Here is a 72,089-nt window from a genome sequence, read left to right on the forward strand (position 1 = left end):
TTGAGGTTCAACTTTGTTCAGTGGAGGAGAAAAGCAAGGAGTGTCAGACACCGTTAGTAGGCCCAACCAAACAGGCCAAATGCAGTTTAATATCTGAAACAGGATGAAAATTGAGGCTCAGCTTTGTACAGTGGAGGAGAATAGCAAGCAGATGCAGACACCGTTAGTAGGCCCAACCAAGCAAGTAGGCCAAATGCAGTTTAATATCCGAAACAGGATGAAAATTGAGGCTCAGCTTTGTTCAGTGGAGGAGAAAAGCAAGGAGCGGCAGACACCGTTAGTAGGCCCAACCAAACAAGCAGGCCAAATGCAGTTTAATATCTGAAACAGGATGAAAATTGAAGCTCAACTTTGTTCAGTGGAGGAGAAAAGCAAGGAGAGGCAGACACCGTTAGTAGGCCCAACCAAACAAGAGGGCTAAATGCAGTTTAATATCTGAAAGAGGATGAAAATTGAGGCTCAGCTTTGTTCAGTGGAGGAGAAAAGCAAGGAGCGGCAGACACCGTTAGTAGGCCCATCCAAACAAGTAGGCCAAATGCAGTTTAATATCTGAAACAGGATGAAAATTGAGGCTAAGCTTTGTTCAGTGGAGGAGAACAACAAGCAGCGGCAGACACCGTTAGTAGGCCCAACCAAACAAGAGGGCCAAATGCAGTTTAATATCCGAAACATTATGAAAATTGAGGCTCAGCTTTGTTCAGTGGAGGAGAAAAGCAAGGAGCGGCAGACACCGTTAGTAGACCCAAACAAACAAGTAGGCCCAATGCAGTATAATATCCGAAACAGGATGAAAATTGAGGCTCAGCTTTGTACAGTGGAGGAGAATAGCAAGTAGCTGCAGACACCGTTAGTAGGCCCAACCAAACAAGCAAGCCAAATGCAGTTTAATATCTGAAACAGGATGAAAATTGAGGCTCAGCTTTGTCCAGTGGAGGAGAAAAGCAAGGAGCGGCAGACACCGTTAGTAGACCCAAACAAACAAGTAGGCCAAATGCAGTTTAATATCCGAAACAGGATGAAAATTGAGGCTCAGCTTTGTACAGTGGAGGAGAACAACAAGCAGCGGCAGACACCGTTAGTAGGCCCAGCCAAACAAGTAGGCCAAATGCAGTTTAATATCTGAAACAGATTGAAAATTGAGGCTCAGCTTTGTTCAGTGGAGGAGAAAAGCAAGAAGCGGCAGACACCGTTAGTAGGCCCAACCAAACAAGTAGGCCCAATGCAGTATAATATCCGAAACAGGATGAAAATTGAGGCTCAGCTTTGTTCAGTAGAGGAGAAAGCAGGCACCGTTAGTAGGCCTAACAAAGCAAGTAGGCCAAATGCAGTTTAATATTTGAAACAGGTGTGAACTGGCGGCTCAGCTTTGTTCAGTGGAGGACAACTGTAATGGGAGGCAGACACAGTTAGTAGGCCTAAATAAGTAATTAGGCTAAATGCAGTTCAAAATTGGTAACTGGAATACACAAGCGGCATAGCTTTGTTCAGTGGAGGACAGCTGTAATGAGTGGCGCAGACAGACTTAGTAGGCCTAAAATAAAAAAGTAGGCTAAAAGCAGTTCAAAATTGGTAACAGGAGTAAACGGGCGGCTTAGCTTTGTTCAATGGAGGACAGCTGTAATGAGTGGCGCAGACAGACTAAGTAGGCCTAAAATAAAAAAGTAGGCTCAAAGCAGTTCAAAATTGGTCACAGGAGAAAATAGGCGGCTTAGCTTTGTTCAATGGAGGACAGCTGTAATGAGTGGCGCAGACAGACTTAGTAGGCCTAAAATAAAAAAGTAGGCTAAAATCAGTTCAAAATTGGTAACAGGAGTAAACAGGCGGCTTAGCTTTGTTCAATGGAGGACAGCTGTAATGAGTGGCGTAGACAGACTTAGTAGGCCTAAACTAAAAAAGTAGGATAAAAGCAGTTCAAAATTGGTAACAGGACTAAACAGGCGGCATAGCTTTGTTCAGTGGAGGACAACTGTAATGAGTGGCGCAGACAGACTTAGTAGGCCTAAAATAAAAAAGTAGGCTAAAAGCAGTTCAAAATTGGTAACAGAACTAAACAGGCGGCATAGCTTTGTTCAGTGGAGGACAATTATAATGAGTGGCGCAGACAGACTTAGTAGGCCTAAAATAAAAAAGTAGGCTCAAAGCAGTTCAAAATTGGTAACAGGAGTAAACAGGCGGCTTAGGTTGGTTCAATGGAGGACATCTGTAAAGAGTGGCGCAGACAGACATAGTAGGCCTAACATAAAAAAGTAGGCTAAAAGCAGTTCAAAATTGGTAGCAGGACTAACCAGGCGGCAAAGCTAGGTACTGGGGTGTGCTCCTCTGCTGAGTAGCAGACAGTGGCAGTAGGCGCAAAGTGTTAACTGGTCTAAATTGAGGTCAGGGCCCCTGTATATTTTAACTATCATCTATCATTTCAACAAATTTGTATTGGCAGTGCCATTGAAGAATTTAACAGCACAGACTACACAGTGGTGGAGTAGGGAGAGGTAAGTATTGCAAGTGGTAGAGCACTGTTCGAGCTGGGGGGAACACTCTCTCGTGGGCGGCGGTACTGGCACAGGGCCCCTCATATTACGACGGTGTGTCTGACATTGGGTGTGCACCACCACCGTCAGAGACACTTCATTGTACTATGAGGGACCCTGTGCCAGTGCCGTCGCCCAAAAGTGGGCACACCCACCTGTCCAGGCAAATGGCACTCGCACGGGTGCTTGCGCCAAGTGGTGACCACGACCCTGTGGGGGGAGTCAGCCCATTTAGGAAGGTATAAAAATGGCCAATGGTGGACATTCAGCAGCTGCAAATGGAGGAATTGGAGCAGTCGGTAAGAGGAGGCCAAAAGCAAGACATTTTTCAGGCAAGCTACGTGTCAGCAGGGGAAGGTGGGGCAAAATAATTTGAAATCCATAATTGGTTCATTTTAATGAAGGTTAGATCATCAACATTTCGGGTAGCCAGACAAGTCCTTTTTTTCGGTCAGTATGGAACCAGCAACACTGAAGAATCTTTCTAATAGCACACTAGCAGCTGGGCAAGCGAGCTCCTGAAATGCATATTCTGCCAATTCAGGCCAGGTATCTATTTTAGATGCCCTGTAATCAAAGGGGAATGACCTGTGAGGGAGAACATCGATAAGGGAGGAAAAATAGTTGGTAACCATACTGGATAAATGCTATCTCCTGTCACATTGAATTGGTGCAGCAGTACCTGTCGTGTCTGCGGTCATTGCGAAATCACTCCACAACCTGGTCATAAAACCCCTCTGTCCAACGCCACTTCGGATTTGTGCACCTCTAACACCTCTGACATTTTGCCCCCTACAGCTCGTGTGAGAACCATCACCGCATCTGTGTGCTGGGAATGCCTGAACCAAACAGTCTACAAGAGTTGCTTGCTTGGTAGCCAATATTTGCTCCAGGTTCTCATGTGGCATGATATTTTGTAATTTTCCTTTGTATCCGTGGATCCAGGAGGCAGGCCAACCAGTAATCGTCATCGGTCAACATTTTGATAATGCGGGGGTCCCTTTTTAGGATACGCAAGGCATACTCTGCCATGTAGGCCAATGTTCTAAGTGTCAATTCACTGCTTGTGCTGGGTTGAGGAGCACTTTGTTGCAAAGCAACATCACTTGCGGCCCGCAAAAACCCTGTACCTGACCTTGCAACGCCACCAGTTTCTATTGCCTAAATCATAGAAAAAACCCCAAGAAACTTTATTAAGTATATAGGTATTAAAAAGGCCACCAACCTGTGGCTACACCAAAACAAACAAACAAACACACACCGTGAAAAAACTAGTGTATGGGGAAAGGAAATCCCTATAACGTATCTACTCTGATAACTGCCTAGCAGCGGGGGTTGGTGCCCTAGGGGGAACGTTATGGCGCCCCCGCTCAACGACGGCTTACCCTAGAATCCCTGGATAGCCCTAATAGTACCAATGGGTCCCTCTACCCGCACAATGATAATATACTAAAGGTACCCCTAATAGGCTAGACAGATGACACACCTATCCATAGGGAAACCTACACCCCAACACCGTGAATATAAAAACAATAATGAGCACATGCAGTGGGCAAATGACGAGCATGTAAAGCACAAAATACTAAGTTGATTCAGCTCGGATAGACGGCTACTTAGTACTAATTGCTACAGTTAGCCTGATTTTGTAGCCATTTGGCTTAGGTACATCGATGATGTGTTTGTTATTTGGACGGGGACTGTGGAACAGTTTGATACCTTTATTATGGAACTGAACATTAACGATATGGGTCTTAGATTCACCTCAGAGGTCCAGAATGAAGAATTGGCTTTTTTGGATGTAATGATAAGGAGGACACCCAATGGGGGCCTTACGACCAGTATTTATCGTAAACCAACAAGTACTAATAGCCTTCTGAATTGGCATAGTCACCATCCCATCCCCCTTAAAAAGGGGATCCCAAAGGGCCAATTCCTAAGACTCAGGCGAAACTGTTCGAACATTAAGATGTTCCACAGCCAGGCAGGTGACATGTTTACTAGATTCAGAGAGAAAAACTATCCTCCTCATATCCTCACTGCGGCTTACAATGTGGCGGCAAACGCAGATAGACAACAGCTATTACAGAAGAATGAGCAAAAGTTGGAGGACGAGAAAATAAGGATCATCGGTACTTTTGACTCTCAGCATCAAAAGGTCAGGGGAATACTTAATAAGCACTGGGACATCCTAAGAATGGACCCAGACCTTAGAGATCTGCTGGGGGCACGCCCAGACATCACCTTCAGAAAAGGAAGATCTCTGAAGGATTCTTTAGTACACAGTCACTACCTGAAACCAACAGGTGGTGATACGTGGCTGGGCCGAAAACCATGTGGTTTTTTGCGGTGTGGCGGTTGCCAGTTCTGTAGATGGATGAAACCTAACAAATCTTTCACAAGCTCTTCTACTGGGAAGGTCTTTTTTCAGCGAGACTTCTCTAACTGTAAATCAACAGGTGTTGTCTACATGGCCTCTTGTCCCTGTCCCAAAGACTACATCGGGAAAACAATAAGAGAGTTTCGCAGGAGAGTGGGTGAACATCTAGGGGATATCAGACATAATAGAGATACTGCCTTGGCGAGACACATGAGATCACAACACCCCGATAAGCCAACTGACGTAACCTTCACTGTGATTGAAGTGGTAAAACCTAACCCCAGGGGGGGTAATTTTGACAGAATGGTCCTCCAAAGGGAATGTGAGTGGACCTTTAGGTTGGACTCAATGACCCCAAAGGGTCTAAACGAGTTACAGTCGTTCACTTGCTTCCTCTAATGTTGGCACATACTTAAAGACTCTGTCTATGTGAATTATCCCTCTCTTTTTTGAAATATATAGAATTGACTGAATTTTATTGATTTTGATTATATCTTGGACCATTGGACAAGAAGCTTAGCTGCATGTTCCGTCACATGTTATCTCCTCCTGTTAGTAGGAATGTACGCAGACCAGTGTGTATTTTTATCTTTGAATATAAAAATCTTCGATTTGTAAAAGCCGTCTTTAGGGGTGCCTGGTATAATAGCTTTTGGTACATAGTATAGCGTGCTTTGACCTATAGGCTCCATATGGAGCAAAGGTACGGAGTGGCTTATTCCTTATTGAAATGTATATATACAAAGGAAGCTAATCAATATAGGGGAATGAAGCATATGTCTAATTTTGACAGGTCTAATGTACTTTTTGGACCTAGACGCTTTATTGAAATTCTGTGTATCCCATCAGAGCTTTCAGCAGAAAGGCGATATGCGCATAAGCTGTGGCGCATTTTTTTGTACTTGGTGGCTTATCATCTATCACTATGTTTGCTTCAGGTACAGAAAAGGTGATCGACACCGGTGCCTATAGCTGTCATGCTACACAGACGCAGTCAGGCATCGGCGAGTAAAGATGTTATCTTAAGTCTATGTAGACACTGTGCACTGGCGCCGTAGCACGTACTGCGACTAAGGTTACCTGGGTGTTGTTTGTAACACATTGGCAGACAGTGAAACCTGGCTGTGCTGCGTGCTGCGCAACTTTTACGTAATGGATACGCTACCGTAGTAAACATGGGTGACACGCAGGGGTTCCCTATGCGTCCCATCTGGCGCAGACGCAGTGGAGTCTCTATCTAGCCGGCGATGATTTTAACCACTTCCGGTTGGCTAACAGGAAGAAGCCGCACGTCGTGCGAGGTTCCCTATGCGTTCCATCTAGCGCAGGCGCAGTAGAGCCCTCACCTAACCGGCCATGAGTATGATCACTTCCGGTCGGATACAGGAAGGAGTCGCACACATGGTTTCTCCCGGTGGCTTTATATAAATGGAGGTAAATAGCATCATAACTCACCTCTATCCTTCATCATCGAGACACATGACTGACGTATTGGGCCTCCTGATGAGCCCGAGAGGCGAAACGCGTTGAGGCGGTGTATGACAGTGGGCTGACGGCATGACATTGAAGGATGAGTACTAATTATGCAGTTTCATCTATGATTAAGTGATGTGGAAAGGGGTCTTTCGGTTGTATATGTGGCACTGTTGATATTTACAGGGATCTCCCTGTGCTGCATCCATTATCGGCATGTGTCTTTGCATGATAGGTCACTTTACATCGGGCAGGGGGCCCATTCATGTGACCGATTAACGAATCTGAAAGACTTGTTACTGATTGACCCACCACTCAGGCTAACTGTAGCAATTAGTACTAAGTAGCCGTCTATCCGAGCTGAATCAACTTAGTACTTTGTGCTTTACATGTTCGTCATTTGCCCACTGCATGTGCTCATTATTGTTTTTATATTCACGATGTTGGGGTGTAGGTTTCCCTATGGATAGGTGTGTCATCTGTCTAGCCTATTAGGGGTACCTTTAGTATATTATCATTGTGCGGGTAGAGCGACCCATTGGTACTATTAGGGCTATCCAGGGATTCTAGGGTAAGCCGTCGTTGAGCGGGGGCGCCATAACGTTCCCCCTAGGGCGCCAACCCCCGCTGCTAGGCAGTTATCAGAGTAGATATGTTATAGGGATTTCCTTTCCCCATACACTAGTTTTTTCACGGTGTGTGTTTGTTTGTTTGTTTTGGTGTAGCCACAGGTTGGTGGCCTTTTTAATACCTATATACTTAATAAAGTTTCTTGGGGTTTTTTCTATGATTTAGTCTTCAGCATCCCCTACAAAAGTGATATAGCATTGTAATTTTGCAGATTTGGACAGAGCATGGCTAGTTTTTTGTCAGGTCCAGTTATTCAGGATTTCTGGTTGGAGGACGCGATCCAAGCCTTCAACATCGATGGTTCACAGGATAGGGGTACAGGTGCTCTAACACTCAAAAATACATTTAATGAAGTGTATATAGGTTACAAAACTTTCTTAAAATCCTGGTGGGAAATTCGAACGTTGGAAAATTACATTAAAAATAGAATTATCCCCCGTGGCCTTAGGATTAACATTGTACCGTCCCCACGCACGTCATCCCCGGAACTCTTGGATCTGTGGCTAAAAGAATCAATCGATTCATCGGTACGCTTTATGCAATTGTTACTATCTGAGGAGAAAAAATTGCTTGAAAAATCCACTAATAATTTGAATAGCCTGATAGAGAAAGTGTTAAAATTTAAGTCTGATCCAGATTTCAACAGGAGGGAGGGTTTGTTACAAACCTCTGTCGAAAAGTATCAGGCTTTATTGAAAGAAAGAAAGCAGATACAATTCCAGAAGGATCTTAGGAATTTTGCAGATAATCAAGCTTTCAGCTTTCAAACAGGTAGACCGGGTGAAATTTCTTCCTCAGATATTGACACTTCTGATACTGAAAGAACAGAGACTACCGTAAGAGGAGGCTACAATAATAGGGCACAGCCTTTCAGACAGCCAAGATGGCAACATCCAAGGGCCAGATGTGGAAAAAAGGGGAGAGGGGGGACACAGGAATGGAGAGGGGACACAACATACTGCCCCGGGTACACTAAGGGACACCCCAGCTTCAGCATCCTCATCTGCATCGTCATCCTCTTTTTTAGAACAGGGCATGAAAATGGGATATTTTCTCAGGACAAAACCCAACTAGGTAGAGGACAGATCATAAATTTATCCACTCATGTTCTTTCTGGGGATGAATATCGTGTGCTACAGAGGGGTCTCAATTTTGTACCGACTGGTGGTTTTAATTGTTTTGGATGGGTTAAGGATTTGCACCTCTTCTGTCGAAAATTGAAATGGAAGAAATTCTTTGTACACCACAACAGGGAGGAATGTATCCAGCAAGGCCTAGGGGAGGAAGATCTTGAGAGTTACGAAGCCCTAGTTGGACTTCTGGGGGAAAATGAGCAAAGATTAGATCCAGGTCAGGGCCCGTTTACGAGTCTCAAAAATAAGAGCCTAAGAACGCCACCACAGGGGGACACTCAAAATATCGACATTTTTCTCCAACTGGTAGAAAGAGATCTCAGAAAGATTAAATATATGGATACCAACACTGATTTCAACCTCAGTGCTAAAGAAAGGGCAGCATTAGAATCACTGAAGAGTAATGACCAATTGATCATCAAGGCATCCGATAAGGGTGGTAATTTGGTCATTATGGATCACAAGATTTATTGTGACATGTGCATGAATATTCTACAGGATGAGAACACATACAAAATTCTCAGCTCTGACCCCCTGGAGGCCTACAAAATTGAGCTTAAAGCCATTCTAGACGAGGCTATCTCTGGAGGATTAGTGTCTAGATCTGAATATGATTTTTTGCTCCCTAAGTTTCCCCTGCAGGCTACTTTTTACACATTACCCAAAATACATAAGGGTCTAAGCCCGCTTAAGGGACGACCAATTGTATCTGGAGTTGATTTCCTCACACAAAACTGCGGCTTGTATATCGAGAAAATTCTTCGGCCATTCGTGGTCTCAATCCCCTCATATCTAAGGGATACCACGGATCTGCTGCAGAAATTAGAGGGGCTACAATTGGATAGTGGGTCAGTGTTGGCATCTATTGACGTAGAGGCCCTCTACAGTAGTATACCGCATGTGGATGGTCTGAGGGGATTGCATCACTATCTTCAACAAAGATCGGTAGCCTGCAGGGATCATAATTCTTTTGTACTGTCTCTTATGGAGTTTATCCTGACCCATAATTCATTTAAATTCAATGGCAGGTACTACCACCAGCTCAGGGGCACTGCGATGGGGTGTCCCTGTGCCCCATCGTACGCAAATTTGCTCCTGGGCTGGTGGGAGGAGACAGTAGTGTTCGGGGATGATGCCAACTGGTGGAATGATTTTGTAGCCATTTGGCTTAGGTACATCGATGATGTGTTTGTTATTTGGACGGGGACTGTGGAACAGTTTGATACCTTTATTATGGAACTGAACATTAACGATATGGGTCTTAGATTCACCTCAGAGGTCCAGAATGAAGAATTGGCTTTTTTGGATGTAATGATAAGGAGGACACCCAATGGGGGCCTTACGACCAGTATTTATCGTAAACCAACAAGTACTAATAGCCTTCTGAATTGGCATAGTCACCATCCCATCCCCCTTAAAAAGGGGATCCCAAAGGGCCAATTCCTAAGACTCAGGCGAAACTGTTCGAACATTAAGATGTTCCACAGCCAGGCAGGTGACATGTTTACTAGATTCAGAGAGAAAAACTATCCTCCTCATATCCTCACCACGGCTTACAATGTGGCGGCAAACGCAGATAGACAACAGCTATTACAGAAGAATGAGCAAAAGTTGGAGGACGAGAAAATAAGGATCATCGGTACTTTTGACTCTCAGCATCAAAAGGTCAGGGGAATACTTAATAAGCACTGGGACATCCTAAGAATGGACCCAGACCTTAGAGATCTGCTGGGGGCACGCCCAGACATCACCTTCAGAAAAGGAAGATCTCTGAAGGATTCTTTAGTACACAGTCACTACCTGAAACCAACAGGTGGTGATACGTGGCTGGGCCGAAAACCATGTGGTTTTTTCCGGTGTGGCGGTTGCCAGTTCTGTAGATGGATGAAACCTAACAAATCTTTCACAAGCTCTTCTACTGGGAAGGTCTTTTTTCAGCGAGACTTCTCTAACTGTAAATCAACAGGTGTTGTCTACATGGCCTCTTGTCCCTGTCCCAAAGACTATATCGGGAAAACAATAAGAGAGTTTCGCAGGAGAGTGGGTGAACATCTAGGGGATATCAGACATAATAGAGATACTGCCTTGGCGAGACACATGAGATCACAACACCCCGATAAGCCAACTGACGTAACCTTCACTGTGATTGAAGTGGTAAAACCTAACCCCAAGGGGGGTAATTTTGACAGAATGGTCCTCCAAAGGGAATGTGAGTGGACCTTTAGGTTGGACTCAATGACCCCAAAGGGTCTAAACGAGTTACAGTCGTTCACTTGCTTCCTCTAATGTTGGCACATACTTAAAGACTCTGTCTATGTGAATTATCCCTCTCTTTTTTGAAATATATAGAATTGACTGAATTTTATTGATTTTGATTATATCTTGGACCATTGGACAAGAAGCTTAGCTGCATGTTCTGTCACATGTTATCTCCTCCTGTTAGTAGGAATGTACGCAGACCAGTGTGCATTTTTATCTTTGAATATAAAAATCTTCGATTTGTAAAAGCCGTCTTTAGGGGTGCCTGGTATAATAGCTTTTGGTACATAGTATAGCGTGCTTTGACCTATAGGCTCCATATGGAGCAAAGGTACGGAGTGGCTTATTCCTTATTGAAATGTATATATACAAAGGAAGCTAATCAATATAGGGGAATGAAGCATATGTCTAATTTTGACAGGTCTAATGTACTTTTTGGACCTAGACGCTTTATTGAAATTCTGTGTATCCCATCAGAGCTTTCAGCAGAAAGGCGATATGCGCATAAGCTGTGGCGCATTTTTTTGTACTTGGTGGCTTATCATCTATCACTATGTTTGCTTCAGGTACAGAAAAGGTGATCGACACCGGTGCCTATAGCTGTCATGCTACGCAGACGCAGTCAGGCATCGGCGAGTAAAGATGTTATCTTAAGTCTATGTAGACACTGTGCACTGGCGCCGTAGCACGTACTGCGACTAAGGTTACCTGGGTGTTGTTTGTAACACATTGGCAAACAGTGAAACCTGGCTGTGCTGCGTGCTGCGCAACTTTTACGTAATGGATACGCTACCGTAGTAAACATGGGTGACACGCAGGGGTTCCCTATGCTTCCCATCTGGCGCAGACACAGTGGAGTCTCTATCTAGCCGGCGATGACTTTGACCACTTCCGGTTGGCTAACAGGAAGAAGCCGCACGTCGTGCGAGGTTCCCTATGCGTTCCATCTAGCGCAGGCGCAGTAGAGCCCTCACCTAACCGGCCATGAGTATGATCACTTCCGGTCGGATACAGGAAGGAGTCGCACACATGGTTTCTCCCGGCGGCTTTATATAAATGGAGGTAAATAGCATCATAACTCACCTCTATCCTTCATCATCGAGACACATGACTGACGTATCGGGCCTCCTGATGAGCCCGAGAGGCGAAACGCGTTGAGGCGGTGTATGACAGTGGGCTGACGGCATGACATTGAAGGATGAGTACTAATTATGCAGTTTCATCTATGATTAAGCGATGTGGAAAGGGGTCTTTCGGTTGTATATGTGGCACTGTTGACTTTTACAGGGATCTCCCTGTGCTGCATCCATTATCGGCATGTGTCTTTGCATGATGGGTCACTTTACATCGGGCAGGGGGCCCATTCATGTGACCCATTAACGAATCTGAAAGACTTGTTACTGATTGACCCACCACTCAGGCTAACTGTAGCAATTAGTACTAAGTAGCCGTCTATCCGAGCTGAATCAACTTAGTACTTTGTGCTTTACATGCTCGTCATTTGTCCACTGCATGTGCTCATTATTGTTTTTATATTCACAGTGTTGGGGTGTAGGTTTCCCTATGGATAGGTGTGTCATCTGTCTAGCCTATTAGGGGTACCTTTAGTATATTATCATTGTGCGGGTAGAGGGACCCATTGGTACTATTAGGGCTATCCAGGGATTCTAGGGTAAGCCGTCGTTGAGCGGGGGCGCCATAACGTTCCCCCTAGGGCGCCAACCCCCGCTGCTAGGCAGTTATCAGAGTAGATACGTTATAGGGATTTCCTTTCCCCATACACTAGTTTTTTCACGGTGTGTGTTTGTTTGTTTGTTTTGGTGTAGCCACAGGTTGGTGGCCTTTTTAATACCTATATACTTAATGAAGTTTCTTGGGGTTTTTTCTATGATTTAGTCTTCAGCATCCCCTACAAAAGTGATATAGCATTGTAATTTTGCAGTTTCTATTGCCCCCTGAGAAGCATCCTCCTCCCATAAATATTCATCCCCATCATCCTCCTCCTCCTCCTCTTTGTCTGCCACCTCGTCCAGGAGAGTTCCCTGACCAGACATTGGCTGACTGTCATCAAGGCTTCCCTCCTCCTCGGCTGCAGACGCCTGCTCCTTGATGTGCGTCAAACTTTGCATCAGCAGACGCATTAGTGGGATGCTCATGCTTATGATGGCGTCGTCTGCACTAACCAGCCGTGTGCATTCCTCAAAACACTGAAGGTCTTGACAGAGGTCTTAGAGCTTCGATCACTGCACACCAGACAACTCCATGTCTGCCATCCAACTGCCTGTCCGTGTTTGTGTATCCTCCCACAACTACATGACAGCACGCCTCTGTTTGCACAGCCTCTGAAGCATGTGCAGTGTCGAGTTCCACCTTGTTGCCACGTCGATTATTAGGTGCTGATGGTTCTGCATACGGCTGGAGTGTACGGGCGACCGGCGGATGTGCGAGCAAAGTCTTCGCACCTTCAGGAGGAGGGCTGGTAACTCCGGATAATTTTTCAGTAAGTACTGCACCACCAAGTTCAAGGTGTGAGCCAGGCAAGGAATGTGTTTCAGTTCTGAAAGGGCTATGGCAGCCATAAAATTCCTTCCGTTATCACTGACTACCTTGCCTGGCTAAAGATGGACACTGCCCAGCCATGACTGAGTTTCTTGCTGCAAGTACTCGGCCAGTACTTACGCGGTGTGTCTTTTGTCGCCCAAATACTTCATTTGTAGCACAGCCTGCTGACGCTTACCACTAGCTGTTCCATAATGGGACACCTCGTGTGTAACACTGGCAGCTGCGGATGGAGTGGTCGTGTGACTGCGCTCTGTGGATGAGCTTTCACTTCTGGAGGAGGAGGAGGGGTGGCGAACGCCTACAGCCAACTGTTTCCTAGACCGTGGGCAAGGCAGAACTGTCCCACTATGGTTGTCCCCTGTGGACCCTGGATCCACCACATTAGCCAAGTGCGCCGTGATGGACACGTAACGTCCCTGGCCATGCCTACTGGTCCATGCATCTGTTGTGAGGTGCACCTTTCTACTGACTGATTGCCTCAGTGCATGGACAATGCGGTCTTTGGCATGCTGGTGGAGGGCTGGGATGGCTTTTCTCGCAAAGAAGTGTTGACTGGGTAGGTCATAGCGTGGTACTGCGTAGGCCATCAGGGCTTTGAAAGCTTTGCTTTCAACCAACCGGTAGGGCATCATCACTAACGAGATTAGTCTAGCAATGTGGGCGTTCAAACCCTGTGTATGCAGATGACAGGATGAGTACTTTCTTTTCCTAATGAGAGTCTCTTGTAGGGTGAGCTGGACCGGAGAGCTGCATATGGTGGAACTAGCGGGGGTGGTGGAGGACATGGCAGATTGAGAGAGGGTTGGTGATGGTATTCTTGATGTTGGCCTACCTACAGTGTTTCCTACCAAGAACCTTGTGATTCCCTGACTGCTTTGGCCTTTCGACGATACCTCCACATTTGCTGCTGGTGGTGTCCTAACTGGTGGGCTTACTGTGAGGGAAGCAATGTAGCGTTGCTGACTACCTTCATTCTGAGCAGGTGCACCAACGGTACTGGACGTTTGGTAGTTAGTCCAGGCTTGCAAGTGCATGCTGGTTAAATGTCTACAAATGCACGTTGTATTTAAACTTTGGAGATTCTTCCTTCTGCTAAAGGTCTTTGAGGTTGACCTTGCAGCCCTACGGCTGCAAGCCTCTAATTTTGCAGCCCTACAGCTGCAAGGCCAATAATTTTTGCGTTTATTTGTGAAAAAAAATTAAATTTGGCTAAAATTTTGAAAATTTTGCAATTTTCAAATTTTGAATTTTTATTCTGTTAAACGAGAGAGTTATGCGACACAATATAGTTAATAAATAACATTGCCCACGTGTATACTTTTCATCAGCACAATTTTGGAAACAATTTTTTTTTGCTAGGAAGTTATAAGGGATAAAATTTGACCAGCGATTTCTAATTTTTACAACGAAATTTACAAAACAATTTTTTTAGGGACCACCTCACATTTGAAGTCAGTTTGAGGGGTCTATATGGCTGAAAATACCCAGAAGTGACACCATTCTAAAAACTACACCCCTCAAGGTACTCAAATCCACATTCAAGAAGTTTATTAACCCTTCAGGTGCTTCAAAGCAGCAGAAGTAACTGTGAAGGAAAAAATTAACATTTAACTTTTTAGTCACAATTTTTTTATTTTCCCATGGGTAAAAAGGGAAACTGGACCCCAAAAGGTATTTTATTTTTCCTGAGTACATGGATACCCCATATGTGGGGGGAACCACTGTTTGGGCGCACGACAGGGCTCGGAAAGGAAGGAGCGCCATTTGACTTTTTCAGTGAAAAATTGGCTTCAATCTTTAGCAGACTCCATGTCGCGTTTGGAGGGCCCCTGTGTGCCTAAAACTTGGAGTTTCCCCACAAGTTACCCCATTTTGGAAACTAGACCCCCCAAGGAGCTTATCTAGATGCATAGTGAGCATTTTGAACCCCCAGGTGCTTCACAAATTGATCCATAAAAATGAAAAAGTACTTTTTTTCACACAAAAAATATTTCAGCCTCAATTTTTTCATTTTCACATGGGCAACAGGATAAAATGGATCCTAAAATGTGTTGGGCAATTTCTTATGAGTACACTGATACCTCATATGTGGTCTGGTCACAAACCACTGTTTGTGCACACGGCAAGGCTCAGAAGGGAAGGAGCGCCATTTGACTTTTGAATGAAAAATTAGCTCCAATCGTTAGCGAACACCATGTCGCGTTTGGAGAGCTACTGTGTGCCTATATATTGGAGCTCCCCCACATGTGACCCCATTTTGGAAAAGAGGCCCCCAAGGAACCTATATAGATGCATAGTGAGCACTTTGAGCCCCCAGGTGCTTCACAAATTGATCTGTAAAAATGAAAAAGTACTTTTTTTTCACAAACAATTTCTTTAGCCTCAATTTGTTTATTTCCACATAAGTAACAGTATAAAATGGATCCTAACATTTATTGGGCAATTTCTCCTGAGTACACTGATACCTCATATGTAGGGGTAAACCACTGTTTGGGCACATGGCAGGGCTCAGAAGGGAAGGAGCGCCATTTGACTTTTTGAATGAAAAATTAGCTCCAATCGTTAGCGAACACCATGTCGCTTTTGGAGAGCTACTGTGTGCCTATACATTGGAGCTCCCCCACATGTGACCCCATTTTGGAAAAGAGGCCCCCAAGGAACTTATATAGATGCATAGTGAGCACTTTCAGCCCCCAGGTGTTAGGTCTCGAGTTCCCGCTTCTGCACAGGGGGAATCTCGAGCCATCTCCGCTGCGGTCTCCCATTCTTATCCAGCCGCAGTGGAGTCTGCTCAGCAGAGACGTCGGTCCCAGCGTCTTGCTCAGTCTCACTCTGTACAGAGAGTTACTGCTGCTTCTTCAGCTTCTGCCATTAAAGCCAGTGCTGGTCAGCAGCGAGCGGACTTCTCTGGGACTAAGTCCTTGTCTGCACACACTGAGCATGCCCAGGGCAAGATCTCCCGTTGGAGATGGAGGTTCATGTGCTCAGGCTCTGCAGCACATTCCATTGGTCCTCTTGGCAGGTCTTGGAAGGGCAAAGTTTCTGTGGCCACTTCCTGTGCTGCAACTATATAAACTGCGCATGACCGCACGGCCATGCGCTAGTGTACAATTGTTAATGTGTGTATGTTGTGAGTGCAAGTCGTCCTTGGATACCCCTACCCTATTGAATGTCTGTTCGCGGAAGGTGTATGGTTGCTATCTAGCGCCCGACTTATCCTACAGCACGAATCACACATTACAGCGTCCAGTTGCTGTGACCGCCAGTACGGCGCCGTACACTTCCTCTGTGCTTTCCTTACCCAAGCCTGGGTGGTTAGTGGCGTTTGTCAGTGCGGCACCGCATGCACTCTTGTGCTTTAATATTGTTAAATAGTTTCCTTACACACCCAGTTGCGGTGTTGTGCCAGCAAGGGTCTAATCGGACTTCAATCCTAGTTGGGGTTGAGTTCGCTGACTACTTGCTTGCACTCTATGTGCGGTACCGCGGTCCTGTGACGCAACAGGATCGCTTCCTTCACGCTGGGTGAAGTTTAACCCACGTGTGTATACTTATGGTTGATGGGGTTTTCCAAGCCAGACAAAAATTTCAGAAGGGACTTTATTATATAGAATGCTAACAGAATGGAGTAGTGAGCAAAGAATAAAGAGGTCTGCATGTGATATCAAGCAGGCAAATTGCATAAGAGTGATCATGTGACAGCCACCCGAACTAGAGCAAAATCCTAAGTGTGTATAGCACACACTGTTCGATTGTGAGATAATACAGTAAGATAATGTGCCTGATAAAAGAAAAAAATTGTACACCTGGCCACTCAAAACCTATCTAAGGTCTGCTGCAGAGTTGATGACACATACATGTGGGGTCTAGGGAGTGTCATGTGGATACATGAATGTTTGTTTGCTCATTGTACTCTATGTCTGTATGTATGTATTGCATGTGATGTATGAATGTATTGTATGTAGTATGTATATAGCATGTATGTAGTATGTATGTAGTATGTATGTAGTATGTTGTATGTATGTATGTAGCATGTATGCAATATGTATTTAGTATGTATGTAGTATGTATGGAATATGTTGTATGTTGTATGTATGTAGTATGTATGTAGTATGTATGTATGTAGTATATTGTATGTATGTATGTATGTAGTATGTATGTAGTATGTATGCAGTATGTTGTATGTAGCATGTATGTAGTATGTATGTTTTTTTTTTCATTCAACACATTAGCCAGATGATGGGACTACTACTGTCAATCACTGTCACTGTAGTAGGCATCGTCTGATGTAGTCCCATCGGACGATGCCTGCACACACGCACAGAGCCTGCATGCCACACAGAGCCCTGGCAGGCCGGCACAGGGCCCCCGCACGCCGCACAGAGCCCTGGCACGCCGCACAGAGCCCCGCACACTGCACAGAGCCCCGCACGCCGCAGAGAGCCCCGGCACACATGCACAGAGCCCCGGCACACGCGAACAGAGCCCCGGCACGCTGCACAGAGCCCCGACACGCCGTACAGAGCCCCGCACGCCGCACAGAGTCCCGACACACCACACAGAGCCCTGACACACACACAAAGCCCCGGCAGGCCCGCACAGAGTCCCGCACGCTGTACAGAGCCCTGGCACACACGCACAGAGCCCTGGCACACACACACAAACCCCCGTTACGCCACACAGACTCCCAGCAGGCACGCACAGACCTCCCCACAGTCACGCACAGTCCCCGCACACAAACACACACACACCCAGTCTCTGCCCACACACCTCCCACACTCCATTATAGTGCATCATTGCACTATAGGAACTTCTGATTCCGGTATCCGATATCTCAAAAATACCGGAACTCAGTATCGGAATTCCGAGACAGCGAATATCGGCCGATACCCGATATTTGCAGTATCGGAATGCTCAACACTAGACATAAACCTTCCAGAAAGTTCAACTTTTATATTGCCAGTCCACAGAGTATTCTCTCAAAAGCCTTGGGGATAATCAAGATGTATTCTAACAAAACTGATATGAACCATTATGTTCTTATTGCTCAGCAGTGTTTTTTTTCTTTGGACTCTGCCATGCAGGCCATTTTAGACCAGTTTCCTTCTTATGGTGGAATCATAAACACTGGAAAGTGAGGCCTGCAGTTCTTTTGATGTTGTCGTGGGGTCTTTTCTGACCTCTTGCATGAGTCAGCATTGATCTCTTGGGGTAATTTTGGTCAACCGGCCACGCCTGTGAAGGTTTATCACTGTTCTATGTTTTCGTTATTTGTGGATAATAGCTCTCACTGTGGTTCGCTGGAGTTCCAAAACTTGAGAAATGGGTTTATAACCTTTTCCAGAGTGATAGATCTCAGTTTGTCTCTCATTTTTTCCAGAATTTCTTAGGATCACGGCATTATGTCTAGCTTTTGAGGATCTTTTGGTTTACTTTACTTCAGGCAGATCATATTTAAGTGATTTATTTATTGAGAACAGGTGTGGTAGTAATCAGGCCTGTGTGAGGCTAAGGAAATTGAACTCAGCTTTTCAAAGATGTGATAAACCAGAGTTACTTTATGTGTTATGGTGGGTGGCAATCACTTTTTCACACAGGGCCCCGTAGGTTTCTTTTTCCCTAAGTAATAAAGACCCTCACCTGCTAGCTTCATCTAGGCTGGTTGTCAAGAATAGAGGGGTTTCCACAATGTTTTTTTTACATATTTAAATAAATCATTTAAGAAAACGGTGTGAGTTCCTCCCCATTTTTGACAACCAGCCAACCTAAAGCAGACAGATGGTATTCTCAGGGTGGTAATTGTCCATGGATATTGCCCCCAGCCTAAAATAAGCATCCCGCAGCCACCCCAGAAAAGGTGCATCTATTATTTGCTCCAATTCTGGCCTTCCCTCTTTCTCTGTGGTGGTGGCAAGTGGGGTTCATATTTGTGGGGTTGATGTCACCTTTATATTGTCCAGTGATATCAAGCCCAGGACTCAATTATGGAGAGGCGTCTATAAGACACCTATACATTACTAATTCTATAGTTATATTGTAAATAAACACACACCCAGGATAAAGTCTATTAATTGAAAAAATGACACACACTCCTTTGATTAATCTAAATTAAAACATACTCATGTCATCGCACAGTCCACACAAGCAAATATCTCCTGTAACAGAATTAAAATAATAAACCAAAATAATCCTCACCTATCTGCCAAAAAGATAATCCATTTATGGATCTAGCTTTGCTACATCGAGATGGCAGGCTGCTTTGTTGCGTGATGCAAGCATACAGCCTACCATACAGACAATACAAATGTGACATCAACCCCACAAATGCACACATGATCAAAATTGTTGATACCCCTCGTTTAATGACAGAAAAACCAACGATGGTCACAGAAATAACTTGAATCTGACAAAATTAATAATAAATATAATATCTACTGTATGAAAATGAACAAATGAAAGTCAGACATTGCTTTTCAACCATGCTTCCACAGAATAAAAAAAAAAGACAACTCATGAAATAGGCCTGGACAGAAATGATGGTACCCTTAACTTAATATTTTGTGGCAAAACTTTTTGAGGCACTGCAATCAAACGATCTATGTAACTGTCAATGAGACTTCTGCAACTCTCGACAGGTATTTTGGCCCACTCCTCAAAAGCAAACTGCTCCAGTTGTCTCGTGTTTGAAGTTTGCCTTTTCCAGATGGCATGTTTCAGCTCTTTCCAAACATGCTCAATAGGATTTAGGTCAGGGCTCATAGAAGGCCGAATATTCCAATGTTTTCCTCTTAGCCATTCTTGTTTTTTTTTTAGCTGTGTGTTTTGGGTCATTATCCTGTTGTAAGACCCCTAACCTGCAACTGGGACCAAGCTTTCTGACACTCTTTAGAATCCCTTGAAAGTCTTGATATTTCATCGTACTTTGCAGAGATTCTAGACTACCTGTGCCAGAAGCAACCCCAGAGCATAACAGAACCTCCTCCATTTTTCATAGTAGGGACAGTGTTCTTTTCTTGATATGCTTCACTTTTCCATCTGTGAATATAGAGCTGATGTGCCTTGCCAACAAGTTAAACTTTTGTCTCATCTGTCCATAGCACATTCTCACAGAAGCTTGGTGGATTGTCAACATGTAGTTTGGCAAATTCAAATTTGGCTTTTTTATGATTTTTTTCAAGAGTGGTGTCCTCCTTGGTCATCTCCCATGAGTCCACTTTGGCTCATACAACGACGGATGGTGCGATCTGACACCGATGTTCCTTGAGCTTGAAGTTCACCTTTAATCTGTTTAGAAGTTTTTCTGGGCTCTTTTGTTGCCATTCGTGTTATCCATCTCTTTCATTTGTCATCAATTTTCCTCCGACAGCCACATCCAGGGAGGTTGGCTACAGTCCCATGGATCTTAAATTTCTGAATAATACAGCTCTGGCAAAAATTAAGAGACCATCACATCAAAAACCTCTCATGGGCAGCCCTTTCTCCAGACGTCAACCCCATTGAAAACCTCTGGAATGTAATCAAGAGGATGATGAATAGTCACAAGCCACCAAACAAAGAAGATCTGCTTAAGTATTTGGTTACTTAAAAACATGCAAGAGTTCTGGCTCTCGCAGACCTGTAAGTTCTTCTTTAAGAGGTTCCTCTGTACTCCGCTCATTATCTGAAGTAATGGCACCTGTTTGAACTTGTTATCAGTATAATCAGTATAAAAGACACTTGTCCACAACCTCAAATGGTCACACTTCAACCTCAACTATGGTGAAAACCAAAGAGTTGTTGAAGGACACCAGAAACAAAATTGTAGCCTTGCATCAGGCTGGGAAGACTGAATCTGCAATAGGCAAGCAGCTTGGAGTGATTAAATCAACTGTGGGAGCAATAATAGGAAAAAGGAAGACATACAAGACCACTGATAATCTCCCTTGATCTGGGGCTCCACGCAAGATCTCACCCGTGGGGTCAAAATGATCACAAGAATGGTGAGCAAAATCACAGAACCACATGGGGGGACCTAGTGAATGTCCTGCAGACCATGGGACCATGGTAAAAAAGTCTACCATCAGTAACACACTACGCCACCAGGGACTCAGATCCTGCAGTGCCCGACATGTCCCTCTGCTTAAGCCAGTACATGTCTGGGCCCATCTGAAGTTTGCTAGAGAGCATTTGAATTATACAGAAGAGTATTGGGATAATGTCATGTGGTCTGATGAAACAAAAGTAGAATTTTTTGGTAGAAACAAAACTCGTGTTTGGTGGAGACAAAATACTGAGTTGCATCCAAAGAACACCATACCTACTGTGAAGCATGGGGGTTGCAATATCATGCTTCAAGGCTGTTTCTCTGCAATGGGACCAGGACGACTGATCCATGAATAGGAAAGAATGAATTGGGCCATGTATCATGAGATTTGGAGTGCAAACCTCCTTCCATCAGCAAGGGCATTGAAGATGAAATGTGGATGAGTCTTTCAACATGAAAATGAACCCAAGCACACCGCCAGGGCAAAGAAGAACTGGCTTCGTAAGAATCATATGAAGGTCCTGGAGTGGCCAAGCCAGTCTCCAGGTTTCAACCCCATAGAAAATCTTTGGAGGGAGTTGAAAGTCTGTGTTGCCCAGCAACAGGCCCAAAACATCACTGCTCTAGACGAGATCTGCATGGAGGAATGGACCAACATACCACCAACAGTGTGTGCAAACCTTGTGAAGACTTACAGAAAACGTTTTGCCTCTGTCATTACCAACAAAGGATATATAAGAAAATATTGAGATGAACTTTTGTTAATGACCAAATACTTATTTTCCACCACAATTTGAAAAATAAATCTTGACAAATCAGACAAGGTGATTTTCTCAATTTTGACTCTCACAGTTGTGGTCTACCTATGATGTCAATTACAGGCCTCTCTCATCTTTTTTAGTGGGAGAACTTGCACATAGGGTTGAGCGACCTTTACTTTTATGGGATCGGGTCGGGTTTCACGAAACCCGACTTTTGAAAAAGTCGGGTCGAGTGAAATCGGCCGATCCTATAAAAAAGTCGGGGTCGGGCGAAACTCGAAACCCAATGCAGTGCATTGGGTTTCCATGGTTCCCAGGGTCTGAAGGAGCGGAAACTCTCCTTCAGGCCCTGCGATCCATATTTTAGTGTAAAATAAAGAATTAAAATAAAAAATATCGCAATACTTACCCTCTGACGCGCCCTAGTACTAACCGGGAACCTTCCTTCCTTAGAATCAGCCTTCCAGGACCTTGCGGTGACGTCGCGGTGACGTCGCGGCTTGTGATTGGCCGCGCAGCCGCCCATGTGACCGCTCGCGCGGCCAATCACAAGCCGCGACGTCACCCGCGACGTCACCGCAGGGACCTGGAAGGCTGATTCTAAGGAAGGAAGGTTCCCGGTTAGTACCAGGGCGCGTCAGAGGGTAAGTATTGCGATATTTTTTATTTTAATTCTTTATTTTACACTTAAATCTGAATTCCGATACCAATTCCCGATATCTTAAACATATCGGGAATCGGGATCAAAATTCCGATTCTAGATTCAAAAGATCGTCGACTTCATGGCCGACCCAACACTGGGGTCGGGTCGGGTTTCATGAAACCCGACCTTGCCAAAAGTCGGCGACTTTTGAAAAATTTCGACCCGTTTCGCTCAACCCTACTTGCACATTTGGTGGCTGACTAAATACTTTTCTTCCCCACAATAACGAAAAAAAAAATTATAAAAAAATATATCTTCCCGTTATCATATGTTCACACGTAGCATTTTGGCTTATTTTGTTCTTTTAGATTTGTGAGGGCCCTCACTTCTACATTTGAGAGGTCCATCCCTCATTCATAATTCTTAGCTTTATAGTGGAATACATATACCCCAGTTAAAATGTGTCCATTTGTATTTGGGTATTGCCCGCCACCGCCATGTCATTATGCGGCCCTCGCTTTAGATTTTTAGAGTGCCAGTAGATGCTGTGAAGTTTTGTGAGCTAAACAGTTCATTTTTGCCACTGGATCCCAATGGAGCCACTGTCATAGTGGGTGAAGTCACTGTAAGGTTAATTTAAGACAGGGGTTGGGGGAGCAGTATGATCAATGTCAATAAATTGGATTCAAACACTATCCCGTCCGAGGTCAGAAAGGGGTTAATATAGTGCATGCAAGCGAGGGCCTGTATTGTTGTTAGTCTATCAGGCCTGGAACTCATGTTAGAAACATGTACAAGTCTTATTTTACTTTGATGCAGCCTCCTCAAGGGAAAAAGACAGAGTGCCATTGACCGCACTTCTTCTGGAAACTACCTTACCAGACAGAATGTCTTATTTGCATGGTTTTGAGCAGCAAAAAGTAATTACAGGATATGTAATAGTGAATGACAAAGTCTGTGGAGTGTATTACTCAGGTGACAGGCAGTGCTACAGAGTTCAGGTAAAGGCCTTGGCATGGCAATGACCATGTTCCAAAATGTGTAAGGCTGTGGCCTGAATAGGTGTGTGGAGTGTACTGACCAATACCCCACCACAATTTTTTTTTACCAAAAAGTAGAAAGTAGGGACAGTTTAATAGACACGAGGCTCATTTAGGAGTCTGGAAAAGCCAGGAATGGTCTTTGTCCTGCACCTGACAGTGTAAAGTGCTGACTAGGGTTGAGCGACTTTTAGTTTTTTAGGGTCGAGTCGGGTTTCGCGAAACCCGACTATCTCAAAAGTCGAGTCGAGTGAAATCGGCCGATTATCGCGAAAAGTCGGGGATCGATCGAAACACGAAACCCAATGCAACTCAATGGGGGAGCATAGTCGGCAGTGAGTGAAGGCCAGGAAAACACCTACAGTGCCCATTTTAATGGCAAAAACATCCATTCTTGTTACTGAAGCTTGTCAATCTTAATTTACCTTATAATAATAGTAAAGCATTGGAAATTGGGGGTCATTTGGCTAAAGTTGTGGGGGGTAGGGCTGGTTCAAGTATTTAGTGGGCCCAGGAAATCTGGACCATATCATGGCAGTGGAGCAGGGAGAGGTAAGTATTTAAACTTTGCAAGTGCTGTGATCCTGAGCAAGCAGGGGGGCCCACTAGTTGGCATTGGCACTGGCACAGGGACCCTCAAAGTACGGCGGTGTGTTTGCATGGCGGGGGCGCCTCCCACTGGCAGCGACACTTTTGCGTACTATGAGGAGCCCTGTGCCAGTGACGTCGCCAACGAGTATTCCCCCCCCACCTGATGAAGGAACCTGCACTTTCATCTGCACCTTCCTCTTTGTCCCCGTGTAAGGTGGTATGGTATGCGGGAAGGGGAACCTGACTTTCAGCAGGGTCACATTCTGGCTGTGTAGCGTGCACGGGGAATGTAGCATTCTGGGTCAATGTACCAGCAGACTCATCTATCACTGGCTGGGCAATGGGCAGGATGAGGAGGAAACACAGATAGAAGCCCAAATAATAAAGTAAGCTAAATGTAGTTCAAAATTGGTAACAGGACTAACCAGGGGGCATTGCTTTGTTCAGTGGAGTACAACTGTAATGAGAGGCTGAGACAGTGAGTAGGCCCAAATCAGTAAGTAGGCTAAATGCAGTTCAAAATTGGTAACAGAAGTAAACAGGCGGCACTGGTTTGTTCAGTGTAGGAGAAAATCAAGGAGCGGCAGACACCGTTTGTAGGGCCAACAAAACAAGTAGGCCAAATGCAGTGTGTCAAGATATGGTATGAAATATCATATAAGTAGCTTCTCTTGCTCAAGGCTGTGGGCTAACAAGCCCCCCTTCCCTTTCATTCAGCCAAGAGCTGCTTTGCCAATGTACTGGGGAGTTTTATGGCCGAGAGGTATTTACGACTAGGCTCAAATCTTCCTCTAGCAGAGAACTGTTTAGAAGTGTCTAGAAGTTTCTAGGATCCATGAAAGATTCTTTGTTTGGTTTTTGTACGATATTATGCACAATGTTTACGTTAAGAACACGAAAATATATATTCGTATTCTCACGAGGTGGACCTACCCATCCCCCGAAACACGGGCTTCTAACTCCGTCTGGTAAAGAAGTAGGGTTTACTCTGTAAATATGTATCCCAGATAGGACATATTTGATCTCATTAGAATGCTCACGTTAATCCGAGATGAATGATGGGTTTGTTATGACTCTGACATGTTTTGTAGTGAAGTTATAGAAATCAGAGAAAATAGTTTAAAGTTTACTCAGAATGTAGAGAGAGGAGGGTCTGAATAAACCAGCCTTTCTGTGATGTCACAGCCTTAAGGTCTTAAGTTTATGGCAGGCTCTCAGCTCAGGCTCTTCTTCTTCTTCCTGCTTGCTTGCTTGCTTCTTCTTTTCCTGGAAGAGCTGAGCACGTCCCATGAACTGGGACGTATGGAAAACTGCACTAGCCTGGGTGCCTGCCATGCTTTGAACATGTGAGTGTTACTTTTTCTCATTTAATCCCTGTTTATTTCATAATTACCCTTGTACATATTTGCAATTGTCTCATTTGTAACATCTTTATAAAATATTTTTGATAAAGCACTGCCTAATTTTTTATGGGATTTACTATTATATGTTAGTTCATTCTCCATGCTCTAAAAACCGTACCCTAAGTCTTCTGAAGGGAAATACGCTACTGTTGTGTTGGGTTAGCTTCGGACCCGTTTAATCGAAGCTGGTGGCAGCGATAGTGTGCAGTCTGTTGAGTCTGCGGCGTTGATAATTATTGTTCCTGCCTGAGTGGGAGTAGTTATCGCGTCGCTGCAGCGTGCCCAATAGCCAGTACATAGCAGGCAGCCTTTCTGGCGACTAATTACCCAGGGTGCAGTACCTAATCTGACCTGAGAGTAAGGGGGGCGCCAGAGAGCTGCAAGTTTTAAGTGGAACTAAAAGCGGGATATACATAAATCCCTGCAGTTTGTGGTATATTGAAAGCAGTGGGATACCTAGAATAAGCCCCTGCTGTAAACTAAGAGGTCAATAGCCTTGTGTGTGTTTTCTCATCACATTGTTAGCAGTGGAGGGATAACTAAGATAAGCCCCCCTGCACATGTGATAGCCATCTGTTGGCCTAAAGTCACCCCGACCCGTGACGTAGGGGTGACGGTCACGGTGTGAATGGTGACAAATTGGTGGCAGCAGTCAGGGGAATCCTGACAATTGGTGGCAAGGCGGTGGGATATCTTAGAGCATTAGTGATTTGGTTTGAGTAATCATTCCTCTCACTAAAAACTTGCAGAAAGTTCTTGCGAGGACTCTGCGCAAATAAGTTTGGAGAACGAACTCAGTGTTTTATTAGTCTTGAGACAATTGCGTACTGGTAATTATCCCCTCCCTTTCTCTTCGTTTTTCTATCCTATCTTTTATTTGGCAACCATGGCTGCGAAAGGGGAAGCCTGGTACAACCAGCAGAAGAAGGACTTTCTTGCTGGGATATGCACGTGCCATGGCCTGAACCCCCAGGGCAAGACCAAGGCTCAAATGGTCGCTGAACTGGTGCAATTTGAAGCAGACCAAGCCAGGCCACAGAGCCCAGAGGCCGCAGAAGCCAGCACAAGCGAACATGGTGCTGCAGCAGAGGTCCAACCACTGAATACGGGCCCTACTGGCAACCAGGGGGGCGCAGACCTCCTCCTGCAGCTTGCTCTGCAACAATGCTCCGCAGATGACCTAGAGAGACGTCTGCAGCTGATCCAGCAATACCAGGAGCGAGCCGAGCGGCAAGCGGAGCGGGAGTACCAGCTGCAGATGGCCCAACTGCAAATGCAGGGGTCGTCCCAGTCCAGCCGTGAGCCTAGCAGCGCTCAGATACCTAAACCCCGGCCCGATCACTTCCCTGTTATGGAGAAGGACGGAGACTTGGACACGTTTCTGCGGGCCTTTGAGAAAGCCTGCAGACAGTACCGGCTGCCTACAGATGAATGGGCACGATACCTGACACCAGGGCTGAGAGGCAAATCTCTGGAGGCATTTGCTGCCCTCCCTCAAGAACCAGATGGTGACTATGAGGCCATCAAGCAGGCTCTGATAGCAAAGTACCAGCTTACACCCGAGGTGTACCGTAGAAAGTTCCGGACCTTCCAACGTGGCCCACACGACAGTTACAGTGATGTGGTGCATGGACTGGGGACCCACTTTGACCAGTGGACCCAAGGACTGTCAGTGACCACCTTTCCACAGCTGCGAGACCTGATGATCAAAGACCAGTTCTTTCATCTTTGCCCAGCTGAGGTGCGACAGTTCGTGATGGACAGAGAACCCAAAGACGTGACGAAAGCAGCGCAGATTGCCGATGCCTATGAGGCCAACTGTAGATCGGAAGTGCGGAAGCCAGTCACCACCAGCTGGAGAGGGGGTAAGCCTGCAACCAATGCCAGTACCCCTGCCAGCCAACATACCAGAGGTCCTGGCCCCGTGGCCAACAGCACCAGACCTACCACCGAACCTCGCAAGTGTTACACCTGCAATCAGACTGGTCATCTCAGTTACTCCTGCCCAACCAAGCAGAAGAACCCCCCAGCCAAGGCCCCTGGGCCTAATGTAGCAGTTCTTTTGGTGGGTGGTGTGGTTGGGAGGGTGTGTGACAACGTACAGCACGTCACTGTGGCAGGCCATGTTGCTACAGGCCTCAAGGACACCGGGGCTGAACGAACCCTCATCCGACCCGAACTGGCGGCCCCTGAAGAAATCATTCCGGGGAAAACCCTGTCACTGGAATTGGGGGCATCAGCTGTCCCTTGCCAATGGCCCGGGTTTTTATTGATTGGGGTGCCGGGAGCGGGGTGAAGGAAGTGGGGCTGTCTGATAATTTGCCCACTGATGTTTTGTTGGGGACTGATTTGGGGAGTATGGTTGCATACTACGTCCCTGACACCCCTCCCCAATCTACTAATGAGGGTAAAGTTAACCCTGATGATGATGATGATGGAAAATCGCATGTGTTACCTGACCATGCTTTATCTTGTAATGATGCATCTAATAACCATTTTTTTCCTAGGATTGATGGTGAAAATGTTGTACCTGTGCCAACTGAACCTGATAATGATTTTTCTGTGAAGGTTAATGTATCCATAGGTACAGGCGTGCCCAGCCACGTCGCTCTGCGGAGTGAGACGGCTGAGCAACCCATAACAGGGGCAAGTGTCGGTGCTACAGGAAATGGGGAGATGCATGGGAACCGTGAGGAAGGTGATGCAATGAAAGTGACCAGTGCCACGGAGGAAGGTAACTGGCCCATAAGTAGCACTGCCCCTGGAGTGTTGGGGGTGGATGGGGAGGTAGAGCCCATAGCAGCGCCGGCTGATGGGTCTTTAGAAATCCTCGGGGAGACAGCCTACGTAGCTGCTGTCACCCGCAGTCAGAGTGCCCGGAACGCAGATAACTGTCAGCCTTCCGGACCCTCCTCAGTCACCACTGTGACTGAACCAGAGGTGGACCCAGAGCAGGACCAAGAGGGTTCCCGTGGCGAAGGGACCCTGACATCGCTTCTGGCTTCCCCTAGCCAGGAGTTTCAGGCCGCTCTGCACACAGATGCCAGCCTAGAGAGTTTGAGGCAACTCGCCGAGGCGCCCACCTCCGAGACTGATAAGGAGAGGGTGTTCTGGGAACGAGGAAGGTTATACCGGGAGACAGTACCCGGAGAATCACAAAAGGAGTGGTTGAGGGAAAGACAGCTGGTCGTCCCACAGCAATTCCGGGGTGAGTTGTTGCGGATTGCCCATGAGATCCCGCTAGCTGGACACTTGGGGATCAGCAAAACTAAGGCCCAGCTGTCTCAACACTTCTATTGGCCTAAGATGGGGACAGATGTGTCAAGCTACTGCCGCTCCTGTATCACTTGTCAAAGAGTGGGTTAGGCGGGGCCTGCTCTTAAGGCTCCCCTGATCCCTTTACCAGTGATAGAGGAGCCTTTCCAGAGGATGGCGGTGGACATTGTAGGCCCGCTGGCCATCCCCAGCAGCTCTGGAAAGCTATATATTCTTACTGTGGTAGACTACGCTACCCGGTACCCAGAGGCAGTAGCTCTGTCGTCAACTAGGGCAGATAAGGTGGCGGATGCCCTGTTGGCTATCTTTTCACGTGTAGGATTTCCCAGGGAAATGCTTGCTGATCAAGGGACCCAATTTATGTCTCGCCTAATGGAGGCTTTCTGTAAAGGTACCGTCACACATAGCGACGCTGCAGCTATACCGACAACGATCTGGATCGCTGCAGCGTCGCTGTTTGGTCGCTGGAGAGCTGTCACACAGACAGCTCTCCAGCGACCAACGATCCCGAGGTCCCCGGTAACCAGGGTAAACATCGGGTAACTAAGCGCAGGGCCGCGCTTAGTAACCCGATGTTTACCCTGGATACCATCCTAAAAAGTAAAAAAACAAACGCTACATACTTACCTACAGCCGTCTGTCCTCGGCGCTCTGCTTCTCTGGTCTGGCTGTGAGCGCCGGGCAGCCAGAAAGCAGAGCGGTGACGTCACCGCTCTGCTTTCCGGCTGACCGACGCTCACAGCCAGAGCAGGAGGAGAGCAGAGCACAGCGCTGGAGGACAGACGGCTGTAGGTAAGTATGTACTGTTTGTTTTTTTACTTTTTAGGATGGTAACCAGGGTAAACATCGGGTTACTAAGCGCGGCCCTGCGCTTAGTTACCCGATGTTTACCCTGGTTACCAGCGAAGACATCGCTGAATCGGTGTCACACACACTGATTCAGCGATGTCTACGGGGAGTCCAGCGACGAAATAAAGTTCTGGACTTTCTTCCCCGACCAGCGATCTCCCAGCAGGGGCCTGATCGCTGCTGCCTGTCACACTGGACGATATCGCTAGCCAGGACGCTGCAACGTCACGGATCGCTAGCGATATCGTCTAGTGTGACAGTACCTTAAGAGAATGCAGGTGAAGCACCTGGTATCGAGTGCGTATCACCCACAGACCAATGGCTTGTGTGAATGCTTCAATGGTACCCTCAAACCGATGCTACGCATGCTGGTTGAGACTCAAGGGCGCGACTGGGAGCAGTACCTCCCACACCTGCTGTTCGCTTACCGAGAGGTTCCGCAGGCCTCGACGGGGTTCTCCCCCTTCGAGCTCCTGTATGGCAGGCGAGTCCGGGGACCCCTTGGGTTGGTAAGAGAATCCTGGGAAGAGGAGCCGAACCCTTCTGAAGTGTCCATAGTGGAGTATGTCATGCGCTTCCGTGACAAGATGCAGACCTTGACGCAGTTGGTGCATGACAACAAGACGCAGGCTCAGGCTGATCAGAAGCACTGGTACGACCAGAACGCCCGGGAGCGGACCTACCACGTGGGTCAAAAGGTGTGGGTGCTGGTCCCCATACCAACGGATAAGCTTCAGGCAGCCTGGGAGGGCCCATACGTCGTCCACCAACAGCTCAACCCAGTCACTTACGTGGTCACGCTTGACCACGCTCGGGGTAGGCGAAAGGCCTTTCACGTCAACATGATGAAGGCTCATCACGAACGTGAACCTTTAGTCCTACCGGTCTGCAGCTTGCCCGAAGACGGTGAGGAAGACACCCTCCTGGACATGCTGGCCCAAGCCAAGGCCAATGGGTCCATCGAGGATGTGGAGGTAAGCGCCTCGTTAACTGAACCCCAGCGGTTGCAGTTGCAAACCACACTGGAACCCTTCCGGGTCGTGTTCTCCAACCGACCTGGGAAGACTGAGTTAGCAGTCCACGAGGTGGACACCGGGAATCACGCCCCACTACACCGAACACCCTATCGAATCTCTGACCAGGTGCAGCAGATTATGCGCCAAGAGATCGATGAGATGTTACAGCTGGGGGTGATTCGACGGTCAAAGAGCGCGTGGGCATCACCTGTAGTTCTCGTGCCAAAGAAGGACCGGACCACCCGGTTCTGCGTGGACTACAGGGGGCTCAACGCCATCACAGCCTTCGACGCGCACCCAATGCCGCACATCGAGGAGCTGCTGGATAAGTTAGCTGGTGCAGATTACCTAACAATAATGGATCTGAGTCGAGGATACTGGAAGATTCCCCTGAGCCCCGAGGCGCAGGAGAAGTCCGCCTTTATCACACCCTTTGGACTGTACGAGTCCACGGTTATGCCCTTCGGCATGAAGTATGCCCCTGCCACTTTCCAGTGGATGGTCAACCTCCTGCTTCAGGGACTGGAGAAGTACGCCGTGGCATACTTGGATGACATTGCCATCTTCAGTTCCTCCTGGGAGGAACACCTGCAGCATCTCGAGGAGGTGCTCAAGCGAATTCACCAAGCAGGACTGACCATCAAGCCCGGAAAGTGCCAGATGGGCATGAGGGAGGTTTACTACCTGGGGCACCGGGTAGGCGGAACACCCTGAAGCCAGAGCCAGAGAAAGTGGGCGCGATCGTGAACTGGCCCACTCCCATGACCAAGAAACAGGTGATGTCCTTCCTGGGCACTGCAGGGTACTATAGGCGCTTCGTACAGCACTATAGTAGCCTGGCAAACCCTTTGACGGACCTCACCAGGAAGAAGCTACCCCACATTGTCAACTGGACAGATGGCTGTGAGGGGGCCTTCCAGGCGTTGAAAACTGCACTGTGCAACGCCCCTGTGTTGAAAGCAGTCGACAGCAGTCGACCGTTCTTGGTGCAGACCGACACCAGCGAGTTTGGCCTTGGTGCTGTGCTCAGCCAGGTTGACTCGGAGGACCAAGAGCACCCCGTGTTATTCCTGAGCCGGAAACTTTTGCCGAGGGAAGTGGCCTACTCCACCATCGAGAAGGAGTGCCTGGCCATAGTCTGGGCCCTGCAGCGCTTGCAGCCCTACTTGTACGGTCGCCCCTTCACTGTGGTGACCGACCACAACCCTCTGCGCTGGCTAAACGCCATGTGTGGAACCAACGGCAGGTTGCTACGCTGGAGCCTTGCCCTTCAGCAGTTTGACTTCACCATTGAACACAATACGGGCAAAGAGCATGCGAATGCAGATGGACTCTCCCGCCAGGGTGAACCTACTGAGGTGCCCATGGAGGCATACCGTGGGGTACTGCCTCCCTAGCGCACACCAAAAGGGGGAGGTGTAACGATATGGTATGAAATATCATATAAGTAGCTTCTCTTGCTCAAGGCTGTGGGCTAACAAGCCCCCCTTCCCTTTCATTCAGCCAAGAGCTGCTTTGCCAATGTACTGGTGAGTTTTATGGCCGAGAGGTATTTACGACTAGGCTCAAATCTTCCTCTAGCAGAGAACTGTTTAGAAGTGTCTAGAAGTTTCTAGGATCCATGAAAGATTCTTTGTTTGGTTTTTGTATGATATTATGCACAATGTTTACGTTAAGAACACGAAAATATATATTCGTATTCTCACGAGGTGGACCTACCCATCCCCCGAAACACGGGCTTCTAACTCCGTCTGGTAAAGAAGTAGGGTTTTCTCTGTAAATATGTATCCCAGATAGGACATATTTGATCTCATTAGAATGCTCACGTTAATCCGAGATGAATGATGGGTTTGTTATGACTCTGACATATTTTGTAGTGAAGTTATAGAAATCATAGAAAATAGTTTAAAGTTTACTCAGAATGTAGAGAGAGGAGGGTCTGAATAAACCAGCCTTTCTGTGATGTCACAGCCTTAAGGTCTTAAGTTTGTGGCAGGCTCTCAGCTCAGGCTCTTCTTCTTCTTCCTGCTTGCTTGCTTGCTTCTTCTTTTCCTGGAAGAGCTGAGCACGTCCCATGAACTGGGACGTATGGAAAACTGCACTAGCCTGGGTGCCTGCCATGCTTTGAACATGTGAGTGTTACTTTTTCTCATTTAATCCCTTCGACGGGTCCGAAGCACCTGTGTGTGCGAAACGGCCGTCGTCCGTGCTCCTATACCGCACCCTCTCTCATACCTGATGTCCTGACGGATGTAATCTTCATTCTTTTCTTCAATAAAGTTCACAATCTTCACAGCCAAGCCGGGGTGAGTGCCGCATTATTTTCTTCTTTTTCTTTGCATATGGATTATTTGCTGGATTTCTATGCAGAGCACCATTTCACCTTATGATTGTGACGCCTGAGTACACAGCTGTCCACCAACAGTCCTACTTGTCTGAAGACGTTTAACTCTAGTGCTGTTCTGTCCTGCATTCTACTACTATTATATGTTAGTTCATTCTCCATGCTCTAAAAACCGTACCCTAAGTCTTCTGAAGGGAAATACGCTACTGTTGTGTTGGGTTAGCTTCAGACCAGTTTAATCGAAGCTGGTGGCAGCGATAGTGTGCAGTCTGTTGAGTGATGCTGTAGCGACTGCGGCGTTGATAATTATTGTTCCTGCCTGAGTGGGAGTAGTTATCGCGTCGCTGCAGCGTGCCCAATAGCCAGTACATAGCAGGCAGCCTTTCTGGCGACTAATTACCCAGGGTGCAGTACCTAATCTGACCTGAGAGTAAGGGGGGCGCCAGAGAGCTGCAAGTTTTAAGTGGAACTATAAGCGGGATATACATAAATCCCTGCAGTTTGTGGTATATTGAAAGCAGTGGGATACCTAGAATAAGCCCCTGCTGTAAACTAAGAGGTCAATAGCCTTGTGTGTGTTTTCTCATCACATTGTTAGCAGTGGAGGGATAACTAAGATAAGCCCCCCTGCACATGTGATAGCCATCTGTTGGCCTAAAGTCACCCCGACCCGTGACGTAGGGGTGACGGTCACGGTGTGAATCGTCACAAATTGGTGGCAGCGGTCAGGGGAATCCTGACACAGTGTTATATTAAAAACAATTTAACGAGAGCCTGAAGATAGAAGCTAGGGAAAGGCAACCTGGAGAACACCTTGGAGCGTAAGTCACCATTTGTAGAACCCAGACCCAACTTGTAGGCCTAATGCAGTGTTGTTTCAACAACTACTTAACGAGAGCTTCAAAGATAGAAGCTAGGGAGAGGCAACCTGGAGAACACCTTGGAGCGGCAGACACCGTCCCTACAACCCAGACCCAACTTGTAGGCCAAATGCAATGTTGTTTCAACAACTACTTAACGAGAGCTTCAAGATAGAAGCTAGGGAAAGGCACCCTGGAGAACACCTTGGAGCGGCAGACACCATCTCTAGAACCCAGACCCAACTTGTAGGCCTAATGCAGTGTTGTTTCAACAACTACTTAACGAGAGCTTCAAGATAGAAGCTAGGGAAAGGCAACCTGGAGAACACCTTGGAGCGGCAGACACCATCTCTACAACCCAGACCCAACTTGTAGGCCTAATGCAGTGTTGTTTCAACAACTACTTAACGAGAGCCTGAAAATGGAATTTCAGGACAGGAAACCTGGAGAACAGCACGGAGCGGCATACACCGTTAGTAGGCCCCAACCAAACTAGTAGCCCCACTGCTGTTGTTCGATTAAAAAAACTATTTAACAAGAGCCTGAATATTGAAGCTCAGGAAAGGCAACCAGGAGAACACCTTGGAGCGGCAGACACTGATAGTAGGCCCCAACTAAACTAGTAGCCCCACTGCAGTTGTTTGATTAAAAAACTATTTAACAAAAGCCTGAAGATTGAAGCTCAGGAAAGGCAACCAGGAGAACACCTTGGAGCGGCAGACACCGTCTCTACAACCCAGACCCAACTTGTAGGCCTAATGCAGTGTTGTTTCAACAGCTACTTAACAAGAGCTTCAAGATAGAAGCGAGGGAGAGGCAACAGAGAGAACACCTTGGAAAGGAAGACTCAGTTTGTAGACCACAACAAAACTTGTGGCCGCAATGCAGTGTTATAATTCTGACAAGCTGAAAATCAGCCTTTTTTTTTTTTTTTTTTTTTTTTAAAGGAGGAGGACAGCTGTATTAAGTGGCACAGACAGACACTGCTAATAGGCCTTACATCACAAAGTAGGCTCACTGCAGGATGAAAAAAGTTACATGGGTACACGGGGTGGAGCTGTGAGAGATTATTTTGCAAGTGGGAGAACAGTGTTTGAGCTGGGGGGGAAACTCTCTTGTGGCCAGCGGTACAGGCCCAGGGCCCCTCATGTTACAACGGTGTGTCTGACGTTGGTTGCGCGCCACCACCGTCAGAGACACTTTATTGTACTATCAGGGACCCAGTGGCAGTGCCGTCGACCAAAAACGGGCACACCCACCTCTTCAGACAAACGGCACTCTCACGGGTGCTTGTGCCAAGTGGCGAGACCATGGCCCTGTGGGGGGAGTTAGCCCATTTAGGGACGTGTAAACATGTCGTATACTGGACAAACAGCAGCTGCAAATTAAGAGATTGGAACAGTCAGTAAGACCAGTCCACAAGCGAGACCTTTTTATAGGAGAGCTAGGTGTCAGCCGGGGAAGGTGGAGCAAAATAATTCGAAATCCATGAGTGGTTCATTTTAATGAAGGTTAGATCATCAACATTTTGGGTAGCCAGACGAGTCCTTTTTTCGGTCAATATTGAACCAGCAGAACTGAATACTCTTTCTGATAGCACACTAGCTGCTGGGCAAGCAAGCTCCTGCAATGCATAGTCTGCCAATTCAGGCCAGGTGTCTATTTTGGATGCCCAGTAATCAAATGGGAGTGACGGTTGAGGGAGAACATCGATAAGGGATGAAAAATAGTTAGTAACCATACTGGACAAATATTGTCTCCTGTCACTTTGAATTGATGCTGCAGTACCTGTCCTGTCTGCGGTCATTGCGAAATCACTCCACAACCTGGTCAGAAAACCCCTCTGTCCAACGCCACTTCTGATTTGTGCACCTCTAACACCTCTGCCCTGTTGCCCCCTGCAGCTCATGTGAGAACCATCACCGGCGGTGTGTGCTGGGAATGCCTGAATCAAACGGTCTACCAGAGTTGCTTGTTTGGTTGCTAATATTTGTTCGAGGTTCTCATGTGGCATGATATTTTGCAATTTGCCTTTATAGCGAGGATCAAGGAGGCAGGCCAACCAGTAATCATCATCGGTCATCGTTTTAATAATGCGTGGGTCCCTTTTGAGGATACGTAAGGCATAATCCGCCATGTGGGCCAAAGTTCCAGTTGTCAAATCTGCGGTTCATCATTCAAAAAATACTCATCCCCATCATCCTCCTCGTCCTCCTCCTCTTCGCCCGCTACCTCGTCCTGTAGATAGCCCTGACCAGATAATGGCTGACTGTCCTCAAGGCTATCCTCTTCCTCGGCTGCAGATGCCTGCTCCTTTATGTGCGTCAAACTTTGCATCAGCAGACGCATTAGGGGGATGCTCATACTTATTATGGCATTGTCTGCACTAATCAGCCGTGTGCATTCCTCAAAACACTGAAGGACTTGACACAGGTCTTGCACCTTCGACCACTGCACACCTGACAACTCCATGTCTGCCATCCAACTGCCTGCTTGTGTATGTGTATCCTCCCACAAATACATAACAGCACGCCTCTGTTCACACAGTCTCTGAAGCATGTGAAGGGTGGAGTTCCACCTTGTTGCAACATCGATGATTAGGAGATGCTGGGGAAGGTTCAATGACCGCTGATGGTTCTGCATACGGCTGGAGTGTACGGGCAAATGGCAGATATGCATGCAAAGTCTGCGCACTTTGAGGAGCAGGTTGAGTAACCCCGGATAACTTTTCAGGAAGCACTGCACCACCAGGTTTAAGATATGAGCCAGGCAAGGAATGTGTTTCAGTTGGGAAAGGGCTATGGCAGCCATAAAATTCCTTCCATTATCACTCACTACCTTGCCTGCCTCAAGATGTACAGTGCCCAGCCATGACTGAGTTTCTTTCTGCAAGAACTCGGACAGAACTTCCGCGGTGTGTCTGTTGTTGCCCAAACACTTCATTGCCAATACAGCCTGCTGTCGCTTGCCACTAGCTGTCCCATAATGGGACACCTCATGTGCAACATGGGCAGCTGCGGATGGAGTGGTTGTGCGACTGTGGTCTGTGGACGAGCTCTCGCTTCTGCAGGAGGATGAGGAGGAGGAGGAGGGGGCGCAGCGAACGCCGACAGCCAACTGTTTCCTAGACCGTGGGCTAGGCAGAACTGTCCCAATATTGCTGTCCCCTGTGGACCCTGCATCCACCACATTAACCCAGTGTGCTGTGATGGACACGTAACGTCCCTGGCCATGCCTACTGGTCCATGCATCTGTTGTCAGGTGCACCTTTGTACTCACAGATTGCCTGAGTGCATGGATGATGCGGTCTTTACATGCTGGTGGAGGGATGGGATGGCTTTTCTCGAAAAGAAGTGTCGACTGGGTAGCTCGTAGCGTGGTACAGCGTAGTCCATCAGGGCTTTGAAAGCTTCGCTTTCAACTAACCGGTAGGGCATCATCTCTAGTGAGATTAGGCTAGCAATGTGGGCGTTCAAACCCTGTGTACGCGGATGCGAGGATGAGTACTTCCTTTTCCTAACGAGAGTATCATGTAGGGTGAGCTGGACTGGAGAGCTGCAGATCGTGGAACTAGCGGGGGTGCCGGTGGACATGGCAGACTGAGAGAGGGTTGGAGATGGTATTCTTGCTGGTGCCCTACATGCAGTGTTTCCTACTACGAAACTGGTGATTCTCTGACTGCTTTGGCCTGGCGACAAAACCTGCACATTTACTGCAGGTGGTGCGGGAAATGGTGGGCTTACAGTGAGGGATGGGATGTAGCGTTGCTGACTAGCTTCATTGGCCGAGGGTGTTACAACCTTAAGGGGCGTTTGGTAGTTAGTCCAGGCTTGCAAATGCATGGTGGTTAAATGTCTATGCATGCAACTTGTATTTAGACTTTTAAGATTCTGACCTCTGCTTAAGGTAGTTGAACATTTTTGACAGATGACTTTACGCTGATCATTTGGATGTTGTTTAAAAAAATGCCAGACTGCACTCTTTCTACTATCGGATACCTTTTCAGGCATTGCAGACTGAACTTCTTTAACCGGATGACCACGCTGTCCTACAACTGGTTTTGGTTTTGCCACGCGTTTTTGGCCTGATACGGGCCTGGCAGATGGAACCTGTTGCGATGTTGATGCCTGCTGCGGCTCCTCCTCCTCCGCTTCAGAGCTACTGCCGACTGCACCCTGTTCCCCCAATGGCTGCCAATCGGGGTCAACAACTGGGTCATCTATGACCTCCTCTTCTATCTCGTGTGCAACTTCGTCTGTGTCACCGTGTAAGCCGGTGGTATAGCGTTCGTGACGGGGCACCATAGTCTCATCAGGGTCTGATTCTGGATCAGTACACTGCGAGGGCAATGTTCTGGTCTGAGTCAAAGGAACAGCATAGTAATCTGGCTGTGGCTGTGCATCTGTGCACTCCATGTCCGATTCAACTTGTAATGGGCATGGCCTGTTAACTGTTTCACTTTCTAACCCAGGAACGGTATGTGTAAAGAGCTCCATAGAGTAACCCGTTGTGTCGCCTGACGCATCCTTCTCTGTTGTTCTTGGTGAAGAAGACAAGGAAGCAACTTGTCCCTGACCGTGAACATCCACTAACGACGCGCTGCTTTTACATTTAGCAGTTTCAGAAGAGGATGCGAAAGAGCTAGAGGCTGAGTCAGCAAGGAAAGCCAAAACTTGTTCTTGCTTCTCCGGCTTTAAAAGCAGTTTTCCTACTCCCAGAAAAAGGAGAGTTCGAGGCCTTGTGTAGCCAGACGACGAACCAGGCTCAACAACTCGAGACCTAGGTGCTATATTGCTTTTCCCATGACCACCTGATGCTCCACCACCACTACCATCACTACCAGCTGGCAATGACCGCCCACGGCCACGACCTCTTTCACCAGACTTTCTCATTGTTTAAAAAACGTAACCAAACTAACGGTATTTGTTACTGTAAAACCAGTTACAAGGTGAACTCAAACTTCTGTTGGATTTATATATCCCTTTATAAGTGGGTGAGACTGCAGGGAAAATAAGGCCCAATGTATAACAGTACACAGCTTCAGTGGCAGACAGATATGCCACTAACAGGACTGACGCTGATGCAGACACTACCAATAAAAATCTCCCCCTTTTTATTTTTTCTGGGAGAATATTGAAGACATGTGGCCCACTCTTATACAGTATAAGTTCTGTGGCACAAAATTAGAGACATATGCCACACACAGCACTGGCAATGAGGCAGAATTGCCAATCTTAATCTCCCACAATTTTTTATTTCAAGGACAATTGTGAAAAAATCTGGCCCAGTGTTACACGCTAGGTTTAATGTGGCACAAAATTTGAGACAGGTGGCACACACAGCACTGGCAATGAGGCAGAATTGCCAATCTTAATCTCCCACTATTTTTATTTTTTCAGAGAGAATTGAAAAGAAATCTGGCCCAGTATTACACACTAGGTTTAATGTGGCACAAAATTTGAGACAGGTGGCACACACAACACTGGCAATGAAGCAGAAATGCCAATCTTAATCTCCCACTATTTTTATTTTTTCAGGGAGAATTTAAGACATCTGGCCCAGTATTACACACTAGGTTTAATGTGGCACAAAATTTGAGACAGGTGGCACACACAACACTGGCAATGAGGCAGAAATGCCAATCTTAATCTCACACTATTTTTATTTTTTCAGGGAGAATTGAAAAGAAATCTGGCCCAGTATTACACACTAGGTTTAATGTGGCACAAAATTTGAGACAGGTGGCACACACAGCACTGGCAATGAGGCAGAATTGCCAATCTTAATCTCCCACTATTTTTATTTTTTCAGGGAGAATTTAAAAGACATCTGGCCCAGTATTACACACTAGGTTTAATGTGGCACAAAATTTGAGACAGGTGGCACACACAGGACTGGCACTGAAGCAGAAATGCCAATCTTAATCTCCCACTATTTTTTTTTCAGGGAGAATTGAAAAGAAATCTGGCCCAGTATTACACACTAGGTTTAATGTGGCACAAAATTTGAGACAGGAGGCACACACAGCACTGGCAATGAGGCAGAATTGCCAATCTTAATCTCCCACTATTTTTATTTTTTAAGGGAGAATTGAAAAGAAATCTGGCCCAGTATTACACACTAAGTTAAATGTGGCACAAAATTTGAGACAGGTAGCACACACAGGACTGGCACTGAAGCAGAAATGCCAATCTTAATCTCCCACTATTTTTATTTTTTCAGGGAGAATTGAAAAGAAATCTGGCCCAGTATTACACACTAGGTTTAATGTGGCACAAAATTTGAGACAGGTGGCACACACAGCACTGGCACTGAAGCAGAAATGCCAATCTTAATCTCCCACTATTTTTTTTTCAGGGAGAATTTAAAAGAAATCTCACCCAGTATTACACACTAGGTTTAATGTGGCACAAAATTTGAGACAGGTGGCACACACAGCACTGGCAATGAGGCAGAATTGAGAGTCTTAATCTCCCATTATTTTTATTTTTTCAGGGAGAATTGAAAATAAATCTGGCCCTGTATTACACACTAGGTTTAATGTGGCACAAAGTTTGAGACAGGTGGCACACACAGCACTGACAATGAAGCAGAATTGTCAATGTTAATCTCCCACTATTTTTATTTTTTTCAGGGAGAATTTAAAAGAAATCTGGCCCAGTATTACACACTAGGTTTAATGTGGCACAAAATTTGAGACAGGTGGCACATACAGGAGTGGCACTGAAGCAGAAATTCCAATCTTAATCTCCCACTATTTTTTTTTTCAGGGAGAATTTAAAAGAAATCCGGCCCAGTATTACACACTAGGTTTAATGTGGCACAAAATTTGAGACAGGTGGCACACACAGGAGTGGCACTGAAACAGAAATGCCAATCTTAATCTCCCACTAATTTTTTTTTTCATGGAGAATTTAATAGAAATCTGGCCCAGTATTACACACTAGATTTAATGTGGCACAAAATTTGAGACAGGTGGCACACACAGGAGTGGCACTGAAGCAGAATTGCCAATCTTAATCTCCCATCATTTTTTTTTCAGGGAGAATTGGAAAGAAATCTGGCCCAGTATTACACACTAGGTTTAATGTGGCACAAAATTTGGGACAGGTGGCACACACAGCACTGGCACTGAAGCAGAAATGCCAATCTTAATCTCCCACTACTTTTTTTTTCAGGGAGAATTGAAAAGAAATCTGGCCCAGTATTAAACACTAGGTTTAATGTGGCACAAAATTTGAGACAGGTGGCACACACAGGAGTGGCACTGAAACAGAAATGCCAATCTTAATCTCCCACTAATTTTTTTTTTCATGGAGAATTTAATAGAAATCTGGCCCAGTATTACACACTAGATTTAATGTGGCACAAAATTTGAGACAGGTGGCACACACAGGAGTGGCACTGAAGCAGAAATGCCAATCTTAATCTCCCACTATTTTTTTTTTCAGGGAGAATTTAAAAGAAATCTGGCCCAGTATTACACACTAGGTTTAATGTGGCACAAAATTTGAGACAGGTGGCACACACAGGACTGGCACTGAAGCAGAAATGCCAATCTTAATCTCCTACTGTTTTTTTTTTTCATGGAGAATTTAAAAGAAATATGGCCCAGTATTACATACTAGGTTTAATGTGGCACAAAATTAGAGACAGATGCCACACACAGCACTGGCGCTGAGGCAAAATTGCCAATCTTAATCTCCCACAATTTTTTTTTATTTATGGGAAAATTGGCAAGAAATCAGGCCCACTGTTAGACTGTATGTTTTCTGTGCAAGAAAATGAGACACAGATGCCACACACAGGACTGCCACTGATACAGATTTGCCAATTTTAATCTGCACCCTTTTTTTTTTTCTTCAGGGAGACTAGTGAATAAATCTGGGCCACTGTATTAGAGTATATTTTCTGTGGCAGAAAGTGGCTTGAAGAGATATAACGAAACAAAAAAAAAAGAGACTGTCCTACAATTACTATCTTCCTGCAGTAATCTCAGCAAAGTATGGCAGGCAGCAATAACAAGGAGTGGACTGCTGCACAAAAAAGTCAAAAGTGTGGACAAACAAACAAGAAAGCTGTGCAGAATGGAAGGAGCAACAGGATTTGTGCTTTGAAAAAAGCAGTTGGTTTGCACAGCGGTGTACAAACAGCAATGCAGCTATCAGGGAGCCTTCTAGGGCAACCCAATGAGCTACAGCGCTGAGGAAAAATAATGTAGCCTCCGCTGTTCCTGCAAACAAAAGGTGGTGTTGGACAGTGGAAATCGCTACAGCACAAGCGGTTTGGGGGTTAATGTACCCTGCCTAACGCTATCCCTGCTTCTGACGAAGTGGCAGCAACCTCTCCCTATGCTCAGATCAGCAGCAGTAAGATGGCGGTCGGCGGGAACGCCCCTTTATAGCCCCTGTGATGCCGCAGAAAGCAAGCCAACCACTGCAATGCCCTTCTCTAAGATGGTGGGGACTGAGACCTATGTCATCACGCTGCCCACACTCTGCGTCCACCTTCATTGGCTGAGAAATGGCGCATTTCACGTAATTGAAACGCGACTTTGGCGTGAAAGTCGCGTACCGCATGGCCGACCCCACACAGGGATCGGGTCGGGTTTCATGAAACCCGACTTTGCCAAAAGTCGGCGACTTATGAAAATGACCGACCCGTTTCGCTCAACCCTAGTGCTGACAAAAATGAATGCCCTATCTAACTAACAATTTGAAAAGTGACATACATGCTGACAAGGGAAAACTGAACACTGTGCTGGGACCAAAAAGTGGAAATGGTTGCTAAATGTTCTTACTGTATGTGCAACTGCAGGTTGTGGGCAAGAGGCATCAGCACATGCTTCGTGGACAGCAGATTGGGAAGGAATTAACACAGGGGAAGGGCCAGTGGTTTCAAACTCAGACACAAATTTTGTACTCAGGGGTTCCGCCCACCTACTGGGATGCTGCATATGTAAGGAGTATATGGCATATGCTAACAGAGGTACAAGTATTATGTCGAATTTCCCTTTATAAATGGATATGTGGGTAAGATTTTAGAACTAGCAGCATATATAGAGCATATTTCATTACTCACATTAATATTTTGTGTAAGACTGAAACCTCAAGAAGTGTGTGGAGCATATTAATGCTTTGATGTTGCACAATGTCGATGTGCAGACTCAAAAATCAACATCAGGCACCCAGATAACCGCTGAAAGAGAACATGAGAAGGGCAACACAATATAAAAAATGTTTTAATAATAGAATACATATACAATTGTAGTCAAAAGTATACATACCCAAGCAGAATTTTAGCTTTCTTGGCCTTTTTTCATAAAATATGAATGATAACACCAAAACTTTTTCTTCACTCATGGTTAGTGATTGGGTGAAGTCATTTATTGTCAAACTACTGTGTTTTCACTTTTTAAATAGTAATGACAACCCAAAACATCCAAATGACTTTGATCAAAAGTTCACAAACTCCATTTCTTAATACCAAGTATTGTCCCCCTCTAACATCAATGACAGCTTGAAGTCTTTTGTGGTAGTTGTGGATGAGGTTCTTTATTTTCTCAGATTTTAAAGCTACCCATTCTTCTTGGCAAAAAGCCTCCAGTTCCAGTGAATTCCAGGGCTGTCTAGCATGAACTGCACGCTTGAGATCTCCCCAGATTGTTTCAATGATATTGAGGTCAGGAGACTGAATTGGCCACTCCAGAACCTACACTTTGTTCTGCTGTAGCTAATGAAAGGTTGACTTGGCCTTTTGTTTTGGTTCATTGTCATGTTGGAAAGTCCAAGTACGTCCCATGCGCAATTTACGGGCTGATAAGTGCAAATTTGCCTCCAGTATTTGCTGATAACGTGCTGCATTCATCTTTCCTTCAACTTTGACCAATTTTCCTGTGCCTTTGTAGCTCACACATCTCCAAAACATCTGTGATCCACCTCCATGCTTTACAGTATTAACGGTGTTCCTTTCATCATAGGCCTTGTTGATCTCTCTCTCTCCAAATGTTAACTTTATGGCTGTGGCCAAAAAGTTCAATTTTGGCCTCATCACTCCAAACTACCTTGTTCTAGATGTTTTGAGGCTTTTCTCTGTGCTGTTTTGTGTATTGTAGGCGGGATACTTTGCAGCATTTGAGCAGTAATGGCTTTCTTCTGGCAACTCGACCAGGCAGCCCATTTTTCTTCAAGTGCCTCCCTATTGTGTATCTTGAAACAGCCACACCGATAGTTTTCAGAGAGTCCTGTATTTCAGCTGATGCTATTTGTTAGTTTTTCTTTGCATCCTCAACATTTTTCCTGGACGTTGTGGATGACATTATTGTTGGTGTACCTGACCGTGGTTTTGTTTTCACAGAGTCCCTGATTTTTCATTTGTTAATCACAGTTGGCATTGCAAATACATGCTGAAGATCTCTGCTAAGTTGCATTGTGTGTAGTGTAGCAACAGATTGTTGGACTAGGGCGAGAGGCAAATTTTCATATCCAGTACCATAATATACAAAACATCTCATTTTTTTGAGCAAAATAATATTCCTCAGTGCCAGCATATACTAAACAGCATCCTTTACAGCTAAATAATATGCCTCCATACCAGTATATACTAAACAGCTCTTTTTTACAGCTAAAAACATTCCTCAGTGCAAGCATATGCTAAAAATCTTTTTTAGCGTTAAATAATATTCTTTGTCTATTAGTGAAATAGCGTATATTTATCTAGCAGTTGTGCGACTGGCGCAAATCCTGCTCACATATGCAAACTTTAATATTTGTCAGTAATTTTCCTGAATGCTGTTGGCGTGTGTCATAAAGACAATATAAAAAAAATTACTCTGCTACTTGTTAAATAAATACCATATATTTATCTAGCTGTTGTGTGGCTGGTGCAAAGCCTGCTGAGATATGCAAACACGACTATTTACAAGTAATTTTCCTGAGTCTGCTGTTGACATGTGTCATAAAGGTGACAAAATAATAATAATAATCTTTATATAGCATGAACATATTCTGCAGTGCTTTACAGTTTAACAGCTTTAAACACAGCAGTCATAAGTAACAACGTTAACAATACAATAATTAAAGTAAAATAATAGGCCCCTGCTCGTGAGAGCTTACAATCTACAATGAGGTGGGGGAGATACAAAGTACAGATGTGTATTTACAATGATGCATTTACAATGATGGTCGAGCCATCTTCAGGGAGTGGGGGATAGATGGAAGTAGTGAATGGGTTACACACACACACACAAACCTAAAATGACTTTGATTAGTGAATGTGATGGGCCTCTCTGAATAAATGAGTTTTGAGGGAGCGCCTAAAACTATACAAATTGTAAATGGTCCTAATATCTTGGGGTAAAGCATTCCAGAGGATTGGTGCAGCACGGGAGAAGTCTTGGATAGTCAAAAGTCATTTGCAGAGCACAGCGGTCGGTTAGGTTGATAGACCAAAATGAGGGAGGAGATGTAAGGGGGTGCCGTACTGTGGAGAGCTTTGTGGGTGAGAACAAGTACTTTGAGTTGGATACTATAATGAGTGGGCAGCCAGTGTAAAGACTGGTGAAGAGCGGACACGTCTGAATACCGATTAGCTAGATGGACAAGCCTGGCTGCTACATTAAGGATAGACTGGAGAGGGGAAAGTCAAGTAAGGGGTAGGCCAATTAATAGAGCATTACAGTAGTCCAGGCAGGAGTGAATCAAAAATACTCTGCTATTAGCTAAATAAATAGCGTATATTTATCTTGCGGTTCTTTGTTTGGCGCAAAGCCTGCTGAAATAGGCAAACGTGACTATTTATCATTAAATTTCCTTTGTCTGATGTTGACATGTGTCATGAAGGTGATATAAAAAACTACTCTGCTATTAGTTAAATAAATAACATATATTTATCTTGCGGTTCTGTGACTGGTGCAAAACCTGCTGATATATGCAAACATGACTATTTACAAGTAAATTCCCTGAGTCTGATGTTGTAATGTGTCATAAAGGTAACATAAAAAATTACTTTGGCATTGGTTAAATAAATAGGGTATATTTTTCTAGCAGTGGTGCGACTGGCGCAAAACCTGCTGGGATGCGCAATCTTTACCATTTACCAGTCATTTTCCTGAGTCTGCTGTTGTCATGTGTCATGAAGGTGGTAAGAAAATAATTACTCTGCTATTGGTTAAATAAACTGCATATATTTTTGTAGCAGTTTTGCGACTAACACCAATCCTGCTGAGATATGCAATCTTGACGATTTAGGCTACTTTCACACTAGCGTTAACTGCAATCCGTCCCAAAAACGTCTTTTTCCCGAAAAAACGGATGCGTCAAAAAACTGCAAAACGTATGCAACGAATACAGCATTTCGACCGTCGCAAATCCGATAAACGGTTCCGTTGAAATGCTGGATGCGTTGCATACGTTGCATACGTTTTTTCCATCCGTTGCATACGTTTTTACGACGGATCCGTTTTTAAAATGGGAGGCACCAAAATTTGATTGGCTACTGGAAACTAGGGAAATCTATATACTGACTGTATTTACAGCACATCTTTGAGGGTTTTAGTTTAGTGGCAATGATGGATGGTGTAATTGGGAGGATTTCGAGTTTGGTTACTGAAGTTATATTTGAGACGAATCGCCTGGATATCATAGTGCGGGAGAAGGAGGCGGCAGCAGAAAGACGGATGATGCAACGGAGAAGGCGACGATTCTGGATACATCCAATCAATGAGCTGCGGATGACCAGGGGTGTCCAGTCCACTCTCTATCTGGAGTTGCGGTGCAACCCCCAAAAATTCTTTAGTTATGTACGGATGAGGATGGAACATTTCGATTATTTGGTTGGAAAAATAGAGGATGTCATCCAAAGGCAGGACACAAGGATGAGGCTTGCCATCACACCGGCGGAGCGGCTCATGGTGACACTGCGGTAAGCATTTTTTCTTTATGTCATTGCTCATATTGAATGTGAGTACATGCTGCAGAGAATACTGCGCTGACACATTGCGCCGCATTTACTGTAGCATGTCATTTGTTGGTTTATGTGAGGCCATTCCACTTGTTTTTTTTTCTCGTGTCATTGGTCATATTGAATGTTATTACATGCTGCAGAGAATACTGCGCTGACACATTGCGCCGCATTTACTGTAGCATGTAATTTGTTGGTTTATTTGAGGCCATTCCACTTGTTTTTCTTGGTTGATGGTCTGTGCAATTTTTTTTTACATTTTTTTTTATTTTTCCCTGCAGCTTCCTAGCTACGGGTGAGTCTTTGACTTCACTCCATTTCCAATTCCGGCTGGGGATTTCCACTATTGGCGGAATTGTGAAGGACACATGTCGTGCGATTTGGGACACTTTACAGCTGGAGTATATCCCACAACCAACAATGGAAATCTGGATGAGAAGTTCCGAACAATTTGAGCGAATGTGTAATTTTCCAAATTGTGTTGGTGCTGTGGACGGCAAACACATTAGGATTGCAAAACCGGCAGGAACAGGATCAGAGTACTATAACTATAAAAAATACTTCTCAATTGTACTCATGGCTATTGCTGACGCCAACTGCCGATTCCTTGCTGTGGATATAGGAGCGTATGGCCGGTCCAACGACTCCCAAGTGTTTAAAAACTCTCCGATGGGTCGCTGCCTGTATGGAGATACATACAATTTCCCGCCAGCAAGACCGCTCCCAGGAACCAGTGAACCAGCCTTGCCCTATGTGTGTGTAGGTGATGAAGCCTTTCAACTGTCGCCGCACCTACTGAAACCATACAGCAGCCGTGAATTACACCGCACCAAGCGGGTATTTAATTACCGTCTTACCAGAGCAAGAAGAGTGGTAGAGTGCTCTTTCGGTATTTTGACAGCAAAGTGGAGAGTTCTGCTGACGGCAATAAAACTGGATACAAAAACTGTAGACGATGTTGTCAAGGCATGTGTGGTGCTCCATAATTTTGTTATTTCAAAGGAGCCCGTTACCTTGGATGACGAACAATTGGAGACATCCTTGTGGGATTACCGAAGTGCCTCTGTTCGCTCCACCGGTTCTGTTACTAGGATGAGGGAACAGTTTGCTGAATATTTTTTGTCACCTGTTGGGCGGATTCCATGGCAAGACATAATTGTGTGACTTTTTTTTAATTTTTTTTCTTTTTTTTTTCCAAAATTTTTTGGTAGCAACTGCCACAAAAAAAAAAAAAAAAAAAAAAAAAAAAGAGTGTGTGTGGTTTGCTTGCTAATATAATATAAAACCATTTTGTTAAACCTTGAAAACGTCTGGTGTTTCTTTTCACTTAACCTTTCATATTTACCTTAATTAATGAACACACACACACAGTAGATTGTAAACCAGAATTATGTTTATTTCAAAAAATATATTTTTTGTGGGTAATTTTCCCACACAATTTTTTTTTTGGTAATTTAAAGAACCTTTCTTTTTTTGGCAAAAAAAAAACTATGTACAAGTACATTCCAGGTTCACAGGTCCTGGTATTGTTGGGTGGAGTAACTATGGGAGGAGGGGCTGGAAGGTTGGACCACGTCGGTAGGTGGGATTGGGGAAACCCTACCTGTTGCGTCTGTAGTGGAAGGGGGGGGGAAAACAGGAGGCTGACCAGAGGGGTGTTGTGTTGGGGTAGGTGGAAAACTTACTGGGGAAGGAAAGCTGGGCAAAGATGAAGAAAACACGGGTGAATACATTTGGGTTGTGGGCCGGGTTGGGTATTGGTAGTGATGTTGATATTGAGAGTGATGTGGATATTGGGACTGGCGGTGATATTGTGGGGCATGGTGTTGAAATTGGGACTGGGATGTGTGGGGAGGTGTGGGGGTAGATTGGGGTTCGTTAATTACCTTCAGCAGAGCGTTATGGCAGCTATTCATTACCCGCATCTGCTGATCAAAAGAAAGCTTTTCCATGCTCCTGAGCATGGACTGAAAAAAAAGATTGGCTGGAGCTTGACTTACATCTAAATGCAGTCTATCCAAGCGACTGCTGATTTCATGTTGGTTTTCACTCATGCGTGATTGCATCATGCTGAAACCAGCAGTCACTTGTTCTCCCAAAATTTTAAATGAATTTTGGAAGCCTGCATTTAGATGCAAGAACTCAGGAGCATAGCTCCTTTCCTGACCCCTCTGACGCTGCCGCCATGAACCTACCGGTGGTGTAGAGGTGGCAGGGTCAGAGGGGTGGGGTAAAGGGAACGCTATCTGTTGACCATCAGATGCGAGTAAGGAAGGCTGCACTCCACTGGTAGAGGCGGATGAAGTGGAGGGGACAGAGGGGTGAGAGGTGTGGGGCCTACCGACGTGGTCCCCGGTGGCGGACTCAGGAGGGATCGCTTCAGAGGGTGCAGAGGTAGATGCAGGCGCACGGTGGCTGGAGTAGGTGCTGTGAAAGAAAAAAAAATAAGTTAATATATTGATATGAAAAAGGCCGGACTGAAACAAAAGTTTTGTGATTAGACAGGTTCTTACTGTGATGTTGAATACTTACACTCTACTCAGCATGGTTTCCCTCAGGAAGGAGAGGTTCGTGCCATATCTGTACCTCCTCTTCTTCCTTGCTGCTGAGCCACTCGGGGCCTGCATCTCCTCGTTAAACTCCCTCTTAAAGCGATCCCTCAATGACCGCCACCGCTTCCTAACCTTGGTACCTGTGAAGACAGGAATGAAGAAAAAAAAAAAAATATTCGTAAATGCAAGACATTACATTCAGCTCAAAACATCACTGAAAAGTGAATACTTACATAGTTTGCTCTGCTGCTGTGGAAGAAGGTCCTCCCACCTCGCAAAGATGTTCCGGCATACTTCCAACCAGAGCCGACGGGTGACACTGGTATCAGCATGCCTGCGGTCAGCCATGTTCCACAGTGGCTCCCGTTCACGAACCTCCTCGATGAGGGCTTCAATATCGATATCTGAATCGTATTCGGGAGCACACTGTGAAGCCTGTTAGAACAAAAAAAAAAGAAAGAATTAAAAATTAGTAGACTGAAAGCAAAAAATTAACAATTGAAGCCCCACAAAAAACCGACTCACTGATGGCCGACCGCGGCGTCGAGTCCGCCGACTCTGGGAGCGCCTGGGAGAACCTTCATGCTGTGCTGGACGTTCAGCAGCAGCAGCAGCAGCAGCAGCAGCAGCAGCAGGAGACTGAAATAAAGGATAAAAAAATTAGCTTTAATGTATGTATATGTTTTCTGTGTTACGTTATATATGAAATTCTGTTTTGTGTACGGTGCAGTGTGATGTGTGAAGCAAGTGTTTCACCACTACTTACACTTGGTTCCTCCTCCACTTCGATGTCTCCACCCGTCTCGGTCCCTTCCGACAGCTCCTCATCGGATTCTGATTCCTGTTTAAACATAATAAATGCATGTAGTGACTCAAAATGATGTAAATTTAAAAAAAAAACCAAAAAAATTTTTTTTACTTACCGATACCTGCTGTTGCTGTGGAGGAGGGCTGCCGGAAGAGGACATTGTGTGGCTGTGGTCCAGGTGGCTGTGGTCCTGGTAGGTCTGTAAGTTAAAAGACACTTGCAATCTGCTCTACACATTGAAGTAGCAGATTTGGAGTCTTCAAAACTTACTTTTCAGGTTTTCTGGATGTGGGCCAGGTGGCTGTGGTCCAGGTGGCTGTGGTCCTGGTAGGTCTGTAAGTTAAAAGACACTTGCAATCTGCTCTACACATTGAAGTAGCAGATTTGGGGTCTTCAAAACTTACTTTTCAGATTTTCTGGATGTGGGCCAGGTGGCTGTGGTCCAGGTGGCTGTGGTCCAGGTGGCTGTGGTCCAGGTGGCTGTGGTCAAGGTGGCTGTGGTCAAGGTGGCTGTGGTCCAGGTGGCTGTGGTCCAGGTGGCTGTGGTCCTGGTAGGTCTGTAAGTTAAAAGACACTTGCAATCTGCTCTACACATTGAAGTAGCAGATTTGGGGTCTTCAAAACTTACTTTTCAGATTTTCTGGATGTGGGCCAGGTGGCTGTGGTCCAGGTGGCTGTGGTCAAGGTGGCTGTGGTCAAGGTGGCTGTGGTCAAGGTGGCTGTGGTCAAGGTGGCTGTGGTCCAGGTGGCTGTGGTCCTGGTAGGTCTGTAAGTTAAAAGACACTTGCAATCTGCTCTACACATTGAAGTAGCAGAGTTGGGGTCTTCAAAACTTACTTTTCAGATTTTCTGGATGTGGGCCAGGTGGCTGTGGTCCAGGTGGCTTATGCCGGTCAGTGTGGTCCCTACTCTATCTGCAATATAATAAGTATAATGGATTGAAAGTTAGACCAAAGCAGAAATAGGTAATGTTTACCACTAAACACCATGTTAAAATGAGAAAAATATGTGAACACCCAAACCCAAAAACTGGTGCACGTTATACCATTCTTTTCCATGTCCCAAAAACAAAAAAAGGTAAACTGTGAGACACCTTTAAAAATATTTTTATGTTTTAAAAAAAAAACAATTACCTCCCCGAAATAAAATTTCAAAGGATAACCTTTATTAAAAAATGACCACTCAAACAACTCTGTATTGCATGTGTAACCATTGGTACATACACCTGATTTAAATTTACCTTTAAGAAATTATACTACGGACAATTTTTTAAGAAACATTTTATTAATATATAATTTTTTTCTTTTTTTTTTTTTTTTAAATCACAATGGAGCAGAAATGCTCTTTATTTTAAAATACAAGTACATCGAATGGGAATGGTTAAGTAAATTTAAAAAAAAAAAATATAACCTCAAGCTGCAGACCATTAGACTTTGCAATAATACATCCATTTTAATAAACAAAAAAAAAAAAAAAAGGTGCACAAAACACTATACTAAAGGTACTGTCACACTAGACGATATCGCTAGCGATCTGTGACGTTGCAGCGTCCTCACTAGCGATATCGTCCAGTGTGACACGCAGCAGCGATCAGGCCCCTGCTGTGATGTCGCTGGTCGGGGAATAAAGTCCAGAACTTTATTTGGTCGCTGGACCTCCAGCAGACATCGCTGAATCGGCGTGTGTGACACCGATTCAGCGATGTCTTTGCTGGTAACCAGGGTAAACATCGGGTAACTAAGCGCAGGGCCGCGCTTAGTAACCCGATGTTTACCCTGGTTACCAGCGTAAAAAAACAAACAGTACATACTTACATTCAGCTGTCTGTCCCCTGCCGTCTGGTTCCTGCACTGACTGCTGGCCGGAAAGTGAAAGTGAAAGCACAGCACAGCGGTGAGTCACACAGCGATGACTCACCGCTGTGGCTGTGCTCTGCTTTCACTTTACGGCCAGCAGTCAGTGCAGTAACCAGACGGCAGGGGACAGACAGCTGAATGTAAGTATGTACTGTTTGTTTTTTTACGCTGGTAACCAGGGTAAACATCGGGTTACTAAGCGCGGCCCTGCGCTTAGTTACCCGATGTTTACCCTGGTTTACCGGGGACCTCTGGATCGTTGGTCGCTGGAGAGCGGTCTTTGTGACAGCTCTCCAGCGACCAAACAGCGACGCTGCAGCGATCCGGATCGTTGTCGGTATCGCTGCAGCGTCGCTAAGTGTGACGGTACCTTAAAGGTACCGTCACAATGAACGATATCGCTAGCAAACCGTGACGTTGCAGCGTCCTGGTTAGCGATATCGTTCAGTTTGACACACAGCGGCGATCAGAATCCTGCTGTGATGTCATTGGTCGCTGCAGAAAGTCCAGAACGTTATTTCGTTGCTGGACTTTATGTAGACATCGCTGAATCGCCGTGTGTGACGCCAATTAAGCGATTTGTTCACTGGTAACTAGGGTAAACATCAGGTTACTAAGCGCGGCTCTGCACTTATTAACCCGATGTTTACCCTGGTTAACAGTGTAAAAGTAAGAAAAAACACAAACACTTCATACTTATGTTCCGCTGTCTGTCCCTCGGCGTTCTGCTTCTCTGCCCTGTATAAGCACAGCGGCCGGAAAGCAGAGTGGTGACGTCACCGCTCTGCTCTGCTTTACGGCTGGCTGGCGCTCACAATGCAGAGAAGCACAGCACGGGGACAGACAGCGGATATTTTTTTTTTTACCTTTTTTTTTTTTTACTTTTACACTGGTAACCATGGTAAACATCGGGTTACTAAGCGCGGCTATGCACTTAGTAACCCCATGTTTACCCTGGTTACTGGCATCGTTGGTTGCTGGAGAGCTGTCTGTGTAACAGCTCTCCAGCGACCAAACAGCGACGCTGCAGTGATCCGGATTATTGTCGGTATTGCTGCAGCGTCACTCAGTGTGACGGTACCTTAATTAGTAAATACATCAAAAATCAATATTAACCAATATGGCATTGACAAATGCACATGCAACCAACAAGACGCACACAAACATACCTGCAAGCCGAGTCATAACGCAAGCATAACACATGAACAGTCGCAATATTGACGAAGGCATAATAAGGTGCAGGCACGTGAACACATACATACAAAAGCACACAGCAGTACAAAAATAAACACACACACCCACACACACACACACACACACACACACACGGCCATCAGTCCTCCGGCTGGAGCTTGATATCTTCACAGTGGCAGGCCTCACGGTGGATCTGGACTGTAGCATGGCAATGGCTGTTGCAGGATGACGGCAGGCCTCAGGTTGGATTCAGGTTTTATAAGCTCTTGCTATAGTCAGTACGTCATACACAAATGCGCACACACACACACACACAAATGGCAATATACTCACACTGTTGTAGTGTGTCTGGTCCTTGCTGCCAGGCTGGGCTCTTGGTGTCCGGCTGGGCTCTTGGTGTCCGGCAGGGCTCTTGGTGTCCGGCAGGGCTCTTGGGGTCCAGGCTGGGCTCTTGGGGTCCGGCTGGGCTCTTGGTGTCCGGCAGGGCTCTTGGGGTCCAGGCTGGGCTCTTGGGGTCCAGGCTGGGCTCTTGGGGTCCGGCTGGGCTCTTGGTGTCCGGCAGGGCTCTTGGGGTCCAGGCTGGGCTCTTGGGGTCCGGCTGGGCTCTTGGTGTCCAGGCTGTGCTCTTGGTGTCCGGCAGGGCTCTTGGTGTCCGGCAGGGCTCTTGGGGTCCAGGCTGGGCTCTTGGGGTCCGGCTGGGCTCTTGGTGTCCAGGCTGGGCTCTTGGTGTCTGGCTGGCTGGAGGCTGCTTCTTCTTCTCTCTGAGTCTTGCTGGCATATGTGGGGGTTGAAGGCCCAGACCAGGTTTATATAGATTTGGGGATGTCTGGCCATTTAGATAAAAACACCTGTTTCTGAGCATGCTCAGTAGAAAAAAACGTATTGCAGCGCTGCATTGCGTCGTACGACGTGTCTCGACGCATCCGTCGCTCATAGACTTTCATTCTAGCAAAAGACGCATGCCGACGAATGCGCCGAGACACGTTTTATTGGCGGAGACAAGAAACGTTACAATCTTCTTTTTTCCAGACGACGTGTCGCCTCTTTTCGACGCATCCGTCGAAAGACGTATACCGACGAATGCAAATCCGTCGCAATACGTCGCCAATACAAGTCTATGGGGAAAAAACGTATGCAGCAAAATATTTTGCTGCATACGTTTTTTCTGCAAAACGACGCATTTTAACGTATTGCAGTTAACGCTAGTGTGAAAGTAGCCTTACCAGGAACTTTCCTGAGACTGCTGTTGGTGTATGTCATAAAGGCAATATAAAAAATACACTGCTATTGGTTAAATTAATAGCATGTATTTATTTAGCAGTGGTGCGACTGGTGCAAAGTCTGTTGAGATATGCAAACTTTACCATTTCCCAGTAATTTTCCTGAGAATGCTGTTGGTGTGTGTCAAAAAAGGTGACCTAAAAAATGTAATATGCTATTTGTTAAATAAATGGCATATATTTATCTAGCAGTTGTGCGACTGGCGCAAAGCCTGCTGAGACATGCAAACGCAATTATTTTCCAGTAATTTTCCTGAGTCTGCTGTTGGCGTGTGTCATAAAGGTGATATAAAAAAATTACTGTGCTATTGGTTAAATAAATAGTATATATTTATCTAGCAGTTGTGCAACTAGTGCCAAATCTGCTGAGATACGCAAACGTGACGATTTACCAGTAACTTTTCCTCAGTCTGCTGTTGGTGTGTGTCATAAAGGTGATAAAAAAAATTACTCCGCTAAATAAATATTGTAAATTTATTTATCAGTTGATTGACTGGTGCAAAGCCTATTGAGATATGCAAATGTGACTATTTACAAGTAATTTTCCAAAAGTGTCACAACACAGTTGTTGGGTGACCTGGGGCAAGGGGCTCCTTCCCTGTCCTTAACACTACTAGGCACCCTAGCTTGCCCAGCATACTTCAGAAGGTAAAGATATCTGAGCCTCCACCCTTGCTTTTTCTCCTGGGTTAGCCCTCCTTCTGTTCTCTTCCACCACCTCCTCCACCACCTGTCGTACAACAATCTGAAAAACAAGGCAACACAAACAAGGATTAACACAGGGGTCCCCAACTCCAGGCCTCGAGGGCCGCCAACAGTGCAGGTTTTCAGGATTTCTTTAGTATTGCATTGGTGGTAATGTGATCATCTGCACAGGTGATGATTCCAACCCCTGTGCAATGCTAAGGAAATCCTGAAAACCTGCACTGTTGGCGGCCCTCGAGGCCTGGAGTTGGGGACCACTGGATTAACAGAAAACTCCAGGCATACAAAATATTCAATCACATATAACAGAGGAATGTACTGGGGTGTAAAGGTAGGGGATTAAACCAAAACAGAGAATATGAAAATTTAGGCTTCCCTTTATGGGAGGTTCTGTTTCTTTAACGTTACATAACATATAAAAATTACAAAAATTGCAAACAAATAAAAAACGCAAACTTTTTAAACTTTAATAAACACTAGCGTTGAGCGATACCGTCCGATACTTGAAAGTATCGGTATCGGATAGTATCGGCCGATACCCGAAAAATATCGGATATCGCCGATACCGATATCCGATACCAATACAAGTCAATGGGACATCAAGTATCGGAATGTATCCTGATGGTTCCCAGGGTCTGAAGGAGAGGAAACTCTCCTTCAGGCCCTGGGATCCATAGTGAGGTGTAAAATAAAGAATTTTAAATAAAAAATATTGATATGCTCACCTCTCCGGCGGCCCCTGGACATCACGCTGGTAACCGGCCGGCTTCTTTGTTTAAAATGAGCGCGTTTAGGACCTGCGAATGACGTCGCGGCTTCTGATTGGTCGCGTGCTGCTCATGTGACCGCCACGCGACCAATGAGAAGCCGCGACGTCATTCGCAGGTCCTAAATTCCTAGAATTAGGAGTTTAGTGAATGAGAATGATGTCGCGGCTTCTGATTGGTCGCGTGCTCCTCATGTGACCGCCACGCGACCAATCAGAAGCCGCGACGTCATTCGCAGGTCCTAAACGCGCTCATTTTAAACAAAGAAGCCGGCCGGTTACCAGTGTGATGTCCAGGGGCCGCCGGAGAGGTGAGCATATCAATATTTTTTATTTTAATTCTTTATTTTACACATCCCTATGGATCCGATACCGATACCCGATACCACAAAAGTATCGGATCTCGGTATCGGAATTCCGATACCGCAAGTATCGGCCGATACCCGATACTTGCGGTATCGGAATGCTCAACACTAATAAACACTAATGAACACAATCAAAACATTTTTTTAAACCAAGTATCTCAGTTTCTTATTTCCTTTTCCAAGTAAGGTCCTGGTGTCCACTGCTTCCTGACTGGGGAAGTTCTGTTGCAAATATCACAACTGGTGACTCAACTGAAAACAATCCAGCAACTGGCGTTTGTGTAGCCTGGGTATGTACTCCACTCTTGGTGGCTACACCAGTATTGTCACGCTCTTCTGTGCACCGTTTTATGTGCAGGGCACAATATCTCCTTTCACCATGGTGCTGGGTAAAGCTTACCTTATCTCCTAGGTGTAGGTCACGGGGAAGGTGTCTCTTAAAAAATGTGACTCCACGTCTCTGCGGTTGACAAACAGTTCAGTAGTTTCTCCATGTTCCTTAATAAACACCTATCCTCTGTCCATGTTAAATGTGACCACAGTTCCTTTTCTTATTGGTCCACTATGCGCAGGTTTAATTTTGCGGGACTGGGCTTTAGCTAACATATTGTGCTCCTCCTTCATCTCCCACTTAGCTCTGCGCTCTCTATCCTTTGCAACAAGTTTTAATATTTGCCGTCGGCAATACTCCTCCTTTTACACTATCTCTATGCAATTAGCTGCAGCTTGGGCCTCTTCTGGGAATCCCATAAGGTTTGTCCTTGGGTGTCTCCAGTGTATGACTTACAGCTGCTTGCATGCTCTCAGGGGCAAGGATTCCGGTACCAGCGGATCTGTGAGTTTACCCCCAAGTCTGTTATGCAGTCCCAGGTTACGATTGTTGCTACCTGGCCAGGCGTTAGGATGGGCGGGGGTTCTAAGGGTTCCACCAGGGTTTCCTCAGCTACCAGGGCAGTTTGCATACCTGTCTCTCCAGTGCCGATGTCCTTTTCCACCTCTGCTGGGGTCAGGATCACTGATTGCAGGATCGATTTCTGCGATGTTGTCGTCTCCTCCAGCAGCATCGCTCTTTCCAGCTCCGCTGGGGCTAAGATAGCAGACTCCAGGTTTTTCGTCGGCACCGCTATATTCTTCAGCAGTGCCTCTCTTTCTGGCTCCACTGAGGCTGTGAGCGCTGGTGGTAGAACCTGGTGTTGCACGGTCATCATCCTTTTCAGTAGGGACTCCTTCCATGCGGCCACCGCGGTCATCTGGGTCCGCAGGAGTAGTCGGGCCAGCTCCTCCATCTCTGCGACGAGTAGCTCCGGATCCAAGGTTGTCATCTGGTCCGGGGTTTCTTCTGGCTGCCCGGGGATATCCTCTCTGGTGTTGGCAGGTCCCAGCAGCTCTCCACTGCTGTCCACCATCGCTCTCACTGAGTAGCTTGCAGCCATGCTGTGGGAATGCTTTCCCACGACTTCCTCCTTTTTGCTTCATGGGCAGTCTCTGCTCCACTTTCCCACCGGCCTTCTCCGGGGGCGGATATGTCTTCCTGACAGACATGTAGTGGGCGGGTCCAGCTTTCGTGCCGGTTCTTGAACTCCACCCTTGGCAACACATCTTCTCCTGTTCTTTATCTGCTTTGTAGTGCAACAATGGTGGCCATTACACAGTTCAATACAGTCCATGGCAGACAGGACAAGATTTATCAGGTTAGTCCCTCCCATTCCTGATGCCAAGTTGGAATGCACGCCAGGGCCATGGGGTACTCTTTATCAGGTCGGGTACTTAAAGGAGATGTGTCACAGCGGTGGCGACCTGGTTCGTGGCCCTGTGCGCACAAGTAAAAAGAACAGTCTTTAAAGGGATTTGAATAAAGTTTGTAGAAGTAGGAAATGTTCATGACGCCACCTGTGGTACTTGGTAAGGAGGGACCGCAACTGCTTGAAGGGGTCCTCTGGAGTGATGGTACTGCAGCAAAGATGGTATCACTTCCTACAGGCGAAGCTTGGTCCCCAGGGCTTCCGGTATGTTTGGCAAGGATGATGTGATGTCAATAATAATTGGAGAACACAGGGTTACAGTCTCTTTACCTGGTTTACTGATGCAGACAGTCTCAGTCCAGGGTACCAGCAACAGTTGTTGGTGTGGACCGGCTGGCCTGGAGGCATTGATGGATCCCTCTCCCAGGTGAGGTTTTTAAGCCTTCTTTTTAGCGCTATTTTGTGAGGTTCTTGCTGCCTGTGGCTCCCTTACATGGTTCTCGCTCTCCTGTCCTGGGACAGTACCCCATATGGTGGGCAATGCAAGCCTTTTTACAGGGTCTCTATCATGACCCGGGCTCGCCGTGTACTGCTGCACCTTCGGGTGTGGGTGCGGACAGACTACATAAAGTCTTCGGCTCTCCAGTTCTGCTGTGGGATGTGAAGTGCAACACAGCCTCAAGCTCCTGGTGCCCCATTCCTGCGCTTCAGCTCAGAGGGTGCCAAATCACAGTTCCTTCCAAGCTCCTTTCTTCTCCTTTGCTTCTCCCCTCAGATACTTGCTATCACTGCAACCCGTCTGGTTCTCTTCTGTTCTGGAGCTGCAGCACCACATGTGGCTGCACGGCCCCACTCTCCTGCTCTCATTCCTCTTTCCTCCAACTCCCTGGATCAACTCACTAACTCCTCTTCCAGACCAGAATACATATATCTGGGAAAACTCATCTGAATCCGGGTTCAAAGCTCCCCCATATGGCCTGGATTCAGAATGTGTTTCACGTATGTTTATTACCTATCAAAGAGAATCTTCCTTGCCTCCAGGCATGACATCACCCTCCCAGAAGGGAAGACAACATCACTGTAACAACCGGTTACCTGGAGTGTTACAGATCCCATCTGGTGAGCTGTGTATCTAATCTTCTCCCGTGTGATCCTGTGTGTTGAGCTGTATCTCATTCTCTCCTGTGTGACCCCGTCCAGTGGGCACTGTAGTATAATCCCTTCTCGCTGTTGGAGGTTGGGTGGTCTTGGAGGTCATCACTTCTGCCGTTCTCTTCTTCTGACTGGGGGCAGATAACGGATGAGCAGGTGGAGGTGGAGGGCAGACCAGACAATCAGGCGGAGGTGACGGGCGGACCAGATGAGCAGGGTGAGGCGGCAGGTGGGCGAGCAGGGTGAGTTTCTCCCTTGAAAAGAGGCTTCAGATAGCTCACCGTGGCTGCATCTGGACTGGTATCGTGTGGCTGATGAGGGAAGGCAAGTGGTGACTGGGGGCATGTATCCAACAGGGCCCAGGGGGAGGCTAGTGGAAACTGGGGGCCGCATCCAACAGGGTCCAGTGGGAGGCTTGTGGAATATATAAGCTACTGGATGATCCTGACCTGCTGCAAAATCAAATGCCTAATTACAACAGGAGGCAGCAGTGCTAAGGATCATCCAGTAGCTTATAAATTTTGGTTGGGGTTTGGACAGGGGTGGGGAATTTATGATGCAAGTGGGTATATATGATCGGGAAACATCTTCATTATTATAGCAGTGTAATTTTTGAAAGGGGGCTATCGGTCTGCGCTTGCACAGCAGTGCATGGACTGGACACCAATCTACTGACCAGCATCCATATACATGCTGTGATGCTGCTGAGTTAAGGTCAGGAGACCCGCGGCCGGTCCATGCACCGTGGTCCATGTGCAGACCGATATTCACCAGAAGCGGAGCTTTTCCAAAAAAGGGTGAAGGACTGTTGTGAATTCAGCTTTTGGGCTCCCTCCGGTGGTTGTAGAGGGTAATGCTGTTGTGCCTGGACGCCTGGACTGCAGGATTGGACAGGTGTATCTACTAATTGCAAAACTGACTGGGGTATATAGCCTTGCAGGACTCTTTAGTCCCTGCCAGTTGTCCATTGTTTATGGATGATTCACATCCCTTCTGGTCTCTCCTGTTCGCTGTGCTTTTCTTCAAAGATAAGTCCTGGCTTTGTTTTTGCTGTCCACCTGCTGTGGACCTTATAGTTTTGTGCATATTCATGTTTTTGTCTTGTCCAGCTTTGTCTGTGAAGGATTTTTTGCAGGCAAGCTGTGTCTCTGGAGATGCAGATATACCCCCATGTCTTTAGTCAGATGTGGTGATTCGTATGTTCTGTGGTGGATATTTTCTAGTGTTTTTATACTGACCGCATAGTACTCTGTTCTATTCTTTCTTTTTAGCTAGTATGGCCTCCTATGCTAAAATCTGATTTCATACTGTATCTGCGTATGTTATTTCCCTCTCCACTCAAAGTCAATATTTGTGGGGGGCTATCTTTCCTTTGGGGATTTTCTCTGAGGCAAGATAGGTTTCCTGTTTCTGTCTTTAGGGGTAGTTATTTCTTAGGCTGTGTCGAGGGGTCTAGGGAGTGTTAGGTACCCCCCACGGCTACTTCCAGTTGCGCTGCTAGGTTCAGGGTTTGCGGTCAGTACAGGGACCACCTTTTCCAGAGTCCGTCTCATGCTGCTTCTAGGCCACCAGATCATAACAGTACAACTGGCCAACAATGAGTTAATTGCATCTCAGAAGAAGGGAGGGAAGCTTTTGAGCCATTTTTTTTCCTCAGCCTGTTTTGTCTTTTCCTCCCTCTTTATCTCTGGGTGGCTACGGAATCTAGTATTAACATGAATGTTCAGGAGTTAGTTTCTCGGGTGGATCAGCTTGCTGCTAGGGTACAGGGTATTTCAGATTATATTATTCAGACTCCTGCCTTAGAACCTAAGATTCCCACTCCTGATTTATTCTTTGGTGACAGATCCAAGTTTTTGAGTTTCAAAAATAACTGTAAACTGTTTTTTGCATTAAGACCCCGGTCTTTTGGTGATCCTATTCAGCAGGTTAAAATCATCATATCTCTGCTGCGTGGTGACCCACAGGATTGGGCATTTTCCCTGGAAACTGGCAATCCTGCTTTGCTTAATGTTGATTCGTTCTTTCAGGCATTGGGGTTGTTGTATGATGAGCCTAATTCTGTGGATCAGGCTGAGAAAATCTTGTTGGCCCTGTGTCAAGGTCAAGAAGCGGCAGAATCGTATTGCCAGAAATTTAGAAAATGGTCTGTACTGACTAAATGGAATGAGGATGCCTTGGCAGCAATTTTCAGAAAGGGTCTTTCTGAATCCGTTAAAGATGTTTTGGTGGGGTTCCCCACGCCTACTGGTCTGAGTGATTCTATGTCTCTGGCCATTCAGATTGATCGGCGCTTGCGCGAGCGCAGAGTTGTGCACACTGTGGCTTTATCCTCTGAGCGGAGCCCTGAGCTTATGCAGTGTGATAGGATTTTGTCTAGAGCTGAACGCCAAACATTCAGGCGTCAGAATAGGTTATGTTTTTACTGCGGCGATTCTGCTCATGATATTTCTGATTGCCCTAAGCGTACAAGAGAATCGCTAGTTCTGTTGTCATCAGTACTATACAACCTAAATTTCTGTTATCTGTGACCTTGATCTGCTCATTATCATCATTTTCTGTTATGGCATTTGTGGATTCAGGCACCGCTCTGAACTTAATGGACTTAGAATTTGCCAGACGTTGTGGTTTTCCCTTGCAGCCTTTGCAGAACCCTATTCCTTTGAGGGGCATTGATGCTACACCGTTGGCTAAAAATAAACCTCAGTTTTGGACACAGCTGACCACGTGCATGGCGCCAGCCCATCAGGAAGATTTTCGTTTTCTGGTGTTGCATAATTTGCATGATGATATTGTGCTGGGTTTTCCATGGTTGCAGCTACATAATCCGGTGTTAGATTGGAAATCCATGTCTGTGACTAGTTGGGGTTGTCAGGGGGTTCATGATCAGGTTCCTTTGATGTCAATTTCCTCTTCCCCCTCTTCTGAAATTCCTGAGTTTTTGTCAGACTTCCAGGATGTATTCCCAAATCCAGTTCCCTTCCTCCGCATAGAGACTGTGATTGTGCTATTGACTTGATTCCAGGTTGTAAGTTCCCTAAGGTCCGACTTTTCAACCTGTCTGTGCCAGAACATACCGCCATGCGGAGCTATATTAAGGAGTCTTTGGAGAAGGGGCATATTCGGCCATCTTCTTCACCGTTGGGAGCGGGGTTCTTTTTTGTTGCCAAGAAGGATGGCTCTTTGAGACCCTGTATTGATTCGCCTCTTGAATAAGACCACGGTCAAATTTCAATACCCCTTGCCTTTGCTTACTGATTTGTTTGCTAGGATTAAGGGGGCTAGCTGGTTTACTAAGATTGACCTTCGAGGGGCATATAATCTTATTCGTATTAAGCAGGGTGACGAATGGAAAACTGCATTTAATACGCCCGAAGGCCATTTTGAATACCTTGTGATGCCATTCGGACACTCTAATGCCCCATCTGTGTTCCAATCCTTCATGCATGATATCTTTCGGAGTTATCTTGATAAATTCATGGTTGTATATTTGGATGATATTTTGATTTTTTCCAATGATTGGGAGTCTCATGTGAAACAGGTCAGGATGGTATTTCAGATCCTCTGTAATAATGCTTTATTTGTGAAGGGGTCAAAGTGCCTCTTTGGAGTGCAGAAGGTTTCTTTTTTGGGTTTCATTTTTTCTCCCTCATCTATAGAAATGGATCCGGTTAAGGTTCAGGCCATTCATGATTGGATTCAGCCCACATCTGTGAAGAGCCTTCAGAAATTCTTGGGCTTTGCTAATTTTTATCGTCGTTTCATTGCCAACTTCTCTAGTGTGGTTAAACCTCTGACCGATTTTACCAAGAGAGGCGCTGATGTGACGAATTGGTCCTCCGCGGCTGTTTCTGCCTTTCAGGAGCTTAAACGCCGATTTACTTCTGCCCCTGTGTTGCGTCAGCCAGATGTTTCTCTTCCATTTCAGGTTGAGGTTGACGCGTCTGAGATTGGGGCAGGGGCCGTTTTGTCTCAGAGGGATTCTGATGGTTCCTTGATGAAACTGTGTGCCTTCTTTTCTCGGAAGTTTTCGCCTGCGGAACGCAATTATGATGTTGGCAATCGGGAGTTGTTGGCTATGAAGTGGGAATTTGAGGAGTGGCGACATTGGCTTGAGGGGGCCAAGCACCATATTGTGGTCCTGACTAGGGTTGAGCGACCTTGACCTTTTTAGAGTCGAGCCGTGTTTCGTGAAACCCAACTATCTTAGAAGTCGAGTCGAGTGGAATCTGCCGATTATCGCGAAAAGGCGGGTATCGACCGAAACACGAAACCCAATGCAAGTCAATGGGGGAGCATAGTCTGCAGTGAGTGGAGGCCAGGAAAACACCTACACTGCCCATTTTAATGGCAAAAACATCCATTCTTGTTACAGAAGCTTGTCAATCGTAATTTAGCTTATAATAATTGGAAGGCATTTGAAATTGGGGGTCATTTGGCTAAAGTTGTGGGGGGTAGGGCTGGTTCAAGTAATTAGTGGGCTCATTAAATCTGGACGACGTCACGGCAGTGGAGCAGGGAGAGGTAAGTATTTCAACTTTGCAAGTGCTGTGATCCTGAGCAAGCAGGGGGGGCCCACTCGTTGGCATTGGCACTGGCACAGGGCCCCTCAAAGTACAGCGGTGTGTTTGCACGACGGGGGCGCCTCCCACCGGCAGCAACACTTTTGCGTACTATGAGAGGCCCTGTGCCAGTGACGTCGCCAACTAGTATTCCTCCCCCCATCTGATGAAGGAATCTGCACTTTCATCTGCACCTTCCTCTTTGTCCCCGTGTAAGGTGGTATGGTATGCGGCAAGAGGAACCTGACTTTCAGCAGGGTCACAATCTTGTTGTGTAGCGTGCACGGGGAATGTTGCGTTATGGGTCAATGTACCAGCAGACTCATCTATCACTGGCTGGGCAATGGGCAGGATGAGGAGGAAACACAGATATAGGCCCAAAGAATAAAGTTGGCTAAATGCAGTTCAAAATTGGTAACACAGGACTAACCAGGGGGCATTGCAGTGGAGGACAACTGGAATGAGAGACTGACACAGAGAGTAGGCCCAAATCAGTAAGTAGTCGAAATGCAGTTCAAAATTGGCAACCGTAGTAAACAGGCGGCACAGCTTTGTTCAGTGGAGGAGAACAGCAAGGAGTGGCAGACACCGATAGTAGGCCCCAACCCAACTAGTAGGCCAAATGCAGTCTAACATTAACAACTACTTAACGAGAGCCTGAAAATGGAATTTCAGGACAGGAAACCAAGAGAACAGCAAGGAGTGGCAGACACTGTTAGTAGGCCCCAAACCAACTAGTACGCCAAATGCAGTTGTTCCATTTAACCACTATTTAACAAGAGCCTGAAGATAGAAGCTCAGGAAAGGCAACCTGGAGAACACCTTGGAGTGGAAGACACCGTCTCTCTACACCCCATACCCAATTTGTAGGCCTAATGCAGTGTAGTTTCCAACAACTACTAAACGAGAGCATTAAGATTGAAGCAATGGAGAGGAAACCTGGGGAACACCTTGGAGTGGAACATACCATCTCTCTACACCCCATACCCAATTTGTAGGCCTAATGCAGTGTAGTTTCCAACAACTACTAAACGAGAGCATTAAGATTGAAGCAATGGAGAGGAAACCTGGGGAACACCTTGGAGTGGAACACACCGTCTCTACACCCCATACCAAATTTGTAGGCCTAATGCAGTGTAGTTTCCAACAACTACTAAACAAGAGCATTAAGATTGAAGCAATGGAGAGGAAGCCTGGGGAATACCTTGGAGTGGAACACACCGTCTCTATACACCCCATACCCAATTTGTAGGCCTAATGCAGTGTAGTTTCCAACAACTACTAAACGAGAGCATTAAGATTGAAGCAATGGAGAGGAAACCTGGGGAACACCTTGGAGTGGAACACATCGTCTCTCTACACCCCATACCCAATTTGTAGGCCTAATGCAGTGTAGTTTCCAACAACTACTAAACGAGAGCATTAAGATTGAAGCAATGGAGAGGAAACCTGGGGAACACCTTGGAGTGGAACACACCGTCTCTCTACACCCCATACCCAATTTGTAGGCCTAATGCAGTGTAGTTTCCAACAACTACTAAACGAGAGCATTAAGATTGAAGCAATGGAGAGGAAACCTGGGGAACACCTTGGAGTGGAACACACCGTCTCTCTACACCCCATACCCAATTTGTAGGCCTAATGCAGTGTAGTTTCCAACAACTACTAAACAAGAGCATTAAGATTGAAGCAATGGAGAGGAAACCTGGGGAACACCTTGGAGTGGAACACACCGTCTCTCTACACCCCATACCCAATTTGTAGGCCTAATGCAGTGTAGTTTCCAACAACTACTAAGCGAGAGCATTAAGATTGAAGCAATGGAGAGGAAACCTGGGGAACACCTTGGAGTGGAACACACCGTCTCTCTACACCCCATACCCAATTTGTAGGCCTAATGCAGTGTAGTTTGCAACAACTACTAAACGAGAGTAGGAAGATCGAAGCAATGTGGACGAAACCTGGGGCACACCTTGGGGCGGCAGACACCGTTAGTAGGCCCTACCAAAGTTGTAGCCCCAATGCAGTTTTAAAATTCCTAGAGGCTGAAAACAAGACTATTGACGCTCAGCTTTTTTCAAAGGAACACAGCTGTATTGAGTGGCGCAGACAGACACAGGTAGTAGGCCTTAAACCAAAAATGTGGCTCACTGCAGCTTAAAAAAGGTTACAGGGGTACACAGGCAGCATTGCTCTGGGCAGTGGAGGCCAATTTCAATAGTGGACCGCAGACAGACTTTGTACGCCTACTATTAAAAAAAGGATGCTCTATGCAATTAAAAATAGGTTCCAGGGGTACACGGGCAGCAGTGGTCTGGTCAGTGGAGGAGGAGTAGAAAGAACGGGCCGCAGACAGGCTTCGAAGACCTAACATAAAAAAATATTGGGCTGTAGGCACTTTAACATTGGTTCCAGGGGTACACGGGCAGCAGTAGACTGGTCAGTGTAGTAGTAGTTGAAAGAACGGGCCGCAGACAGGCTTCGAAGGCCTAACATAAAAAAAATTGGGCTGTAGGCACTTTAACATTGGTTCCAGGGGTACACGGGCAGCAGTAGACTGGTCAGTGTAGTAGTAGTTGAAAGAACGGGCCGCAGACAGGCTTCGAAGGCCTAACATAAAAAAATATTGGGCTGTAGGCACTTTAACATTGGTTCCAGGGGTACACGGGCAGCAGTAGACTGGTCAGTGTAGTAGTAGTTGAAAGAACGGGCCGCAGACAGGCTTCGAAGGCCTAACATAAAAAAAATATTGGGCTGTAGGCACTTTAACATTGGTTCCAGGGGTACACGGGCAGCAGTAGACTGGTCAGTGTAGTAGTAGTTGAAAGAACGGGCCGCAGACAGGCTTCGAAGGCCTAACATAAAAAAAATATTGGGCTGTAGGCACTTTAACATTGGTTCCAGGGGTACAGGGGCAGCAGTAGACTGGTCAGTGTAGTAGTAGTTGAAAGAACGGGCCGCAGACAGGCTTCGAAGGCCTAACATAAAAAAATATTGGGCTGTAGGCACTTTAACATTGGTTCCAGGGGTACACGGGCAGCAGTGCACAGGTCAGTGGAGGCCTAGTGGAAGGAGGGACCGCAGACAGGCTTCGAAGGCCTAACATAATAAAATTGGACAGGCTGTAGGCACTTTATAATTGGTTCCAGGAGTACACGGGCAGCAGTAGACAGGTCAGTGGAGGCCTAGTGGAAGGAGGGACCGCAGACAGGCTTCGAAGGCCTAACATAATAAATTGGGCTGGCTGTAGGCAATTTAAAATTGGTTCCAGGGGTACACGGGCAGCAGTACACAGGTCAGTGGAGGCCTAGTGGAAGGAGAGACCGCAGACAGGCTTCGAAGGCCTAACATAATAAATTGGGCTGGCTGTAGGCAATTTAAAATTGGTTCCAGTGGTACACGGGCCGCAGTACACAGGTCAGTGGAGGCCTAGTGGAAGGAGGGACCGCAGACAGGCTTCGAAGGCCTAACATAATAAAATTGGACAGGCTGTAGGCACTTTATAATTGGTTCCAGGGGTACACGGGCAGCAGTAGACAGGTCAGTGTAGTAGTAGTTGAAAGAAAGGGCCGCAGACAGGCTTCGAAGGCCTAACATAATAAATTGGGCTGGCTGTAGGCAATTTAAAATTGGTTCCAGGGGTACACGGGCAGCAGTGGTCTGGTCAGCGGAGGCCGATTGTAATGAGTGTCTGCCAGTTAGTAGTCCAAAAGAATAAATAAATGTGAATGTCTCGCATTAAAACAAAACGAAAACACTAAAGGGTGCAATCATTAGGTACAGGGGTGGGATCCTCTGCGTAGTTTCAGACCTACTAATTTAGAGCAAAGTATTTACTGTGGTAAATAGAGGACACTGCCCCTGACTATGTTAAGTACCATCATACATGTCAACACAATGGTATTGTCAGTGGCAGGAATGGAAGGATGTCAGCGCATAGACTAAACATTGGTGGAAGTGTGAGAGATAACTGTGGAAGTGGTAGAGCAATGTTTGACCTGGGGGTGGGTGAACTCTCTTGTGGCCGGCGGTACAGGCCCAGGGCCCCTCATGTTACAACAGTGTGTCTGACGTTGGTTGTGCACCACCACCGCCAGAGACACTTTATTGTACTATGAGGGACCCAGTGGCAGTGCTGTCGACCAAAAGCGGGCACACCCACCTCTTCAGACAAACAGCACTCTCACGGGTGCTTGCGCCAAGTTGCGATACCACGGCCCCGTGGGGGGAGTTTGGCCATTTAGGGAGGTGTAAACATGTCGTATGCTGGACAATCAGCTGCAGCAAATTAGACATTAGAAAAGTAATTCACAGTAGTCCACAGGCAAGAGCTTTTCATAGGAAAGCTAGGTGTCGGCCGGGCAAGGTGGGGCAAAAGAATTCGAAATCCAGTTGTGGTTCATTTTAATGAATGTTAGAACATCAACATTTTGGGTAGCCAGACGAGTCCTTTTTTCGGTTAATATTGAACCTGCAGCACTGAATACTCTTTCTGATAGGACACTAGCTGCCAGGCAAGCAAGCTCCTGCAATGCATATTCTGCCAATTCTGGCCAGGTGTCTAATTTTGATGCCCAGTAATCAAATGGGAATGACGGTTGAGGGAGAACATCGATAAGGGATGAAAAATAGTTTGTAACCATACTGGACAAATGTTGTCTCCTTTCACTTTCAATTGATGCAGCAGTACCTGTCCTGTCTGCGGTCATAGCAAAATCACTCCACAACCTGGTCAGAAAACCCCTCTGTCCAACGCCACTTCTGATGTGTGCACCCCTAACACTCCTGGTCTGCTGCCCCCTGGAGCTCGTGTGAGAACGATCACGGGCGCTGTGTGCTGGGAATGCCTGAAGCAAACGGTCAACAAGAGTTGATTGTTTGGTTGCTAATATTAGTTCCAAGTTCTCATGTGGCATAATATTTTGCAATTTGCCTTTATAGCGAGGATCAAGGAGGCAGGCCAACCAGTAATCGTCATCGTTCATCATTTTAGTGATGCGTGTGTCCCTTTTGAGGATACGTAAGGCATAATCCGCCATGTGGGCCAAAGTTCCAGTTGTCAAATCTGCGGTTGTGATTGGTTGAGGGGCAGTTTCAGGCAAATCTACGTCACTTGTGTGTCCCTCAAAAAACCAGAACCCGGCCTTGCCACGCAACCAATTTCCAGTGCCCCCGGGAAAGCTTCCTCATTAAAAATATACTCATCCCCATCATCCTCCTCGTCCTCCACCTCCTCTTCGCCCGCTACCTCGTCCTGTACACTGCCCTGACCAGACAATGGCTGACTGTCATCAAGGCATTCCTCTTCCTCTGGTGCAGACGCCTGATCCTTTATGTGCGTCAAACTTTGCATCAGCAGACACATTAGGGGGATGCTCATGCTTATTATGGCGTTGTCTGCACTAACCAGCTGTGTGCATTCCTCAAAACACTGAAGGACTTGACACATGTCTTGTATCTTCGACCACTGCACACCTGACAACTCCATGTTGCCATCCTACTGCCTGCCCGTGTATGTGTATCCTCCCACAAAAACATAACAGCCCGCCTCTGTTGGCACAGTCTCTGAAGCATGTGCAGTGTTGAGTTCCACCTTGTTGCAACGTCTATGATTAGGCGATGCTGGGGAAGGTTCAAAGACCGCTGATAGGTCTGCATATGGCTGGAGTGTACAGGCGAACGGCGGATATGTGAGCAAAATCCACGCACTTTGAGGAGCAGGTCGGAGAACCCAGGATAAGTTTTCAATAAGCACTGCACCACCAGGTTTAAGGTGTGAGCCAGGCAAGGAATGTGTTTTAGTTGGGAAAGGGAGATGGCAGCCATGAAATTCCTTCCGTTATCACTCACTACCTTGCCTGCCTCAAGATCTACTGTGCCCAGCCACGACTGCGTTTCTTGCTGCAAGAACTCGGACAGAACTTCCGCTGTGTGTCTGTTGTCGCCCAAACACTTCATAGCCAATAGAGCCTGCTGACGCTTGCCAGTAGCTGGCCCATAATGGGACAACTGGTGTGCAACAGTGTCAGCTGCCGATGGAGTGGTTGGGCGACTGTGGTCTGTGGAAGAGCTCTCGCTTCTGCAGGAGGACGAGGAGGAGGAGGAGGGGGTGCAAACGCCTACAGCCAACTGTTTCCTAGACCGTGGGCTAGGTACAACTGTCCCGAAATTGATGTCCCCTGTGAACCCTGTATCCACCACATTCACCCAGTGTGCCGTGATGGACACGTAACGTTCCTGGCCATGCCTACTGGTCCATGCATCTGTAGTCAGGTGCACATTTGTATTCACAGATTGCTTGAGTGCATGGACGATGCGCTGTTTAACATGCTGGTGCAGGGCTGGGATGGCTTTTCTGGAAAAAAAGTGTCGACTGGGTAGCTCGTAGCGTGGTTCAGCGTACTCCATCAGGGCTTTGAAAGCTTTGCTTTCAACTAACCGGTAGGGCATCATCTCTAACGAGATTAGTCTAGCTATGTGGGCGTTAAAACCCTGTGTACGTGGATGCGAGGCTAAGTACTTCCTTTTTCTAACCAGAGTCTCATGTAGGGTGAGCTGGACTGGAGAGCTGGAGATCGTGGAACTAGCGGGTGTGCCGGTGGACATGGCAGACTGAGAGACGGTTGGAGACGGTATTGTTTCCACCGGTGCCCTAGATGCAATATTTCCTCCTACAAAACTGGTGATTCCCTGACCCTGACTGCTTTTGGCTGGCAAAGAAACCTGCACAGATACTGCCGGTGGTGCGGAAAATGGTGGCCTTACAGTGACGGAAGGGATGTTGCGTTGCTGACTAGCTTCATTGGCCGAGGGTGCTACAACCTTAAGGGACGTTTGGTAGTTAGTCCAGGCTTGAAAATGCATGGTGGTTAAATGTCTATGCATGCAACTTGTATTGAGACTTTTCAGATTCTGACCTCTGCTTAAGCTAGTTGAACATTTTTGACAGATGACTTTGCGCTGATCAATTGGATGTTGTTTAAAAAAATGCCAGACTGCACTCTTCCTAGCATCGGATCCCTTTTCAGGGATTGCAGACTGAGCTTTAACCGGATGGCCACGCTGTCCTCCAACAGGTTTTGGCTTTGCCACGCGTTTTGGGCCAGATACGGGCCCGGCAGATGGAACCTGTTGCGATGTTGATGCCTGCTGCGGCCCCTCCTCCACCTCCGCTTCAGAACTACTGCCGCCTGCACCCTGTTCCCCCACTGGCTGCCAATCGGGGTCAACAACTGGGTCATCTATTACCTCCTCTTCTAGCTCGTGTGCAACTTCGTCTGTGTCACCGTGTCGGTCGGTGGTATAGCGTTCGTGACGGGGCAACATAGTCTCATCAGGGTCTGATTGTGGATCAGTACCCTGAGAGGGCAATGTTGTGGTCTGAGTCAAAAGACCAGCATAGTAGTCTGGCTGTGGCTGTGCATCAGTGCACTCCATGTCAGAATCTACTTGTAATGGGCATGGCCTGTTAACTGTTTCACTTTCTAAGCCAGGGACGGTATGTGTAAAGAGCTCCATGGAGTAACCCGTTGTGTCGCCTGCTGCATCCTTCTCTCTTGTTGTTGTTTTTGCTGAAGAGGACAAGGAAGCGACTTGTCCCTGACCGTGAACATCCACAAACGACGCGCTGCTTTTACATTTACCAGTTTCAGAAGAGGAGGCAAAAGAGCTAGAGGCTAAGTCTGCAAGGTAAGCCAAAACTTGCTCTTGCTGCTCCGGCTTTAAAAGCGGTTTTCCTACTCCCAGAAAAGAGAGCGTTCGAGGCCTTGTGTAGCCAGACGACGAACCTGGCTCCACAGCTCCAGACTTAGGTGGAATATTTTTTTTCCCACGACCACCTGATGCGCCACTACCACTACCATCATTACCAGCTGACAATGAACGCCCACGGCCACGACCTCTTGCACCAGACTTCCTCATTGTTTTAAAAACTTAACCAAAGTAACTTTATTTGTTGCTGTCAAACAACTTACACGGTGAGCTATAACTTCAGTATGATTTCGATATCCCTTTACAGGTTGGTGAGACCGCAAGGAAAATCAGGCACAATGTTACACACTCTGTTTTCTGTGGCACCAAATCACAGAGATGCCACACACGCAGGACTGTCACTCAAGCACAAATGTCAATATTAATCTCCCATTTTTTTTTTTTTTTTTTTTTCAGGGAGACTTTAGAAACAAAATAAAATAAAATGATTTTTTCAGGAAGAATTTAGAAACCAAATAAAATAAAATGATTTTTTCAGGGAGAATTTAGAAACCAAATAAAAAAATAAATAGGATTTCTATGGCCCACTGAGTGAGAGATGGCACACAAAGGAGTCAGGAGTGGCACACAAGCCCAGAGGCCAATATTTTTCTCCCACTGATTGATTTATTG

At 46.3% G+C, this 72,089-nt stretch overlaps 2 protein-coding genes across 3 annotated transcripts; one reads left to right on the forward strand and one right to left on the reverse strand.

Moving 5' to 3' along the window:
- The first annotated feature begins 46,128 nt into the window (after positions 1-46,128).
- On the forward strand, positions 46,129-48,023 carry LOC138665546 (uncharacterized). The gene is made up of 2 exons (XM_069753132.1): positions 46,129-46,686; positions 47,007-48,023. The coding sequence occupies exons 1-2, from the start codon at positions 46,331-46,333 to the stop codon at positions 47,887-47,889; spliced, it is 1,239 nt and encodes a 412-aa protein (XP_069609233.1). The 5' UTR covers positions 46,129-46,330; the 3' UTR covers positions 47,890-48,023.
- LOC138665545 (uncharacterized) lies at positions 47,954-50,524 on the reverse strand. Of its 2 annotated transcripts, XM_069753129.1 has the most exons (7): positions 50,490-50,524; positions 50,201-50,284; positions 50,044-50,118; positions 49,803-49,916; positions 49,511-49,712; positions 49,258-49,417; positions 47,954-49,152 (listed from the first exon to the last, which is right to left on the reverse strand). In XM_069753129.1, the coding sequence occupies exons 2-7, from the start codon at positions 50,243-50,245 to the stop codon at positions 48,237-48,239; spliced, it is 1,512 nt and encodes a 503-aa protein (XP_069609230.1). In that variant the 5' UTR covers positions 50,246-50,284; positions 50,490-50,524; the 3' UTR covers positions 47,954-48,236. The 2 variants fall into 2 exon arrangements, with proteins under 2 accessions (XP_069609230.1, XP_069609232.1); XM_069753131.1 differs by lacking the exon at positions 50,490-50,524 and having other exon boundaries at positions 50,201-50,297.
- Between the last annotated feature and the right edge of the window lie 21,565 nt (positions 50,525-72,089).

Source organism: Ranitomeya imitator, chromosome 2, assembly GCF_032444005.1.
Source record: "Ranitomeya imitator isolate aRanImi1 chromosome 2, aRanImi1.pri, whole genome shotgun sequence".
Lineage (NCBI taxonomy): Eukaryota > Metazoa > Chordata > Amphibia > Anura > Dendrobatidae > Ranitomeya > Ranitomeya imitator.

Excerpts from the sequence above, each read along its gene's own strand:
- LOC138665546 (XM_069753132.1), top strand. The coding sequence starts at position 46,331 with ATGATGGATGGTGTAATTGGGAGGATTTCGAGTTTGGTTACTGAAGTT. Across the intron at positions 46,687-47,006 it reads CGGCTCATGGTGACACTGCG|CTTCCTAGCTACGGGTGAGT; the intron begins GTAAGCATTTTT and ends TTTTCCCTGCAG.
- LOC138665545 (XM_069753129.1), bottom strand. The coding sequence starts at position 50,245 with ATGTCCTCTTCCGGCAGCCCTCCTCCACAGCAACAGCAGGTATCG. Across the intron at positions 50,119-50,200 it reads CACAGCAACAGCAGGTATCG|GAATCAGAATCCGATGAGGA; the intron begins GTAAGTAAAAAA and ends ATGTTTAAACAG. Across the intron at positions 49,917-50,043 it reads AAGTGGAGGAGGAACCAAGT|TCTCCTGCTGCTGCTGCTGC; the intron begins GTAAGTAGTGGT and ends CCTTTATTTCAG.